General features: G+C 44.5%; 1 protein-coding gene across 1 annotated transcript; it reads right to left on the reverse strand.

The window, feature by feature from the left end:
- Positions 1 to 4957: 4957 nt before the first annotated feature.
- On the reverse strand, positions 4958 to 47166 carry LOC110570213 (WD repeat-containing protein 49-like). The gene is given in 19 exon segments (XM_021678193.2): positions 4958 to 5165; positions 10030 to 10127; positions 12118 to 12302; positions 13290 to 13375; positions 13988 to 14027; positions 15604 to 15745; positions 16498 to 16559; positions 17961 to 18056; positions 24524 to 24689; positions 27021 to 27080; positions 28752 to 28797; positions 29479 to 29533; positions 30453 to 30532; positions 30601 to 30707; positions 34582 to 34629; positions 34631 to 34685; positions 38249 to 38400; positions 45523 to 45628; positions 46931 to 47166. Coding segments are annotated over 19 exon segments (2028 nt in total).
- Between the last annotated feature and the right edge of the window lie 24923 nt (positions 47167 to 72089).

Here is a 72089-nt window from a genome sequence, read left to right on the forward strand (position 1 = left end):
AGAATAAATAGTGCCTATGTCTTTCTTGCGATGTTTTCCTGTCTGTGTTTCACCGGAGAGAAATGTCCCAGATAAAATGTACTTGCTTTGTCATTGTGTAGGAATATGAAGCCAGTAATTAAAATTTGTAAACCTTTAGTAATACCTCTGACGATCATAAAGAGGCACACAAATGATATCTTTCTTCATGAGAGTCACTACAACAGGAGGCGGAAGTGAAAGGGGAGGCTAGAAAGTGTGTCTCGGGATGGGAGGGAGAGGGAAGCGTGATATATCAAACCGGCCAAATTATTTCAGAGTAGCACCTAAACTATAGAATATTCTCTTTGGGATCTTGGAACTGAGGGTGAGGGGAGGACAGACCCAGGTTTAACCTGATCAGAAAGGGCAGGGAGTGGTATGAGGGATGGAGGGTGGCCTCAGGGAGGGGCCTGGGAGTAGTCCGGATTGAGGTAGAATAGAGTGGCTTCCAGGGTCTAGAAGAATGATCCTGCCCCTGTCTTGAATCTCAGAGGCAGCCCACCAAGCATCTAGGAGCTGTAGCCAGCCTCCCCCAAGCACCCGGAATGGAGAAAAGACCGTGATTCCTCTTTGATGGGCCCCTACCTTCTATCAGAGCAGCCTTGGAAAGCAAACAAATTGTGCTCCAAGGCTTAGCCAAGTGGTGCTACGCTGGGTTGTCCCCAACAGAGGAGAGAAGACAGTGCCATCACTCTAATACCACTGGTGAGAGACAGGGATCCTGACTGGGCTTCACCACTCACAGTGGGTCACTCACACCAGAGTCTTCAGCTCACCAAAGTCCCGTGGTAAGATTTGGGTGGGAGAAGGAAAGACCTGCTCAAGCTCTGAGCCTGTCCTAACCCCGGCTCAGCTTCCTGGAGCCGTCCACCCAAGGGACTACCAGGCATCTCAGCTAGCAATAAAATGGCACTTGCTTCCATCTTCTGTTGTTCCTTGTTGCGTGTCTCCCTCTGGGATCTCACCAGAAGAAGGGGTTATGGGGGAGGGGCAGATTCGGACTCCCCAGGGCCGCGGCTCGGATGCTGGGCATCATCAGCATCTCAAATCCTATCCAGTCTCATCCTTCCCACCAGCTGCCCAGCACAGCACTTGATAGTCCATGATGCCTCATACTGTCGTTTACATACAAGGGAAAGAGGACAGATGGAGGAATCCGGAGACATCGGTCCCAGACGTGGCTCTTGCCACCTTCTTGCTTATGATCCTGAACAAGTTACTCTCTGTTACGGACCGGGTGTTGGTAGCACCCCCAAATCCATACGTTGAAGCTCTAACTGCCATGTGGTAGTGGTAGGAGGATATGCCTTTGGGAGGTGATTAGCTTGAGATGGGGTCAGAGGGAAACAAACCCGCTAAACTGTCTTTAATCCAGCATCTCCCAAAGTTATTTCTGCAAGGCCCAGCGGGTAACGGCTGGACTTGTCCCTGTTCCTGCTGTGATAGGCAGCGGGCCTGTGAGAAAGCAGGATTCTGGCTGCAGAGGTAGGAGTGGGAAGGGGCAGAAGGAAGAGCCGGGTCAGAAAAAGTTCTGATTGTTCTTCACCGTTTTGCCCCATTTTCTTCCAACAAGGCCAGACCAATTGGAAGTTGCACCTGGAGGGATCTGGAACCCGGCTTGGCATGATTTACAAGATGGGTTTTGTTTTGAATGCCTCTGACTTCAGATAATGGCATTATTTCCTCAAGGGATAAGTTAATGGAGGGAACACTGCCCTCAGCAAAACAGCATTAATGCAGAGCTCTTGATTCAAAATAGTACCAAGTAGGCAGGCTAGAACCCCGAGGATTAAACTCTAAATGTTATGGTCCAAAAATAAAGGATTAAAAATGAGTACTTCATTAAAATAAGGAGAGATCCAGTGTTTTAAAGGTTTACATAAAGCAGGGTGGGAAAAGGGGTCTGGCCAAGGTAGGCTGGTTGCTTAGGAGGCTCAAAGACTCAGAAACAGAAGGGCAAAACCTGTGTGGCGAGCAAACTGCTCCCCCTTCCCTTTTTGGCAGCTGAGGATATTAAGGCTTAAGGGATAGAGTAATAATAGGCTCTGGCCCATCAGCAAGCTGGTGACAGAGCTGTGAGCAGGTCCTCTCTGTGCCTCTGGAGCCTGGATTCAGTAGGAAGGAGAAAACTCAGGATTTCAACCCATGTCAGGAAGAAGGCAAGGGGGGGCGAGGGGAAGACGAAGGCAGGCAGATAGGCATAGTTTGATAGTCTGAGGTGGTGGGAATCAAGAGTCTAGCTTTCGGAGACATGCAGAGGATTGTTTGTGTCCCCAGCCCCCTCCTCTTCTCCAGGGGAGCAGGGCCTTTGCATCACCGTGGCTCTAAGAGACCAGCCATTTTTAAAGGAACCAGTCCCCAGCCCTCATTTGGTTTGAGCCAAGGTAAGTGCTGACCCAAGATACGTCAGCAAGTCTCTTTGCTAGGGATTTGAGACTCAGAACCCAAGAGAACTTGAAGTCAGTCTCTCTGTGGAATTAAAGCTACAGATTAAACCCAGAGACTGTTGTGGCCGTGTTTCTGGCAAGGTGGACAGAACTGGTCTGCAGAGAAAGAGAGAACAGGCAGTACCACAGGGACAAGGATAGAAGGTCAGTCCTGATGGGGTTTTTAAGTTCTTGGTCATCGTTTTTCCCATGGTTCTACGAATCAATACATTTCTCATTTTGCCTAAGCTCGGATTGCTTAACGGTTAAGCAGGATTCTTCACCGATGAGAGCGTTTTCCACCGGTGCCGGCTGGAGGTACTGAGGTCTGGGCTCCTGCGTGGCTGGGTCAGAAAAATGTCAGGGAACAATCAGGCAACTTAGCCAGAAAGCAGGGCAGCATCTCTCCTGGAGCTGCTGACGATACAGAAACTTGTGGAATGCCCTTCATGGGCAGGGAGTGGGGTGGGGTGAGGTGGGGTGGTAGGGGGCGGCTCCTAAAAAGCGCTCAGTGAGGATCCAACGTTCTTGGCAAGGGTGGAATAGGGAGTAAGGCCACAGGGGCCTTGGGGTGTGTGGGACAAGAAGACTCTGAGAGGTGAAAGGGAAGTAGGGGCAGGCTCACCCCCGATACTTGGGGGGCCAGGGCAAGAGTACAAATGGAGGCTCAGTCTTTAAAAGTTAAATATCAAGTTAACAAGTGTTCAGTAAAATCTTTTTTTTTTTTAAAGATTTTATTTATTTATTTGAGAGAGAGAGAATGAGAGACAGAGCACGAGAGGGAAGGGGATCAGAGGGAGAAGCAGACCCCCCGCTGAGCAGGGAGCCCGATGCGGGACTCGATCCCGGGACTCCAGGATCATGACCTGAGCTGAAGGCAGTCGCTTAACCAACTGAGCCACCCAGGCGCCCATGTGTTCAGTAAAATCTTAACAGATGGTGAGTGTTCTCTCCTCCTACCTTGGCCACTCAGAAGGCCCCAGAAGGCCAGGATGAATGTAGAATTTTTGGAGTCCTCATAGTTCCATGGGGATGTGGCGATGCAGGGAGGGCAGCCTCTGGTTGCCCCAGCTCACCCTCTTTCTCCCTCCACCTTGAGGGACAGATTTCTCCTTCCCACCATAAGGGACATATATGGGCAACCCCCCGCCACTATGTATCTGCACCCCAGCAAATACCCATCCCCTTTGCTGCCCTGCTGGGCTGGGACTTTGCGGTCTCTTCATGGATGGACAAATCCCCGAGGACACGGTATGGCTCTGGACGTGGATTCAGGGCCATCTGGACATGAGATTCCCAGGTCCCAGGACCCTCAGCATGGTCCAGAAGCGGGACACTTCTCCTGCAGACTCTTTGCCCAATGGGGAGGGGCGGCATGGCCATGACAGTACCCCTCTTGCCCTTCTGAGAAGGCTACTGCTCATGGGCTGAGCAAAGAGCAGGTGAGTGGGTACTGGAAAGTACTGGACTGCGGGGTCAAGAGACTTCCTGTGTTTGCAGTCATGGATTCTGTACCATACTATCCTCATTTGCAACATGATGGCTTTGAATGAGGGGTAGAGAATTATAGCCCAGTGACTGGGGCCAAACTAAGATTTGAAGTTGGAAGATTTTGGCTTGTGTGACTTCGTGCAAAAAACCCGTAATCTCCCTGAGGACCAGTTTTCTCACCTAAAAAGCAGGGATGCACCTTCCCTAGGCTGCTTCAAGGTTAAACGATGCCCGTGAAGAGATTGGCATAGCAAGTGTGCTGTAACTGGCAGATGCTTTGTTATTCTTTCTCTACCATGGTTGGGAGCTCTGAGACGGCCAAAGCTTCACAATGGCTGTTCTGGGACCCCACTTGGAAAGGAGAGGGCAATTGGCCTTCTGATTTTATTCCCAGAGCCTGCTTTTCTCAACTCTGATGGTCTGCATTGTTGGTAGTTAGGACTGTGGGCTCTGGACTTTCTTGTGCCATTTACTTAACTGATAGCCACTGGCCAGTCATCTCACCTCCCAGAGCCTCAGTTTCCCGGTTGGTGAAAGGGGACACTAACAGTATCTACTCATAGAGGTGTTACTAGGAATAAAGGAGATAATACATTCCAGCTCTTAACCGAGGCTTGCCTGGCACAAAGTGAACTTTCAAAATTGTCGGTTTGTTACCAACAGCCTCCCTTTCCTGTCTGCTGTCCCAACCCACCTGCGGGCGGTGGTTGTTGGTGATATCTGGGGTGTGGGTGGAGCTGTATGCAGGCCATCAGCTCTGTCCTGGCTCTTCACTCAATGAAATCATGGCTTCCAAGGAAGAAAAACCCCGAATCCAACTCGGTTGCTTCAATCCAAGCTCTAATTGCTTTGGGAGGAAGCCCACATTGGCTGAAATCATTCCTTGCTCTGTTCTTCCTTGTCCCTGTCGGGCAAAGCTGACTCTCCCTCAGACATCTAGGTTAACTGGGGAAGAAGAATTTGCCAAGACAATAGCAACCTGGTCCCTGCAGAGCCCAGACATGGAAACGGCTATGTGATCAGTGCTCCTCCTGGGCAGCTTCACGTCCTTCTTTTTCCTGTGAGGGAAAATTTAAATTAAACAAATCTGAGCCAATAATAGACACGTCTGGCTTCTCCCCAACAGCGGACATGCAGGCGACCTCGTGGCACCAGAGGGTCTGGTAGATGCTGGGCCACCCCAGCTCACATGTTCTCCTGGAAGGCTGGTTCTGGTCAAGCGGCAGCCTGGAGGAAAAGAACCGGGTGAGCGTGCAGATTCCTCGGGCACCTGCTGCCTCCTGCTGAAACATAAGCCCCCCGCTCAGCACGGTGGTCCTTCCCATCATCCCCCGGCTTCCATTAGCAAAAGCATGAGCATGTTGGTCTCCTCTACTTGACCCTCTATCACCAGCTCGTCCCCCTCTTGTTTATTTCTCAACACCTTGGAAAGCCATCTATTTCCATCCCTCAGAATCCTTTCATCATCTAGTCCTTGCCACTGTCCCCCCCCTCCCCCAGACTCCGTGCTGGCACGTGGAGCTTCTCACAGTCCCCGGAACTCCTCCACCTTTCTCTCTTGCCTTGGCCCTTGCCTCATGCTCCTCTCTCTCTCCCCCTCCCTCCCTTCCTCCTCCCCCCTCCCTGTAACTTTTAATTGTGGTAAGATTCGCATAACACACAATGTGCCATCTTAGTCATTGTGAACTACAGTGTAATTTGGTGACATTAAGCCCGTTCACACTGTTGTGCAACCATCACCATCACTGCATGTCTGGAACTCTTTGCATCTTGTAAAATGGAAACTCTATCCCCATTACACAACAACTCCCTATTCCCCTCTTCCCCCAGCCCCTGGCAACCACCTCTCTGTCTCTCTGAATCTGACTCCTCCCAGGTCCTCCTGTTAAGTGGAATCCTGCAGTATTTGTCCCTTTGCATCTGGCTTATTTCACGTAGCTTAATGTCCTCGCGGTCCATCCATGCTGTAGCCACTCTTCCTTCTCTAAAGGTTCCCTTTCAAATGGCTATGTCCTAGTCAATTTTCAGGTCTGGGTAGGAATTCCATTCTTCTAGGAAGCCCACCCTACTGTTTCCATGATACTTTGCACCCCTGCTGTTAGGGGGCAGCCTAGCAGTGAAGGGCTGGAGCCTGGAGACGCCCCTGCTTCCCCGAGTGTGAACTCCTTTGGGTCACAGACTCTTTTCTATTCCCACCATGCCCAGCACAGAGTGGTGCTCAACAAACCATGTAGCATGAATGCTGAATAAACTCTCTGGAAGTATTCATGGACAATTTCCAGCAAAAATCTTGAGACGAAGCCTAAATGTTCCTGATCTATCAGGGATAAGAGGTATACTTCACTACCCTTTGCTAGAGCAGTTTGTCTCTGTGGTGCTATTCTCTGTCTGCTTACTGGCTTCCATGGCCTCTGCCAGCAGCTCCTCCATGTCTCTGAGAGTCCAAGTGTATCCTCTCCCTCCCCCAGCTCCATGCATGGCCTCTGGGTCATCCACTCGCCTTCCTGGTACCAAGTCTCCTCCCAGTCTGCCTCTCCCAGCCTCGCTTCGGTCTGCACAGCCTGGAAAGCACCTACTCCTGGCCACCTGTTCACCCCTTTCTGTACAAGTGAACCTCAGCTAGTTAACACTAGCATCATCACTCAGGCCTGCATTGCACTCAGGAGAGGGTGTTTGATTCCACGATAACCTGCCCATTGCCAACAGCTTCTACTTCGTATCTGGAGCATTATAAAGCTATACCTCCCTGGGGCGCCTGAGTGGCTCAGTTGGTTAAGCATCCAACTCTTGGTTTCAGCTCAGGTCATGATCTCTGGGTCGTGAGATCGAGTCCCGCTTCGGGCTCCGTGCTCAATGGGGAGTCTGCTTGAGGATGCTCTGTCCCTCTCCTGCTGCCCTTTCCCACTGCCTCAAATAAATAAATAAGTCTTAAAACAACAACAACAACAACAACTACAACTTCCTTTCTATTCTCATATAAAAGCCCTCCTCTAAGATATGGTCTTTTCACAGAGCAGTGACCTCACACCAGTGGTTCAACTTTGGGAAAACTCCTAAGCCTCAGTTTCCTTATCTGTAAGTGTTGATAACACACAGTACAGCTCCAGGATGTCGTGAGAATGAAACAAAAATCATTTAGTAATTCCTGCCTAAGCATCAGAAGGGACTTGGAAGATCCTCAACATTTTTTGGTGTTGGATAACGTGCGTGCTATTTGAGAAGGCTGGACCCCACTGAGAGAATGTAGATGAGGTATCTGATGGGTAGACCAATGACAGGGTCGTCCCCCTCCTCCTTCCCGCCTGTGTTCTCTTCTTCTCATCCTCAGTGCTACAGCCAAGCTGTCCAGGGAAAGCATCAGTTTGATTTGTTTTGATCCTTGCTACTCAAAGGATCACATGTGGCGGATGCCCTCCTAACTGAACGGATGGATTGATTGACTCTGTAAACACCCTGCCCGATACCCACAGCCTCCCAATGGTCATGGTTGGTAGATGACAAGTCTGATACCAATGGTTGAGTGTTGAATTGTATGCTTAACAAGGACCCACTGTGTTTGTTCCCAAACCTATTTATGCCAGTGGTACATTTTATTGCAATTATAAATCAATTTACATGATATGAAAATTAATGAAATTAGGGTGAAAAAAACTTGTAAAAACCAAGATGAATTCTTTGGAAAGACCAGATGAAGGGTGATACTGAATTGAGGATAGATGGGACAACTTTTAAAGTATGGGGAAAATTCTAAAAATCTAGAAGACTACTGTGCTTTGCAAATATCTGTCATATTGCTTTGCAAATATCTTTAAGTTCTTGCTCCACTTAAAAAGAGCAGAAACTGAAAGTCATATATAATATATTTATGGAAGACTGTGTTGAACTTGTCTCTTAGTTGAAAAAAAAGTCTTGGCCCAGTATCCAAAGATCGGGGAACGAATGCACATTTTACTGTTGCAAGTTGAAATAAAACATTTACTGTATGTACATGGGTTCCCTGCCTTAAAAAACATATATTTTTAAGTAGCCCAACAAAGTGATGTCAATCCAGTTGGAGGAGAGTATTTCCACCAGTTCCCCTCCTGGTTGGGACTCTCTAAGCAGCCCCACTCTGGCCTCTTTTCTTCATAGCTCCCCCTTTATGTTCCACTCTTGTGTCCAATCAGCAGAGAGCAGTAGAGAATCCGTACTGAGTCCAGAGCCGATTTTCGTGCTGCCCCACTTGGCATGGACCTAACGAGCATGATGGCATCTTCCTGTGGCTGCCTCCTGCTGTTGGTTTATGTTGTTTGGCAGGCTTGCCCCACCTCACACCCACAGCCATCTCCAGGGATGGACTGAATGGTGTCCCTCAAAACTCAGATGTTAGAGCCCTAACCCCCAGGGTGATGCTCTTCGGAGATGGGGTCTTTGGGAGGTAATTAGGGTTGATGAGGTCATGAGGTGGGACCTTTAGGATAGGATTAGTGTCTTTAGAAAAACAGGAAGAGAGATCGTTATTGTTTCACCCCATGAGGACACAATGAGAAAGCCCCCACCTGGAATTGAGTTGTCCAGAACCTTGATCTTGGACTTCCACCCTCCAGAACTCTAAGAATAAATGTCTGTTGTGTAAGCCACCCTGTCTTGTGTTTTGTTACAGCAACCTGAGCAGACTAACACTCTGAGGAGAGGCAACTAAAACCCAAGCTGGTTCTATGAAGGTGTTTAAAGAATGACATTGATTCTGCTGCTGCCGATGAAGACATTGGTGATGTGAAACCCCAGGTGTCTGCGGATGGAGGTGCCCCCTCCCTTTCCGTCTCCAGACCAACACACCGTCATGCTCACCATCTCCTTAGAGTGCAGATCCACCTGGGAGATCACCAGGTGTACCAACAGGAAGTTTATATGACTTGCCTGAGGTCACACTGTTTTCAAAGACAGACCTGTAACTATAATCCTAGTCCATGTCATTTCTATCCAGCCAAATAGTCTCCTAAACCAAACTTTTGATTCATGGCTGTCTGCCATTTTCTGGCGTGATACACATGGTAGGGTTTCCATGTGTGATGCCCTCAGATTTCAATAGCATCTGAAACATCCTACGATTTGACCCGCTTGAACAGAGATTGCTAGTCATCTCCCAAAAATCCTTTGTTGCTTTCCTCCTTGGTTACAGAACTCTGAACTTCTCTTGTAGCTTGGTGTGGCCTGTGTGAATAAGTTCTGGCCAAAAGGATGTAAGAGGAAGTGTGTAGGACCTTCTGGAAAAGTCCATAAAGGGATCCGATCTGGCTGGGATGTGCCTCCCTTTTGTCCTGGACCTCTGTTCTCCATGCTCCTGTTCCTTCACACTATCTGGAAGGTGGGAGGCCCTGGCAGCTGTTTATACCATAAGGTGAGAGTGAAGACAGAAACCAGAGCTAAGATAGTGGGCAGAAGTACAAAGAAGGGGCCTGGGCTCCTGATGACATGGAGCCACTGCACCAAGGGACTGGGCAAGTCAGGATGGTGTCATCACTCATGCAGTCCCACAGCCTAGATCTAAATCCCATGATGAAAGGAGCAGCAGGGGACGCTAAAGGGGGTTTTCAGGTCTCTTGGTGATTGGGACCCATGAAGGCTGGTACAGGGCCTGGGGAACAAAACACCTCACAGAACTGGAGAGAGGCTTTCATGCATCCTACTTCTCTGTAGAACCCAGCCACATCCCAGTGCAGGGAGACTGGAGGGCACACAGGGCCTTTGTGGTACCCCATGTTATCTGAGCTTTGGACCCCCCAGTGCCTGCCCCTAACCCCATGCCCTCAGGAGATTGGAGCGGCTGCAAGAACAGTGAGGGGCAGTGCCTCACATGGCCTTGAGGGCAGCAACATCAGCCATGGAGCTGGGATGGCTAGACAAAACTGGGGCTCAGAGTGTCCAGTCATGCAGGCAGGACATCACACTGGTGAGATCTGAATGGTGACCTCGTTATAGTCACAGGCTGGGGGCTTAGGGACAAGGGGCCCATGCTGATGACAGAGTAGCATGGGATGCCTCAGCCAGGAAAGCCGGGCTGACTTTAGGGGGGCCCTCGCTTCGCCCTGCCTGTTCCTGTTAGGCTGGCCTGCCATTGCGAAATGTACACCATCGATCTATGTCTTCTTTCATTTCAACTTCAAGGATGGGGTCTTCTGGAGAGCGAGGGTTAGGGGTCTTTTCAGGCTGGAAGAAGAAGGAACAGTTATGGGAATGGGAACCCATGATCATACTGGTGATGGGGAACAGGGATAACTTGTCAGTTACATGAATTTTCCGTGTTGAAGCAAGATCAAGGCTGGCTGAATCTGTTAGAAAACAAGAGCATTTTCCCCTGAGCTTTTACTCAGTTTTCAAACCACCAACTCATATGTGATTTTCCAGGTGAATGATTTTCTGCATTTTGTCAACTTATTTTAGTTGTGGTTGTGTTTGATATGCTGGCATTCTGGAAGAATCGCTACTGACACCCAGAATCCAATCAACACATTCAGCTTTGCAAAACAGACATTCAGAAAAAAGTAGCATTTTTAGGGCTGGAACAAAACTCACAGATCAACTAATCCCCCTCTCATTTCATAGATTAATGGGAGTGATTGCTGAAGGTCACACATCTAGTGAAGGTGAACATGAGATCAGAACTCAGGTGACCCTACCTTGTAAACAGTGCTGCAAGCACTTTATTCTGCAATTTCACAGTTTGGATTCCCATTGACTGGCCCAAATATACTACATAAGAACTCAGATTCTTTTCTTTTTCTCCCTGTGTATTTGTCTTGGGAAGAATTTACAGACTGTTTCCTGAGGTACCAGCAGTCAAATTGGACAGAATAATAAACACAGAAGCACCTAATGGTTTCTCTACACAAGACCAAGGTCAATCCTGGAGTCCGCTGCTCCCCCCCGCCTTTCACCTCAGAGAACAAACATCATGTAAAATTATCTATTTTGATTTGTTGAACTGAAGAGCCTTCCTCCCCTCCCCGCCTCTCCCTTCCCCTCCCTTCCTCTTCCTCCTGCTTTGCCCTCCCTCAGCTCCCTCCTTCCTGTTCCTACATTAGACTTGGAGTCGGAATTTCTCTCTAGGACTGCCTTCCAGCCAAACTTCCGCCTGGCTTCTGTGCACGTCAGCACATTTTCCCCATTCTGGCCTTCCTCTCTTCCCACCTCCCTCTGTGCTTTTGTTTCCAAATTGCAGGTCTATCAAAATTAATGAACTCATTTATTTGCTCTATATCAAATGCACATGGAAATTACTGTATTTCTAAATAGGCTGATAGTGCTGGGTAGACACATTCTGATCTCCTGAGAGCCACCACGGTACCTCTTTATAACCTTGGGAGTGCTTATAAGAACACGATCATGGAAATGTGAGAGGCCTCTGACAAGACAGAAGGTTTTCTTGATCTATGCTTGCCTGGTCCCTTTATTTCCTATTTTGAGCATGTTTGTGGCTCTACACAGAAATCAGTGACGAGGTTATACTGTGTGATCAGTATTCTAGAAGGTTGCCAAGGAAAAACCTGAGACACATTATTTTGCTGCCAGAGCAGGTGTTCTGCTTTGAGTTGTAACATAACCAGTGAGCAATAGCTCATGAAATGACCTTCTTTTCAATTTATTAAAGGGCAAGCATTTCTTGGAAATCCATAAATTTCACTAAGCTCTAAATCAAGACTGCCTCTACCAGAGCCTTCTCAAAATCTCTTGCTCCAATTTTGATTTTCATAGACTAGGGCACTAACCTGACCATTTCTTCCTTTCACTTGCTAGGAAGCCAAGCTTTTGTGTGTATTTCTTAATGGGAAGTGTGTGCAGTGGGCTGAATTATCAGTCTGTCCTTCTCAGATGTGACAGCAGGGATGCGCATGAGTCTCCTTACATTCCAAGGCCACGGACAGTCACCTTTTTGTTGGTCAAAAGGAGAACAAAGTCAAGTGACACTGGGAGATGAGCTTCAACTATTCCCACAGATACCAACAACCCTCACCCACACCTCTGCCCCAGCTCTGGTCAGTAGCATGATCTAGGGACACACTTTTAATCCCCATATTTACTTGGTTCTCTGGGTCATTCCTTGACTCTTTCAGGAGGCAGTTTCTATTCCATGCTGATCTGCCTGGAAGCCACAAAATTCCAAAATGCAAAAATGTGAATTGGATGTGCCAGGACCAACCTTAGCCTTTTCCTCCACCACATTGTCTTGCTCCTCCACTTCTGTATGCGTGGCAGCCACACTCCCTTCCAGCACTGGGTAAGCAAGCATGCTCTGGGGATCTATCAAAATTTCATAGGGCACTCTGGGGTGGCTCCAGGAGGTGGGAGTGAAAATATCCCAGGGGCTATGCTGCCCAAAGGTTCCTGGAAGAATAGAGACAAATAGGCATAGTACGGAAGCTAACCTGGCTTCTAATCGGAGCAAAGCTTACTGCTAAGTTTGCTAGGTCAACCTAATCAAATTTAGTTCTGCTTCTGTAGTTCTGTAAGAAACAACTCCAGGGCAGTTGGCTCTGGAGACTCGAGTCTGGTATGCCTCCTACAAAATGCATCACATGGGTGCTTAATCTACTCAGTAATATACTAAGGACTAACAGGACAAATTCTAAACAGTTTTAGCACTTGCTTCAAGGAATATCAGTTATGGAAACAAGATGACCCGCTGAAACGGGTACAGAGTCTCTCTATGCAGTAAGTTGGGTTAATCTCATTTTAGCCTACTCTGGCTAGGCCTTTCCCCATGCACAGCTCCCCCAGTCCTGGATTGTTCTTACCAAGACATGACCCTATGGTAACACATGGCCCTTACCAAACTCACTGAGTTCAGTCTGGCTGAGTTCTCGAAGTCTAAATGTCTTTGATTTTGCTAATTTTTGTGAAAGTAAGCTGACTTTAAGGTATAGCCTGAATTTTGTTTCCCCCCAAAACTCACATGTTAAAGCCCTCACCCCCAATGTGACTATATTTGGAGATAAAGCCTTTATGGAAGTAATTAAGGTGAAAATGAGGTCATAAGGGTAGAACCCTGATCTGACAGGGATCTGATAAGAAAAGATACCAGAGGAGTCTCTCTGCCATGTGAGGATACAAGAAGATGGCCCTCTGCAAGCCAGGAAGAGAGCTCTCTCCAGAACCACGACCATGCTAGCACCTGATCTCAGACCTCCAGTCTCCAGAAGTATTCTCATGTTAGAAATAAATGTCTATTGTCTCAGTCACCCAATGGATGGTATTTGTTAGGCAGCTTGAGCTGACTAATATACTTGGCCTCAGAGAATTCATGACTCAACAGAGGCTACATCAGAAGCCCTGAACTGGGACTGAGGCAGCAGCCAGGGGGATGTTCCATACCTATGTACTCCCCGCCCCCGCTCCACAGGCACATGGTGTGGTCAAGGGAGGACAACAGCAGAAACTTTTCTTCTATCAGCTCCAAACTAATGAGATAAAAAGGGAGAAGAGGTGCTCCAAGGCTGCTCCAGCATGAAAGGGACATTGGATCAATATGTCAATGCTCCATTAATTACATTTGGGATATAGAAGACAGGTCAATCTCCTGAATTATTCCTGGTACCATTCTTTCCTGGCTTCCTACCACACCACACTCTCCAAAATCTCCAGCTTCAGCCCCAAGGTAATCAAACAAGATACACTGGAAACCATCTTATGGATGATGGGTCTGCGGGGGGAGATCAAAAGGTTGTAAAGAATAGCCCTGCCGGAGTTCAGGTCATGCCTTCAGCACTGACTCCTTTCAAAACTCAGTAAAAAATTAAACGAATAAATATAAATAAATAAATTAATTAATTAATTTACTAAATTTCTAAACTTACAGTAAAATACCAGATCAGAGCTAGTCAAGGAAGACAATCCACCATTTACAAGAAAAATGAAGACTTCCAATCACACCTGCCAACAGCGGGACTGTAATACAGTTTTCCTATTTTCACTAATTCTGAGAGGCCTTCTGAGAGGGTTGATTTGATCAAAGCTATGAAAAGTATTTTAACTCTTAAAAATTCTTGAACTCTAAAATGGATGGTACTCACGATGTCACCACACTGACATGGGCCCGCCAGAACGTCACACCTAAACGGAAAGAAAGCACACACCTGAGGACGGTGGCGGAGTTAACCACCATGATGCCAGGTGCTGTACAACAGGTCCTACAGGACGGGGTCGGATCTGCATGAGTGTCCGCAAGCGGAGAGGTAGTGATGTGGCAGTCGTCGGTTTTGCTGTATTAATTGATAAGTGTTTATCGAGCACCTACTATGTGTAAGGCCCTATGCCAGGTCCAAAGACAGATAAAATGGGTCCCGTGCAAGGTGCTTAGGTTATGGTTTCCCTCAGTGCTTTGGGTTTGGTAAGCATGCAGGAGTAGACAAATAACCAGAAATGATTTGTAAAATAGCCAGGTAAGAGCTATGCTCCCAGTACTTGGAGTAAAAGACCCAGGCTAGGCAGGTGGCTTTTACTTCTAAATTCCAACTTCTCTTACTATAGCATTTAAACTTCTATGGCGAACAGGAAAAGGTGACTAAATGGAAGTATGCAAATATTTACCTCTCTCTTGGCTTTATAGAAATGTATTTAATGGGATTTCATATAACCATTTAAATATGTTAGATATTAAATATGCTAAATATGCTTAGTTAGAAAGTTGTCTAAGGGATACAAAGAAAAAAAAAAAGTCCTGAAAATTATGCATTGTGTGTACGTAGGTGCCCCTGTATTTATATGGATAGAAACTTTCTGGAAGAAAATTAAAATTCATTAACAGTGTTCCTGGGATGCAGCAATGGCAAATTAGGTGGCAGAAGAGGTCAGAGTAATAGCTATTACTTTTCATTTTCCATTCTTTTGTGCTGTCTGATTTTTTTTCCCAAACTTGAGCACTTTTACAATTGCATGAAAGGGTTTTAAATTCTTAAACATTTTTCTGACTGCTAATGCAATATGTTTCTGGAGAAGTTAGAAAATATGGATTTCCAAAAATAAAAAATAAATAACCTCATCTACAAAGAGCTGACATTTGCTAAAACCTCGGTGCGTATCTTTCCAGCCATTCGGTCTTCCATATACTTCTTCGTTTTAAAAAAGACTCGTACTTTACTGTTTTGCAATCTGAAGTTTTTCATTTAATAATTTACCAGAATATTTTCCCCATAAATACATTTTCATTTACAGCATTGTTATTTAATGACTAGATGGTATCCCAGTGTATTTGTTACACCATCATGTACTGAATCAATTCTCCTTATGTTAGATATCTAGGTTGTCTCTATTGTCTTTCTTACAAACAATGTATTGATCCACAACCTGATAACTAAATCTTTGTGCACTTGTCTTATTATTCCTTTCGGCCAAATGCCTAGAAGTAGGACTGCTGGTTTGAAGCTTTAGATATGTATTGTCAACTTGCCCTTCAGATAGGATATACCAATTTGCCTGCTCTCCAAGTGTACACAAGTACCCATTTTCCTGTATTTGTGCCAACTGTGAATATTTTCATGCAAATATTTGTTCCTACATCCATTCGTAAAGGGTCTAAGAGACCCCCTCCTATCCTCACTGGTACAATTTCATTTTACCGATGAGAATATTCAATTAAAACCGAAGCTGTGCTCATCATAGTATTTAACACGAAGAGTTCATTGCCTACTCTTGGGGGACTGCGGCTCAGGTCCCTGCAGGCCATGCTCTCTGATGTCATAGACGTGCACCAAGCCTTTCTGGTCAGCCACGTAGGCAAGGGCATCTCCTGCTGTCACCGCGATGCTGCTGACTTGCACTTTGTCCCTGGACTGAAAGACACATGCACAGGGCCCGTTACAGAGACACCCACACGGTCCATCACACACACACACACACACACACACACAAGCATGGCCTTTCACAGACATGGACACACAGGGCCCGTGACACACACACACACACGGTCCATCACAGATGCACCCGGGGCCATTGCAGATAAAGCTTACCTGTCAGACAATGGCAAGGGGAATGCTGTATCCTATCTAGAGCAAGAACTAATCACTTGCGTGTGTTAATCTTTCAGCGAGATAGGAATGCTATATAGAAAAATAAAGCTAAGAACTTGGAGCCCATAAGAGTTGCTGTGTTTCATAGTCAGGCTAGTGTCAAAAAAGAAAAAAAACAACAGGGGCGCCTGGGTGGCTCAGTTGTTAAAGCATCTGCCTTTGGCTCAGGTCATGGTCCCAGGGTCCTGGGCTAGATGAGGAAAGCATCCATGGATGCCCCCTGAGGAGTCTCTCCTTTCTAATCTGTAACTCTCTGCTCCTTCCCTCTTGTCCTCTAGAAAGAAAGAAAGAAAGGCTAGAAAGAAAGGAGGCTCCCTGCTCGGGGGAGCGTCTGCTTCTTCCTCTCCCACTCCCACTGCCCCTCCTCCCCACCCCACTCCTGCACGTACTCTCACATACCCTCTCTCTCTCTCAAATAAATAAATAAAATCTTTTAAAAAAGAAAAACAAAAACAAAAACAAAGAGAAAACAACAGACCCAAAGCATGGAAGTGATTTCCAACCAATTGCCCAACTTAGGGAGTGAAGTTTGCAATGGGACAGGCCCCACCGAACAGCCTCCAGAAGGTGACAGAACCTGTGAGGAGGGGACAGCAGGAAGGGCACCTTGGGTGTGCACTCTGCCTGCCGCTGAGTCTCTGAGCCGTTGCTGACAGGCACTGCCGCCTCGTGACACCAGGGCCTTTTTCTTTTTCCCTTGGCTACCTGATCAGTTAGAATTATCAGTAACTATTGGGGCAGGGGGTCCTTTTTATGGCTCAGTAGCTTTTTCTTTCTCCACTAACCTGGGCAGCTTTTCTGATGGGAAGGGCTCCAGCTTTGACTATGGAGGAGAGGTCCAGAAGTTTGGGCTACAGCAATAATTAGCGTGTGTGTGCGTGCCTGTATATATAAGCACTTATTGCAAACATACTGTGGGACTTTCCTAGTCAAAGGGATTCCTGGGGCAGGGGGGTCTTTTTGGCCTACCGGTCACACACAATTCTTGACTGTGTTTTATACATGGGTGTTCATGTAGCAAGCTTTTGTGAAGTGGGGACCCCATGTGTATTGCTTCCTCTTGGGAGCCCCCTAATGAATGCAGTTTCCTCTTCTTCTCTCAGGGGCAAGGGCGCTCTGTGCTCCCACCGGGTAAAGCAGAAGCCATGGATGCCTCACAGTGGAGGGTGGAGAGAAGCTTCCAAGGGCATCTGCAGCCTGGGGACTGCTGGGGCTGTGAGTCTGCAGCGTCCCTTACTACCTAATGAGAAGAACACAAACGACCAAGTACCCTGGGAACGATATACACAACTCGAGCCTCCCTTGCCACCAGAACACAGGTGGCTGGCTGCTTTCAACTCGTAATTTTAATTAAAATCCTAGAGCTTTGGAGCAGGACTGTGGCCCACTTGTTCCATTTTACTAAAGCCCGGTGGGGAGGGGGTCATGTCATTTGTGTAATGTCACCAAGCTAGTTAGTGGCAGATCTGGACTTAGAAGCTCATCCTCAAGCTCTCGGGAGAGCCCTGGCTTCTTCGTCCTAAAATGAGCAGGCTTCACAGCTCATCTCCACTTAGGATTCTTTGTTTTTCTTCCTCGGGCTCTTTGGTCAGGCTGTCTGTGCTTGCTTGTGGCCTTCCCTTTACAGGCTTGCTTGGTGTTTACTCAGCCTGACTAAATGATGTCCTCTGTGGCCCACTTCACTTGCAGAGGACCTCTGAGTGGGCAGCTAGGGCAAGGAAACTTGATTTGGACAAAGGGGGGTCAGGCCCTCACTCCCCTCGTGACCACCTCGCTGGCTGGCAGGACTGGGCCAGAGCAGGCCCGGGTGGGGGTACTTAGCCTGGGCTCCAAGGACAGACAGCAGCCGGAGGGAGGGATAGCAGAGGCTGCGGAGGACAATAATGAATGACTCGGGACCCTCCCTCTCCAAACCTGGGCCTGCAGTGACCAAGTCTTAGAAAAGAGCCGCCCAGAGTCTGGGGGATGCCATCCTCACCTCGGGGCCCGTTGGCGATGAGGGAAGCGGCCACTGATTCAAACTTGGCAGCCCGAGTCTTCAGGAAGGCGAGGCAGGAAACACTCTGGTCTGGGCCTGGTGACCAGGGAGAGTTTGGTTGTGCTCCCCATCAGGCTCACAGCCCTATCTTTCCCCCTCTCCTGCGGCTCTGCCCCCTCCACACCCCACCGCGGGCTGAAGCAGGAGCTGAACACACAGGGGTGCGCGAGTGGGCAGGCACCCTCGCTGGTTAAGAACCGACCCAGGAAAAGTCGGGTGTGAAGCCTAACGACCCTGGCAGCCCAGAAACCCCAGCACCACCCAAGACCCTAGGACTTTAGGAGAGAGGCAAGGATTTGGGAGACTTTGCCCAGGACTTTACAGATGCTTCTCAAGAAGTCCCCACTCTCCAGAAATTCCTGGATTGGAATAACACGAATTAACCTTTATGTCACCTTTGACATTTACCAAGATGGAAAACCATGTGAAATCCCATGGTTTATAGGACTATTAGTCCCATGGCCAGATGAGGAAGTGGAGGCTTAGAAAGGTGAAAAGCTTCGCTCAAGGCCATAAAGATGTTCATGCTTCCATTCACTTGTTTTTTTTATCAACATCTGTTAAATCTCTGGTCCAGCCTAGGCACTGTGCTGAGGGGAAGCAGAGAGCCGAACCAAAGCAGAAGAGCTACCCCCAGGAGTGAACTGGATGCTGATGAGCACCTGCAGGATGAAGGCTTCTCAGGGGAAGCAGCATCTGATCTGGAATCTTGAAAGATAGCATGTTCCCAGGGCAGAGAGGGCTCTCTAGGGAGAGACGTCAATCCCCAATGTTCACAGCACAGCCAAGTGTTGGAATAACTTCAAAGCCCACCACCACCTTGCTTCGCCTCGGTCTTCCAGTCGCCCTGCTAGACTCAGCACCATCCACACAGGGGCCACATCAATCCCCTCACAGTGCTTCGTACACAGAACTCAACTATTTGCTGTTGAACAAAAATCCAACAACCAACCTTAGATGCAAAGCTATGAGAGCCACAAAGAATGTTGCTACTTGAGGTTGCAGGCAGGGAATTCTCTTTATGCTTTCCTCCTTGAGTCTGTGGGCTCCAGGGTACATACGTTGCCCAGACTGGAGGCGCAGTGAATGGTCTCATGTAAAATCTCATACAAATAATGGGGTTGGTGTTGGAGTTCAATACAAGTGGTGCTGCTCCCAGGACTCACACCATGAGGACACCCGTGTATCAGGCTGTTAATCATTCAGCAATATTGATTTTGGCCTGACTCTGAGCTGGGCCCTGTGCTATGCACTCAGGAAACCACAGTGGACATGGCAGACTCAGGCCCTGCCCTCAAGCTGTCATAATCATTGTTACTGAGCTCTCTGGCCTCAGTTTCCTTATCTATGAAAATGGGTGCAATAACACCTATCTCTCAGGGTCGATGTGAGCACTAAATGCGATAAAATACTAAAAGCACTCAGGAAAATGATGTAGAAGATTAAATATATTATTTTTATAATATTTATATGTTGTTATATTAATTATAATTATATTATTATTAAATACTAAATGATTATATTTATTAAATATTATATTGTTGTAATAAACAAATATCATTAGTTATAAATAAATATTTTTATATTAGTTTTCTAGTTAAAAAGCCTTAGTATCTAAGAACTAATAAATGAATTCAGTAAAGTAGCAGGATACAACATCCACCCACAATAATCAGTTGCATTTTTATATACAAACAAGGAACCATCTGAAAAAGAAATTACAAAAACAACCTCATTTCCAGTAGCATCAAAAAGAATAAAATACTTAGGAATTAAGGAAGTTAAAGACTTGTACAATGAAAACTACAAAACATTGATGAAAGAAATTGAAGACATAAGTAAATGGAAACACATCCGTGTTCATGGATTGGCAGATTTAATATTGTTAAAATATTTAACATAAAATAAAATAATTAAAATACGCAAAGCAATCTAGGAGTGCCTGGGTGACTCAGGCAGTTAAGCGTCTGCCTTCAGCTCAGGTCATGATCCCAGGACCGGGATTGAGCCCCATGTCCGGCTCCCTGCTCAGAAGGGAGTCTGCTTCTTCCTCTGCCTCTGCCCCTCCCCTCCCCATTCTCTCTCTCAAATAAATAAAATAAAATAAAATAAAACTACACAAAGCAATCTACAGACCCAATGCAATCTAAATGGTATTTTTTGCAGAATTAGAAAACCCACCCTAAAGTTTGTATGGAATTTCAAGGAACCCCAGATAGCCAAAACAATCTTGAAAAAGAAGAGCAAAACTGGAGGACTCACGCTTCTTGATTTTAATACTTACTATAAAACTACAATAATCAAAACAGTTTGGTACTGACATAAAGACAGACATGTAGACAAATGGAATAGCATAGAAAGCCCAAAAATGAACCCTCACATTTATGGTCAAATGATGTTTGATAAGGGTGCCAAAACTGTCCAATGGGAAAATGACAGTCTTTTCAACAAATGGTGTGGGAAAACTGGATATCCACTTGCAAAAGAATGAAGTTGGACCCTTATCTAACACTACACATAAAAATTAACTCAAAGTGGATAAAAGGCCTAAACTTAAAACCTAAAACAGTAAAACTCTTAGAAGAAAACATAAGACAAAAACACCAGGACATTGGATTAGGCAATGATTTCTGGGATATGACACCAAAGGCACAGGGAACAAAATTTAAAATAGACAAATTGGACTTCATGAAAATTTTTAAAAATGTGCATCAAAAGACACTACCCAGAGTAAAAAGGCAGCCTACAGAATGAGAGAAAATATTTGCAAGTCATATTTCTGATAAGGGATTAATAGCCAGAATATAGGGTGAACTTCTAAAATGCAATAACAACAACAAAAACAAAAACAAAAAAACCTGATGCAAAAGTGGGCAAAGGACTTGAACAGATGGTTTTCCAAAAAAGATATACAAATGGCTGATATGCACATGAAGAGATGCTCAACATCACTCATCATTAGGGAACGGCTAATCAAAACCACAATGAGATACTGCTTCACACCCATTAGGATGACTATGAGAGAAAGAAGAAAGAAAGAAAGAAGAAAGAAAGAAAGAAGAAAGAAAGAAAGAAAGGAAGAAAGAGGGGCACCTGGGTGGCTCAGTTGGTTGGGCGACTGCCTTCGGCTCAGGTCATGATCCTGGAGTCCCGGGATCGAGTCCTGCATCGGGCTCCCTGCTCGGCAGGGAGTCTGCTTCTCCCTCTGACCCTCCTCCCTCTCATGCTCTCTGTCTCTCATTCTCACTTTCAAATAAATAAATAAAATCTTTAAAAAAAAAAAAAGAAAGAAAGAAAAAAAAGAAAGAAGAAAGAAAGAAAGGAAAGAAAAGAAAAGAACAAGTGTTGGCAAGGATGTGTAGAAATGGGGACCTTGTGCATTATTGGTGGGAATGCAAACTGGTGCAGCCACTGTGGAGGACAGTATGGAGGGTCCTCAAAAAAATTAAAAATAAAACTACCACATGATCAAGCAATTCCACTTCTGGGTATATACCCCAAATCATTGAAGAGCAGAGTCTTGAAGAAATATTGTACACCTATGTTCATGGCAACATTATTTACAATAGCTAAAATGTGGAAACAACCCGAGTGGCTACTGATGGGGAAACAGATAAGCAAACTGCGGTATATCCACACACAGTGGAGTATTATTCAGCCTTAAAAAGGAAGTAAATTCTTTAACATGCTACAACATGGATGAAACTTGAGAAGATTATGCTAAGTGAAATAAGCCAGTCACAAAAAGAAAAATACTGTATGATTCCACTTACATGAAGGACTTAGAGTAGTCAAATCATAAAGACAGAGGTGTAATGGTGGTTGCACAGGCTGCAGGGAGGGGAGAATGGGGAGTTGGTGTTTAGCAAGGACAGAGTTTTAGGTGGGGATGATGAAAAGTTCTGTAGATGGGCAGTGGTGATGGTTCATGGCCGCATACATGTATCTAATACTGTTGCATTGTACATTTGCTGTATGTATTTTACCACGATAAACATAGAAAGAGGAGGAGGAGGGGAAGGAGGAGAAGGAGGAGAGGGTGGGGGGAGGGGAGTAGGAAGAGGAGGGGGATGGGGAGGGGAGGGGGAAGAGGACAAAGAAAAAGGCTTAGTCTCTCAGTATGCCCACTGCTTTCCTGGATTTTAGCCTGGTTGAAATCTCTGTCTCTCTTTCACTGTCAAATTCTTTCTCTTTGATGTCAAGGAAGATGTGACAATTCCCAATATAAGGAAGAATGAAGCTAAAATGTCAAAAAGTCAGCAGAAAGAATTTGTTTTCAGCTCATTTGGCTTGGCTTACACCATTGCCTTTCTCTCTTAGCTCCCCTCTCTACTAAAGATGACTTCAGAAGAATAGTCTGGATAGTTTTCCAAATAAGATGGTGACCTCTTAACCAATCCCATGTGAAAAAAACCACTGGGTTCTGGTTTGACCTTCAAGAAGAGTCAATACTGCTCTTTCTTGGAAGGGTAGGGAACTTTCACAGAGTTTCATCTCATTTGTGCAGTGTAGAAATGTGAATTATCGGTAGCTATGGTTGGCTTTGCATTTGAGGAGCAGAAAAGGAGTTTCTCAAAGCCAGCAGTCACATAACTTTAAGCAACAAATGCTGCTGCAAAGAGGGTTTTAAATTAGAGCTGCTAGCTAAAAGGTCAACATTGCATTCTTGGCCAGTAACTTTATTTTCTTTTTAATGGCAATGAAAATAATCATTTAGAAGGAAATGCCACCACTTTTTCCCCAAAGATTTTTAAAAGTCTTAGGCACTGGTAGAAAGAGCCTCATAGAAGAATCTTTTTTATGTTATAGTAAAAGGGGTAGGAACAGACTAGATAACAAAGCTACAGATAAGAATTTCTTTTTAATCTCGTGATGTTCAGTTTCTAGCCACTGCCTTCCAGAGTGTCTCTCAAGCACAGCAGTCCAGAGGCTGATTGCATTTCTTTTCCATTCTTTTATCTGCTGGGCATGAACATCTTGTGTCTGAAATTAGACTGTGAACCCTTTGAAGGCAGCATCAAGCCTCACATCTCTCTCTAGTCTTTTCTATGTATCTCCCTCAGGGTTATGCCCATAGGAATGGTTCAAAGATATTTTCTGATCAAATGAGTCATTAGAGCTCTTCCTTGGCTAATAAGTTATCAGATGCCTCAGGCAGGGGATTGCAGGGTGGGGTTCTCTGAGGGTTTGCTGGCTGGGTTTCAGGAGATGCAAGAACTCCCTGGTTTTAGGTAAAATCACCAGTGCCCTGTGTCTCCCTGTTGGGGCTCCATGGGTGTGAGGTAGTGGGTCTCTTGGCTGTTGGCAGATGAGTGTCTACAGACTGCCACTTGGGAAGGATGAGCCTGGACTCTGGAGGTAGGGCAAGAAGCGGTAGGAAGCCTTTGGCTGTGGGTTACCATGGTTTTCCATCCAGCACAGCCAGCCATGAATGAAGCTGACAGATAAGTGTGCTTTTCAAAGAGTTCATGACTTGGAGGGAGAGGGGTGTGGTTACCAACCCCCACACCTAGCATTGGGCCTGGCACATAGCAGGAACTCAACAATGTGTTTTGAATGAAGATGTGAATGAACAGGCCCATGATCACATTAACAGACAGAAAGGGTCTTGAAGAAATGGAACCAGGGCAGAAAAATTAGGGAGAATGGGGTGGGAGGGTGGAGAAAAGTTTTGCAATAAGATATACAAGTAATATGGGGTGACTGGGTGGCTCAGTCAGTTGAGTGTCTGACTCTTGGTTTCAGCTTAGGTCATGAACTCAGAGTGCTGAGATGGAGCCCCACATCAGGCTCCATGCTCAGTGGGGAGTCTGCTGGAGATCTCTCTCTCCCCCTGTGCCCCACCCCGCTTGTGTGCACTCTCTAAATAAATAAATAAATAAATAAAATCCTTATATATAATAAACAAATCTTTATGTATATTTATATGTATTATAAAATCTTTATAATACTTTGTATTACACACAAGTAATAAGGATTGACCCATGTGGCAGAGTGTAGGGGGTCACGGGCAATGTGAGGACTCTGGGACCCTGGGGGCCACCTGAGGGGGCTGATGGAGAGGATGGCATAAAACCTGAGGGCACATAGCTGAGTGACACATCAGAAGATAATGTTTGAGTTGGGTTGGGAGAGCAGGCTTGCTAGCTGGGCAAAAGGAGCCTGTAAGACAGAGGGGCAAAATCAGCACTATAACAAAGCCCAAGGGGCTCAGGGGAGAGAGTCCTTTAGGTGGACAGTGGATGAGAAAAGGTTCCCGGAGGTGGTGGGTTGGTCTGAGACAGCTTCTGATGGATGAGTGCCTGGGGATGTGGACTGAGCTAGCTGAACTCTTAAACTCCCTCCCAGCTTTGGGAATCTCCAGCTGACAGGTTTAACCTGCAACCAGGCTAATCCCTTCTAACCAAGAAGCTGTCCAGAACTGAGAACTCTTTAGGATGTGCCAGGAATCCAAGCCTGCTGGGACCTGTGCAGAGCAGCTGTGGAGCCTACCCCTCACCTACCTTTTCTGTCTTCTGTACCATCAGAGGGGCTGGAAGTATTCAGCTTGAAGTATATGTGGCCTGAGATGACATTCCAAATGATGACCTCCCCATCGTAACTGGAGGTGGCAAGAAGCAAAGGTGGGCCTTGAGCCACACAGAGGATGTCCTCCTTGTGCCCATGGTTCTGAGAAAGAGAGAGATGGAGAGGGACAGGGTAAGAAGTCAAATCCCCAATCACACCCAGCTAGCTCCCCTTCATCTGATGCCTAAGACAGAGGATGCAGATGGGTTCCTCCTTCTGTGCTTGCCCACATCGAAGACTCACCTGGAACCTTGTGGCCCAGCCTCAAGGATCAAGGCATCCCTCCATGCAGGAGTCTGTGTACAGTTGAGCCAGAGAGGTGTTGCCTCTCCTTGGGTCAGTTGTATTTCCTTCCCCAGGGAAGTGATACTCCTAGGAGCCTCCTGACCTCCCCATAGTGCTGGCAAGCTTAGTATTTGCAAGGAGGCCTATTTGGGGCTGAAATGTTGATGGCAACGGGATAATGGAAACCAGCTCTGGCCAAGGTGGTTTGGCTTCCCAACAGCTCAGGTCTAAATTCCAGAGTGTGCTGTCCCTTGACTTGATTCCTACAAGGCTCCCATATGCAGCTTATACATGCGATTAGGAACTGAGATCACCTACTCTCCTCAAAAGGAGGATTTGGATATGGATCCTTAAGAGAGAGGGGAAACAAAAATGAAGTTTTTGTGCCACTATCCTTTCAACTTTCTCTCTGGAGTGCAGTTTCCATGTGAAGAGATTTGGCTTCTCTTGGCACTGTAAAGACATTTTTTTCTCCCTTTCCCTCACATACTTCCCACAGAGTGTCCCTTGAGGACCTGTCCATGTCATCTAAGATGTCTCTTCTGCCTGAAAGTGGCTGGGAAGATGATGGTATAAGACAGTTGGAAAAGAGAAGACAGTTGGAAAAGAGAAGGTCAATGGCTCCCTCTTTCCCACAGTCTTCTGCCAAATCCCACCTCCTTCTGTGATTTGTGACCATATATGTCTGGGATCCTCCTCCTGTGGTCCCCCACTGCCTGCACAGTGAGGCATACATGCCTTAGCAGGACTGTCAAGCTCTAACTTAACTTGCCAACCTCATTTCCCTCCTCAAACTTTTCATAAACCCTCCAAACAACATGCTTTTCATGCTTCCCCACTTAGCTCATGCTTTCCCCCTTCCCTTCATCTAGATTGCTTTCCTTACCTTGGCCTTCTGGAAAAATCCTAGCAATCTTTTGATATCCTGTGTGATGTTAGAATAAAGTTAATACTTTCCACCTCTGGGCTTCTCCAGCATCTTATACATTATTATATCATCTGTCACATAGTAGGATTATTATTCCCTTAGTTTATCTCCTCACTAGTCTTTGAGATTCTAGGCCGGGAATCACATTTTATTCACGTTGTATCTTCTGGACCTATCCACTAAGCATGACACTATGAAAGTGCACAAAAATATGTGTTGAGTGAATTAATAGTTGAGTGAATAAATATTTGAATGAACTAACACTTTGCTGACTTGCATGATGCCCATCCTTGCAATGGCTATCACTTCCAGGGCATTTTCAGCATAACTTTGTTCTTTCACTCAATAATCATTAATCTGTAAACCCCAGGAAGGCAGAGATCATGAGATGACCATTTTGCTCATCACTTCATCTTCAGTGAATAAAGCACTTGGCCCACAATAGGCATTTGGCATATGCTAGTTGAATGAAACAAAGTAATTGGGCATTGCTATAAATTGGACACTGGGCTAGGTCCTGGGAATACCATGGTGAAGACAGACAAGGTCTGGCTTCATGGGGTTTGTATTCTAGTGACCTGTACCTTTTGGAATATTTATGGGGGTATAAGGTTGGGTTGAACCGTGGCAGTTGATGTTTGGGCACAGTAACTTTTCTTTCTTAACACTTGTCTTTTATTGTCTTGGCATCCAGGCAATTTTGAGGAAGGATATTCGACCGTTGGAAGCTGTAGAAAACTGGTGGGGGGGGCATTTTGCTAATAAGAATCACAAGAAGTCCCCTGCTTATGGGCCCCCAACAAGTCACAGGGCAGGAATGTCATCTCTTAGCCTCCCTGGCTGCCAAAGGATGACACAGTAGTTGCATATAATTTTGCATGCCAAGCAGAAGCAGGAAGTAGGTGCTTCTTGGAGGAAAGTTACACCCACCACATCTTGGGCTGCTATTCCTGCACTACATGAGTCCTGGCTGAGCTCACAGAGAGCTGCATGGACTGGTTTCTGTGGCCCCATGCCCCCGTCCGAACACAAGGCCATCCCTCTTCCTGGAAGGGAAGCAGCTGCTTGGCGCTCAGTGCTCCTGGCTCTACCTGGATGCTTCATGAATCCTGCCACAGCAGAGGCAGGCCCAGGAGAGTCAGGGTGAGCCTCTGAATGAAGGGTATCTGCATCATGTGCCACTGTTTGGGTTGAGAGCCAGACAGTGGACCGGGGCTCACCAGGTCATCCTGCCAGTGTGGCTGTGGCTTCCAGAAATGATGAAGGTCACATGGTGCATCCTGTATGCAAAGCCAAAGAGGAGACGTTGTACAAGCAGTAAAATGAGCTGCCAACACACTCGCAACTTCAGAGAGAAGATGTTGGCACATTTTATAACCCTACCCCTCACCCCATCAGTGATGTAGATTTTCAAAATGTCAAAGCAAATTCCCCTCGTGCTAGTGGGAATAAAAAGCAATCCACTTCTGACGTTTGGGTGATTGCATTTCAACAAATCATATGTCAACTGACAAACTCTGCTTGGATGGTCTACATAGCTTCGCCTTCATAATAAGACCCATAGCTGTTGCATGTTTTAAAACAAAAGCCCTCAGCTCAGGAACCTATAATACCAAAGGACGAATTCAACGCCAGGGCTTCTCAGGTAGTCATCTTTCAAATCATCTGGGGATGCAAGGCTTAGGCTATGAAATATGGCACACCTTCAAATGAATAAAGAACTTACAATGTTTAAAGACCATCAGAAATCCATGACCATCCAGCATAGCAAGCAGGGGAAATAAAATGTCACAGGTAGATTTAAAACTTAGTTTCAGTCAGCATTTTCAGCTTCCCCTGTCTCTGAATCCCTTCCCCGTCTCTAAGCCATAACAAAAAGAATTTTTTTTTCCCATAGAGCTGCTTATGGATGGCATTTCATCTCCTCTTTGCACTTAGGGAGGGACCAGGGCATAAAGACAAAGTGGGAGGAAGAAGGAAGAAAGTAAAAGGCTGGACAGTTGATAGAGAGGTTAACCCTCAGTTAGGGACGAGGGTATGTGAGATACAGCTGAAGCCCCTGCATCCTGGGGAGGAGGGAGAACGCCAGCCTGTATAAGGGGTAAGACCAAGAGGCAAGGTGTGGAGAACTAAGCATTCCAGGCATGGTCTGCTTTGGATTTCCAGGGATGCCCTCTGTGCCCCTGATAGCTCTTCTAGCTAACACTTTGTGGTATTGCGATTTATGATAAGAAATAGGTATTTGGCCTTGGTCCCCATTTTTGGCAGATAGCTCCTAAAAGCTTTGGAATTTCTTAAGTGATGAGAGCGTGGGAGATATCTGAAATTGGGGGGCAAGAAGGGCAGGCTTGTGGGACCTGATGCTATCTCTGGGTAGATGGTGTCAGGATTGAGCTGAATTATAAGACACCAGCTGGTGTCAGAGATTTGCTTGTTGATGTGGGAACCACGCCCCTCCCAGAATTGGGTGCAGAGTGATTACACTTCTTCCCATAAAAGAGAACTAGAGGGAAGAGACTGAAACAAAAAAAACAAAGTAGAAAAGGTTTTTTAAAGGGAGAAAGGGAGGGAGGGAGGAAATTCTTCTGTCTATATCATGGCTTGACTTGTACTAGAGAGAAGAAGCATGAAGAATTACTACAAATGTTTTGTTTTTTTTTTTTAAAGATCTTATTTATTTATTTGACAGAGAGAGACATAGCGAGGGAGGGAACACAAGCAGGGGGAGAAGGAGGGGAGAAGCAGGCTTCCCCGCGGAGCAGGGAGCCCGATGTGGGGCTCGATCCCAGGACCCTGGGATCACGACCCGAGCCAAAGGCAGACGCTTAACGACTGAGCCACCCAGGCGCCCCACTACAAATGTTTTTAGTGGGAAAAGAATCCACGGGTGGGGGGGAGGATAGCAATCTGAAGCAGGGTTTTGAATACCTAATTTTGTACATTTCACTTACAAAATACACATTTATTTTTCTGTCCCATCCAACAGCTATGATACACCTAGAACAGTAAAAGAGTAGTACATTTCAATACTTAAGCTTATCGTCTCTTTAATTTTTGCCTGCAGTCAAGACTGTGGTTTAATTTTGCCATGTCTATGTGATAAATGGAGAGAGCCAGGGCATTCTATCTTATGAAGAACAAGATAAAATGTGATCGGATAAATTAGGGTCACTGTTTTCACTGCTGCTTAAGGGATCTATAATTTTTAAGATCTACAGATGCTGCTCCATGAGCAACTGCCCTCCTGAGGGTTACCCGATCCTAAGAGCATGGTTGAATCATGGAGGCAAGGGCACAAACAGAAACTGATCAGGAATTGTTTTTACCCTTAGTGTTCAGGAGAGAATTTATGGGATTTTTATTCTTTGACTTGTGGGTGCTGAGTTTCATTACTCTAGCAATCTAGTCTGTGCTTTATTCCTTAAGAAAGCATTGGTGGAGAGCTACAGTACTCCCTATCGCTACCTCTAAGCAGTCATCAAAACGGGCAGAGAATTGCTTCTAATATTCTAGAAGAGCCTAGTTGCCTAAATTACCATCAGGGAGCAAATGGGAGCCTTGAAAATTCTTTGACACATTTCCTTCTGGAAAATTCCCTTCACTGTCTTGGTGTCCTCCTCCAGAATAGATTTTGTTTCAAAAAGATGCCTCTCTATAGCCAAGCTGCATATAACTCACTTATGTTGGTTCACTTCCAAGTAGGTACAATCACAGACTTCATTTTCCTTTTCATCTAGAAAGATCACATTATCAAAGTATATTAGACATTTTTCTTTACATTTTCTTTACTTAGACTTTTCTTTACATTCTTCTTTTCTTTATTAGTTCTTGAAATCAGCTTGAACATATTGACTCAACTAAACTGATGACTGGGGAGAACTTCAGTACTGACTTTCTAGTTTTTAGACCACAAGTAGCTGTCTTTCAAGGCACCACAGCACTGCTGGTTTCTGGCTACACTCTAAAAGCCTTGCCTAAAAGGCTGGCCCTGAACTTGCTCAGCTCGGGGAAGAGGCTCACCTTCTGCTGACAGGACCCTTCACGGTGCCCGGCACTTGCTGAGCGAGTGAGTGAACAGTGAATGAATGCAGGTCAAAAGCAGACCTGGGAATCACAAACTCATTACCTTGAGTGATTTTTGTCTTTTTTTACTTCGACTTCATTTATATTCTCTGATAGCTGAAAACTATCTGCCTCTTCTCTCCCTCATACAAGGGTGACAGGCCAGAATTGTGGAAATTCTACCAAGATCAGGCACAGCACGTGAACAAGTGGAAGAAAGCGGCCTTGGGGAAAAAAAGTCACAATAATGCACAAAACAGACTAGCTTTTAGTTTGTCCATCTAGGTTTTGACTTATGTGATGTTTAAAATGTCTAGAAAATGTTAAGCTCGTTCAAGAACTCAGATAAATATACCAGGTAATAAAGGCCCAAGTGCACGAGGCTTGGCTGGGAGCACATACATTTATGTAAAGTATGGCTCTCCTCAGTAGAAGTTTAGAGTCATTGGTAAAACGAAGTGCCAGGGAAAAAGGATGTAGGACTGTTGCATGCAATCTAGACTCTATCTCATTTGTTTCTTCTACACTGACAACAAATGCCCAATCTCGCATCATTATGTTATGGGGACCCTTGGTAGGAAGCGACTTGCTGTGTTGCAGTGTGTGCAAACAATGTCCGTTGCTGTAGCTCCATATTTTCAGACAGCTGTCTCTGCCCCTGGTGATTAGCCTAGGAAACAGTCTCCTGTCAGGAAATCATTTCAGGGATCTCACTGCTTAATGGTTGAAGATACACACCTTCTTCCACTGATGTCAAAGGTCAGACATGTGATTCCAGCATTTCCATGAGCCCCAATGAATCCAGACAACAACCTTCCTGTTTTGAAGTCCCACACTTTTACCACCTGTATCAGGAAGTTGACAAAAAAAAGTGACCCAGAGATTATGGTTATCAAATTAAAAGGAATTTGCATTTAGAAGTCTAGTGTCTTGGATATGAAAGATGCAAATTTACCCTGAAAGTATCCATCTGTACGTCCAATGCAAGTTGGCTTAGCCCAATGTATTCATTTGCTGGGGCTGCACAACAAAATACCACAGAATGGAGAACTTAAACAATGGACACTTAGTTTCTCACAGTTCTGGAGGCTGGAAGTCCAAGATCAAGTTGCTGGCAGGTTTGGTTTCTTTTGAGATGTCTCTTCTTGGCTCACAAATGGCCACCTTCTTGTTGTGTCCTCACATGGTCTTTTCCCCGTGCGTGCACACCCAGGGTCTCTCTATGTGTCCAAATTTCCTCTTGTTATAGAGACACCAGTCAGATTGGATCAGGGCCCACCCTAACATCCTCGTTTTAATTTAATCCCCTCTTTAAAGGCTCTGTCTCCAAATACAGTCACAATCTGAGCTGCTGGGGTTAGGACTTCCACATATGAATTTGGGGGGAACACAATTTATCCCATAACATTCAGTGAGAAGATTAAAAAATTTAGAAATCTTTGGATAAAAATCTCCTGACTACCTAGGCTCAGAGAAATAGGTGTGGATTGAATTTTGAGCAGCAAAATTTATTCAGCACCAAGACAAAGCTGAGTGAGGAAGATGGCGTGTTTGGAGGGGAAGGACATATCTTCTAAACCCTCAGCTTTAAGATTTCGCTCAGTCCAGCTAGTTCCAGTCTTGAAATTGCTTTCTTTCAGCCGCATCCCTTGAGCAACCTTGGAATGAGAATCCTCTGTAAAGGGAGTGGAGTGGCATCTCTCGTGACTTCGGATAAGTAAGTGCCCACACTAAGGAGAGCATCCTCTGGGGCAGGCTTTCTGGAGCCTGCACCCAAAGGCAGTGACAGTGTGAGAGGAGAAATGCTTGAGGACACCACTCTTTCTCTGAACTACTGAATGTTCCTTTTAGTCTTTCACTTTGTAAAAGAGGCTGCTCCATTGACATAGAGAAACTTCCAGGTCTCCAATCCAGAAACCAGAAGGCATCACCTCACTGTTGTTGATTTCAAATACCTGAGACCAGATTTTTCGTAGTGTACACTTTGCTTCCTTCCCCACTGTCCTCTTACAATGTCAGCGTTCCTGGGGGTGTCTACAGCTCAGGTGCATCCATTTGTTCTCCTCCATATTGCAATAGACCCTTAGCATTACTGGGTTTTACTTTAGTTATTCCAACCTTTGCAAACCTCCCAAAGTTTCACAACATGCAGTGATTGTAATATGGTTGAGGTCCAGAATTGAATGGAGTACCAGTTGGCATGGAAGAATGAGCAGAAGGGCCCGGAGTGCGGCAGATAGCCCCAGATCGACACCCAAAGGAAACATCCTCCCTGTGGACCTGTCTTCCCGTTAAGTGATTAAACAGTCACACATTTGTTTCCATAAAAAGAAATTCCCCCAAGAACGCCACCGGCTACTGCAGGTAATGGAAGTGAAAAGTTTGAAGTGAGCAACTAAAATATCTTTAAAAATGACCTTAGGGTTCTATTTATAGAACCAAGAAAAGTCTAACCGTGCTATTTATACTTTTTAGGTGCATTTTGTAGAGGGGATTTCATGCCCTACCAGGGCTCCCCTAAGAACTTCCTTGCCCCAAGCAATTCTTCCTTTTGAAGTTCCCATTCAATTAAACATATTAAAATGCAACAATATCCCAAATGAAATATAATCTTGCTATTAAATTTTAAAATATTTATAAAATATTTCTAGTTTTAAGCTTTGTTGAAAAATTATTCACTATTCTTAAAAAATAAACTTCCATATTACATATAACTGGATATGTGGATGTGGATGTGTGTAAGTTGCAGTTCCTATGTCACACATTGTAAACATTTAATTGAGTATTTATTAGTTTACATGGTGCCATTTTCAAGCATTTTCAGAGGCATTGAAAGTTGGTGGTCCCTAGCACTCTGCTATGCAACTCGAAGAATAAAATGTGGTATAGTGGTATTAATAACTTCAGGCATCATGAAAATCTTGGGCTACATTCTCTCCTCCACAAATATAGACTGCAATGTGGCTTAGATGCTGTGGATCGTGACAGTAGGCATGTGTTATAAAGATTTCACACAGATCTGCAAGGTGAGCAAATACTCAAATCAATAACTCAATACAGTAAGTATCCAAGAGTTTATTACCAGTGTGTGCCTAATACAGTAAGAGCTGAGAGAGTATTTATATCCCAATTCAACATCTCCTTACCGCCTACAGGCAGGGAAGTTATGCATATCAAAAGTAATGCTATTGAAGGAGGCTGACTGTGTTATCATAGAATTAGGAGCCCAAATGCTAATGGAGCCCGTCATTCTGCCTGGATGTGGGAATGATCTAAAAACTTTTCTCAGAGGAGCTGATATCCAGAGTTGTGCATTGAAGAATAAGAAGGGTTTTGACAGATTAAGAAGGAAGAAGAGGGAAACACAGCTGAGTTGCTCGTTGCCCTAAGTGCCTACTGAATGATTAGAGACACAAGGCTCATGAGTGTGAAACAAAGCAGGACAAGTGAGAACTGAATCCAGCACCACATGGGAGGCGCCATCTTGGGTGGTCAGGAAGAGGGAGGTGCCTGTATGAGTCCAAAGCCGTGAAGACAAGATTTGTGGAAGAGATAGCACTTGAGTTGGACCTTGAAGAATTGCTGAGGTGTGTAAGAGAAGAGGAGGAAGCAGGAAATTCCAGGGTGGAGATGGGAAAAAGTTGGACAGCACCAGGAACAGGCCTGTGCAGGATGCTGAGACCAGAAGGTTGGTGTCCTTGGAGTCACAGGTGATTCTGATAAATCTGGAGGAAAAATGCTTCTTTATAAGTATGAGCCCAAACTATACAGGAATCTACCTTCTTTGAGATGAATTGAGACTGAGTCATCATAAAAATTTTTTGATCAACAGACCAAATAATCTATTTCTTTCAATACTTGATAAAACCATGGTGATGACTAATCTGTAGAGCAGGGACTGGCAAGAACATATGCAAAGACAACTGAGTCTCACTGCGAGTGAAGCCGAAGTGAGTGTGAACATGAAGAGGACAGGTCCAGACAGTGGTGCCCGCTGGGCTTGAAAACCTAAACACAGTGTGTGCCAGGTAATGGCAGGAAGAAGGAAAGAGCGTGTAGCCAGATGGCCTGGGGCACTGGCTTGTAATGCCAGAGCCTAGGCCAGTGATTCAGAAAGTGATTGAACTGATAATTTAGGAGATTTCAGAACACTTAAGTATCTTGAGTGTACTTGGGATGTGCCCCCGCCACCCACCCAATTAGCTCAAGGACAGAAGTACATGAGTTAGGGGATGTGTTCTCTGCTCTCGCTCCTTATTCAAAGAGCATTGGGTATGTCCGCTCCTGTGAACCAAACACTGTGTCACTCATCTAGGAGGGGGCCAGCATGATCCTTGAGAGCCCTAGTGAAAGGGGAAATGGACGTGGAATGCTCCATACCCTCAGCTCCGGACTAGAATTACAAGGTAGGTAATAGGGTTGTATTAATTGTCCTACACCACCATGAAATAATACCATTCCTTAGTACCGGATGGGCCTTCCAAATAGCTCACACTAGAAGCCACTGGGGAAACTGTGAGCTCTTCCACCCAGCTTTCAAAGAAGGGTGTCCAAACAATACTTGATAAATACTGGAGTTGAAGAATTCTAGTAGAATTCTTAACCTCCAGGGACAGAATGTCCCCAGAACATTCTGCTCAGCTCTAAGGCGAGGACGATGGGCCTGGGCCCACACTCACAAATACATCATTGCTAAAGAAAGCAAGAGTTGATACTTACAGATGCTTCGGAGCAGCTGACCACCTGCCGGAAGGCTGGATAGTTAGCAGCAGCACACCACGAGTTCTTGGTGGGAGACCACCAGGTAAGGCTCCAGCGGAGATCTTGCTCATGAAAAACAGGAAGGATGAAAACCTGAACCGAATGTATGACATGGATACTGTGGATGAAGCATCTACTGCTTTATTAAGAAAAGTTAAGAGGACAGGGGCGCTTGGGTGGCTCAGTCGGTTAAGCTTATGACTCTTGGTTTTGGTTCAGGTCATGATCTCAGGGTCATGAGACTGAGGCTCCCTACCCCACCCCCTGCTGGGCTTCAGGCTCAGCATGGAGTCTGCTCAAGATTCTCTCTCTCTCCCTCTCCCTCTGCCCCTCCTCCTGCACTCACGTGCTCTTCCTCTCTCTTCCAAATAAAGAAATAAATAAAAATCTTTAAAGAAAAAAAGGTTAAGAGGATAAAAATGGGTCTGTGACTTTGGACAAGTTGTTTAACTGCTGAAAACTCTAACTTATCTCTTAAATGGGGATAATGGTATCTAGGGTTGTTTTGAGGATTCGATGAGAAAACCTACATAATGTCCTTCCCAAAGACCCCCACACAGCATAATTGGCATTCAGTGAGCATGATACTGCATGTCTCCTATTTAGGGCAGGAGGAGTGTGATTTCATACGACTACAGAGTGGACCTTCTTCCCTATGTGTTTACATCCTCCCTCACAAACAAACACAAACTGTATCATCCCATCCCGAGTCTTTAAGCCTGGAAGGCTGTGCTTCTCATTCACAGCAGGGACGAGACCCTGCAACGTGCCTCCCATGGGCACCCTGGGGCCAAGGGCACCCCTGTGTACTCGGGCCTTGCCCTGCGTGCCCTCTCTTCGAGGACAGCGCCCAGAAGGGATAGCTCTAGGAGTTACGCAATCCAATCGCTTTGCACTCGTTTCCTCATCTGTAAAATGGAACACTTTATAGAAATTTTGTGAGGATTAAGCGAGGAAAGGGATGTCAAATGTTTGGAGAAGCCTGGTGAGCGGGAGACACTTAATAAATGAAGGTTGGTTCTCAGTCCCACTGCTCTGTCCTCTCTCTTGATGGTCCCTCCAGTGCTCAGCCCCAAAGCTGGGCCACTAATAGAGGTTCAGTGGATCTGGAACCTCCGACTTAGTGCCAGATGATTCCCAGTGGGTGGAATCCTTTTCAAAGAAGGCAGAAGGATGATGAGCACTTTCCCATGAATGGTCTCTGGACTGCTCTAAGGGGAAGTCTGGCCTGTGGGGGAGGAGGAAGGAAGGGTGTGGGGGCACTGCCCCAGATAGAAAGTGCTAGGCCTGGACCAGAGCCTCCTGGGTGTTACCTACACCCCTTCCCCAACTCGGGGAGGAAGGTGCTGAGTCTCCCCACCTCACAGATGAGGACACTTCCAGAAGGCTAAGAAGGACCAGGTGACCTTGATTATGGTCACAAAGTTCCCTGCAACAGAGCAGGGACAGGCAGACGTCATCTGACACCTAAGTGTTGGCCCTAGAGATTGGGGCTGTTCTTGCCACGAGGTGGAATTTTGCTTAAAAAAAAAAAGAAAATCAATCCACCAGCCTGTTTTTCTACACACGGATGCCATGTCGAACAAACAGCCTTTGGACTGACCACAGTCCCATCTTTCAGCAGGTTGCTTTGGCATCCTGAGCCAAGAGCGCGCACTTGCAGGCCTGGCGGTACCACCGATGACTGGGGTCGTTCTGCCGGGCGCCCCCCAGCCACGCGAGCCTTTCCCAAGGTCTCAAGGGAAACATTAGGAAGGATGGGTCCAGGCACAGGCAGCAGCCTTATGTTCTGGACTTCTCAGTAGAGTTTTGATGCTGTGAAATCTGATCACTTTTTTGTAAAGTTAATTCTTGACCTGTGATTTAATCACTGAACACAATAAATATATTTAAAGTTCTTCGTATATATATGTTCACAATTTTTTTTAAAAGATTTTATTTATTTATTTGACAGAGAGAGAGAGCACAAGCAGGGGGGAGCAGCAGAGGGGGAGAGAGAGGGAGAAGCAGGCTCCCCGCTGAGCAGGGAGCCCGATGCGGGGCTCGATCCCAGGACCCTGAGATCATGACCTGAGCTGAAGGTAGACACTTAACTGACTGAGCCACCCAGGAGCCCAAACTCAATTTTTTTTTTTTTAAACCCACCCTTCGAGATGGTATGCCATCATTTTTGGCTCAGGAAACCCAGTTGCCATTATCATATAGATGGGATGTGAACCCTGCAAACCACAATATTCAGCCTAATCCTTCTCTGCCTCCTTTCCTTAGTTTTCAAAGACTACGGATTTGGGATCCATCATCTTGCTGAACAGTGAGGGGGAAAAAGCTGCAGGCTGGAAATGAGGAATGGATTTATGTCAGGGCAGCAAGTGGGGGTAACGGGGTGGGTGAATAATCATGGGCCATGTTTGAACCATGAAGCTATAATGATGTTCCTAGTTTTAGTATGCAGAGGCCTGAAAGTCCTCAAAGCGGAGGTGATGTGCCCTGCCAGCCATGCCAAGACCAGGGGAAGGGGTGTGACTTAGCCCAAGGCCACTGGGCCCAGGGAGGCAGAGCCCGATCTCTCTACCGCTCACAGGTGCCTCTTAGGAGCTCTGCAGGTTCTGGTGAAGGAAGACTAGACAATGTGCCTCCCATTGTCTAGTTAAACAAACAAACAAACAGAAAACAAACAAATTAAGCTCTCCTTCTCCTTCGACCTCTCAGACTTTTGGCCTTCCAGTGGGAGGAGCACCACACAGCGAGAAGGCAGGGGGCCAGGCATCCTGAGAGAGACGTTCTAGCCCCAGCTCTGCTCCTGACTCCCTGCTTGACCTTGGGCAATTCATTCCCTTCTCCAGGCCTCTGTTCGCTCATCTGTAAAACCGCAGTGTTGTACTGGATGACTTGTGGTTGCCTGGGAAGCAGGATTTAAACTCTTCAGTAAGACCAGGCCATCTCAGCCTAGCAGAACAGGGACAGGCACCGAAGTGGACATTCATGCTAAGCGGACGAACGTCTCCATGACCTCTCTGAGTGTGGAAAAGGCAACCAGGCCCCCATTTTCCTGGCCGAGGAGGACATGAAATGTGGCCCGGCGAAGGTGTGCCAAGGAAACCCAGGGGGACTCATTGCAGAGGAATCCGGGAGATGGGTCTTGAAGGCATTCAAGCTCCCTGACACTGAGGCCCTGGGCAGGGAAAGCCCACTAAGGGACCCTCCCTAAGGACCTGTCCAGCACCGGGGCTCGTGCTGTCCCTGAATGGCTACCCTGCCGGAGGGACAGGGTCTCACATTGGGCCACTGCTGCAGCAAGTGGGGTTGATGCTTTCAGACTGAATTAAAAGCCCCCAGGCTCTACCTTCGCTAGAGAGGTAGGGCCAGTGGGTCCGTAAGGGCTCAAGAGGTAGATTCCAGATTTTCAGATAATCTAAGGAGGTGGTGCTGGAGTAATAAATGGGAAATGTTCAAGGGAGCTCAGCAAATACATACTGCAAGATGAAGACATGGGGGCACATAGCTCAGGAGCTCACCCAGAGATTGAACTGTGGATGGTTCCATAGAAGGCTGCAAACAGCTACGCTGGACCCTGCTCTACCCTCTAGAGAGCTGACAGCGGGGGGCCAAGAGGAGAACCTCAGACCTCAGTCTTAAGTGTAGGAATGCAGCCATGTCAGTGGCCACACACAGGGCTCTGGAGTGGGGGAGATAGAGGCAGGCTGCGAACTCCCCCTTAATTCCACTGGCTTTGGAGGAGGCGGTAAACAAGCAGCTGTCAGTCTCTAGATCACAGATCTGAGGGAATGAGGGAAAAAAGGAATTGGAGGTCTTGAACAGGCTGCTTTGCTGTGTTTCCAAAGCTGTCACCTGTTGGGGGGTCTGGTTAGGACTGACCAAAGTTTAAACACTGCCCCACTCTCCCCCTCGCCAAGAGGGAAATGTTAAAAGGGCTTCCTTCACCTCTGCATTTGTAAAGGAAGGAGAAAGCGGGGCCCTTGTTCCTGAGCCCCTCTGCCATGCTGAAGCTGCCCAAGGAGCAGAGATACCTGTGGCCAAGCTACCCTGGAGCTGAGCTTCACCCCCCACCACAGGGAGTGGCCAGCGACTTCTCCGCTCAGGACCATCTATCACAGTGGAGGTTTGATACTGTGGGTCTGATGTGTGCACAGAGCTACCTCTATCCCCTAGATATGTTCCCATTTCTTCCTACAGTTCCTCAAAACCCGCCGTGGGGGAGATATTTGGAGGGTTCAGGGAACAAACCTCAGTGTGGCTATTAGTTAAGGACATGGAGGTCCAGAACCCCCCTCTTTGGGTTGGAATCCCAGCTCTACCGCCTAATGGCTCTGTGGCCTTGGCCAAATTACCATACTCCCTTTCCCTCAGTTTCATCTGTAAAATAGGGAGACTAATAATAATGCCTTTCTTACAGGATTTAAAATCTTAGAGATTTTTGGGGTGCCTGGGTGGCTCAGTCGTTAAGCATCTGCCTTCGGCTCAGGTCATGATCCCAGGGTCCAGGGATCGAGCCCCACATTGGGCTCCCTGCTCCACGGGAAGCCTGCTTCTCCCTCTCCCACTCCCCCTGCTTGTGTTCCTGCTCCCGCTATCTCTGTCTCTGTCAAATAAATAAATACAAATAAAAATAAATAAAATCTTAGAGATTTTTAAAATTAATACAAAATAGTGTTTAGCATCGCAGCTAAGCCATGATGTAATGGTATATGATTAGAATGATAATATTATTGTTAATCATTTATTAGGATTATTACGTAAGCCATGCCACGGCTCTTGTATTATTTTAAGGTACTGTGATCTGATGAGAGCTGCAAGGGATGGCCACATCCCTGGGGAAGAGCAGATGGGCCAAATGTAAAACTGAGAAGATTGAATAATCACGAAGACAGCTGTCGTTTAGTAAGCTGACATGCGCCAGGCATTGTGTTAAATGCTTTCCATGCATTGTTTCATTTACTCTGTTATTGGTTGAATTGTGTCCCCCCCCCCCCACCTGCCCAATTTGTATGTTGAATAACCCCCAGTATTTCAGAGTGTGCCCTTCTTTGGAAATAGGGTTGTTGCAAGTGCAATTAGTTAAGAAGAAGTCAAGCTGGAGTAGGGTAGGTCCCCAGACAATATGACTGGTGTCCTTGTAAGAAGGGGAAATTCAGAGACAGACACAGAGAGAGGGAGAAGACCATGTGAAGATGAAGGCAGGTGTCAAGGTGATGCTTCTATAAGCCAAAAAATGCCAAAGGCTGCCAGCAAACCACCAGAAGCTAGGACTGAGGCATGGAACAGACTCTCCTTCAGCTTCAGAAGGAACCAACCTTGCTGACAACTTGATTTTAGACTTCCAGCCTCTAGAACCGTGAGACATAAATTTCCATTCTTTAAGTCACCCAGTTTGAGGCATTTTGTTACAAACAAATACGATCTTAAACCAAAGTTGGGAGGTAGGCATAATCCATTGAGTTCCAGCGGGGTTCCATGACTCTCCCCTTACAGACGCAGGGAGCAGCTAAAGTAAGAGTCCTTCTCAGGCTTATCTCCCTCCAGAGCTGCACTAGAAAATCTGACTAAACTGGGTGGGATGTACTTGGATGGGGCTTCTTTCCCCTACTCCACAACTCCCCGAAGCAAAACAGCGATCAGGAAATTTGAAGCCTTTACCCATAAGCCAGACTCTTATTTGTTTTATTTATACTGTTTATTTTCCTTAGTTCTCCCCAGTAGGTAGCAAAGTCATTTTGAAAGTTCTAGTGTGCTTTTTCGTCTGTTACTTTAGGTCATGCTGTAAAAGGCGGGAAGCAATACACTCTGGGAGGTCAGTACGGGGGTGACAGTAGTGATCAGAGTAAAATAATCCCATGGAAAGGTGACCCCAAGGACTACTTATTTAAGGGGCATCTCGCACTCCTTTCTGGAGTATTGAATTGTTTGAAAATGCTCATTTTCCTGGATAGAAAGGTAATACACACAGTTTTTTATCAGTCACTTATACCACAAGGGGAATCCATTCATCTGGTAACTTCTTCTTAATTCATGAGATAATGTTACTGAAAGAGAGGAAGGGTATTTTTTTTTTTTTTAAAGAGAGGAAGTTTTGATGAGGGGGAAGATGAGGTAATTCTGGAGCTTGGAGAGTGATCTTAGTTGGGATGCTATCGAGGAACCCTTACAAGGTCTGTGAAAGGGAAAAGTAGGAAGGAACTCTTCCTATTATTGTTGAAGTTGAATCAGCAAGTTGGCATTAAATCACCAAAGTAAAAGTAGCTACAACAAATTATCATCACTGACTTATCTCTGGCCTGTCCAGCACCCTCCTGTCTTCTGTTAGAATTGTCTCTCTGATTGCAAGCAGTAGACAGGACAGCAAAATCTGGTCAATCTGTGTCTTCCCTTCGATTTTTCTGGCTGGAGCTGATAGTGAAGTTGGAGTTGGGTTGTGAGTTCAGACTGGGCATCAGTGGTCCCAGCCATTTGGAAGGAGATAGCCTTTCTGCACTAGGAGTCAATATCAGTGTGCACCAAGGAAGTGTAGGCAGAAAGCATGAGAAAAACAGTGCCATCTTTGAACCCAGATGTCCATAAGGCCATCTGTCTGATGATCTGGTTTCAATAACCAATAAATTCTCCCTTTTTAGCTTAAACTACTTGAGTTATATTTTTGTCTCTTTGGCTCAAAAGAGTCTTACCTAGTAAAACTATTCTGTGGTGAGCACAGTTCATACATTATCTTTTATGAGCATAACTAACCTACAAGGTGGGTCTTTCTTCCGTTTTACAGAAGAGTGACCAATGTCCAAGAGAATTAAGTCACTGAGTTCAGAAGGATTGAATACTTCTCCCAAGGTCATCTAGTTCTGGTAGTTTCAGAGTTTAAACTCAAGTCTGTATTTCTCCAAAATGCTGTGCCCCAACCCCAAAATGCACACTCCTCTGTCCACAGTGGAAAGGTGTTGCTGGGGAGTGGCCACCAAACTAAAGCATTTCCTGGTTTCCCTTCACCCAGAGTTATGAATTCAGTTGGTGGAGTGAGAGAAAGTGATGGTCATTTATGGCTGGGATTTTTAAGAGGCAGACATCCCATTGTCCTGGGATGAAGAAGACTCTGAGAACCTAGGGACCTTGCATGAAGACAGCATAGTTCTGGAATGGGGGAAAAAAATGCCCCTCCCCAGGAGCACCAGCCTTGGGTATGACAGCAAATAGAAATAAATTTCTATTGTCTCAACCCATGGAAAATATAGGGTTTATTTGTTACAGTGGCAAGCCTTGCCTTAACTAATACACCATGCTATCTTCCTTCAGGAAATAACTTTCTTTCTATGCTAATTCCTGTTGACACAAAACAGCCCTCTTTGTAGTGTGCAATATTAAATTCACAGAAAATAACAAGTGAGAACAGAAAACTGAACCTGTCACTTTACTCTCCTTTAGGGTAATGCCAGAAACTAGCAGACTCCTGAAATGTTTCATGTGTCCCCATGACTTAGAAAAGTGAAATATTTGGGCTGAAAAATCAATTCAAAGAACGAAGACTATCTGATCAGGCATGCTAGAAATTTAGCTGTTTGGTTCCTGGTTGATTACTTTTTATTTGATAGGAATAATATATTCTGAAATAAATTACACACACCATATTTCCAAGATAGGATTTCAATATATTTTAAACACATTTTGGGAAGTGATTCAATATGCCTGAATCATCACAGGCAAGATGCTAATCTTGTAATCATGATTTCAGATTGGAAGAAAATGGAGAGGCACTAGGAAAAGAAAATGGGATAGGAGACGTGTCCTCACATACAGAATTATGATTATCTGATGGTGCCAGGTTTTGAGGGGAAAAAAAGCTCATTAAAAATATGAAATCTCCAACTTTGTGGCTTTGGAGACACCTTTGGATAGATTTGATTTTCAAAATAAATCAAATACTGAAGTCCATGAATCTTCTCATTTTAATCAAATTTGCTTGGAGGACTGAATGGAGTTTGGGTCCTGATTGCATCACTGACCGTGATCTCAACACCTAATTTTGTGTAAAATGTCCTCATGGTTGCCATGACATGAACTCTGAGCTCACTCTACAGGAGCCATGTCGGACCCCACACACAGTGAGAGTACAGTCTTTGAGGCTTTTCTCTCCATTGCTCACTATTGCTCTCTTTTCCATCTCACCCCCTCCATGGCTTAAAATTCCATCTAAATGCTAATGACTTCCAAATTTATTTCTCCAGCCCTGACATCTCCCCTCAACTCAGGATGACTCCACCCAACACATCCAGAACTGAGCTCCTGGTCTTATGCTTCTCTTCCCCACCATCTGCCCTGTCTCAGTGGGCTCTGGCCCAAAGCCTTGGCATCTCCCTTGACTTCTCTATCTCTCCCCTCCCCCTCCTTTACAAAATAACAGTTTTATTGAGATATAATTTACATCCCACAAAATTCGCATTTTTAAAGTGTACAGTTCAGTGGGTTTTAGCATATTCAAAGAGTTGTGCAACCATCACCACTGTCTAACTTCAAAACATTTTCATTATTTCAGAAAGAACCCCCATACCCATTAGTGGCCACTCCCTATCCCACCTCACTGCAACCTCCCAGCAACCACTAAACTAGTTTCTGTCTCTGTGGATTTGCCTATTCTGGACATTTCATATAAATGGAATCCTCCAATACATGGCCTTTTGTGACTGGCTTTCATGTAACATAAGCTTTTTCAAGGCTCATCTATGTGGTAACATGTATTAGTGCTTCATTTCTTTTTGTTGCTGCCTAGTATTTCATTGTATGGATATACCACGTTTTGTTTATCCATTTATTTGGACACTTGGGTTATTTCTACTTTTGGGCTGTTATGAATAATGTTGCTATGAATATTCGTATGTAAGAGTTTATGTGAACGTAAGTTTCCAATTCTCTTGGGTTTAAATCTGGAAGCAGAATTGGTGGGATAATATGGTAACTCCATGGTTAGCATTTAAAGAACTGCCAAAATGTTTCCCAAAGTGGCTGCACCATTTTAAATTCCCCCTAGCAAGGTATGGAGAGCTTCAATTTCTCCACATCCTTGCCAATGCTTGTTATCATCTATCGTCTGATTTTAGCCATCCTAATGGATGTGAACTAGTAACTCATGGTGGTTTTGTTTTGCATTTACATAATGACTAATGATGTGGAAGATCTTGTCCTGTGTTTATTGGCCATTTGAATATTTTCTTTGAGGAAATTTCTATTTAAGCCCTTTGCCCAGGATATTTGTGTTTTATTGTTGAGCATACAGATTATTTTGTATTCTAGATGCAAGTCCTTTATCAGATGTGTGATTGGCAACATTTTCTCCCATCCTGTAGGTGGTCTGACCACTTTCTTAATGGTGTCTTCTGAGGCACAAGGTTTTAATTTTGACGACATCCAACTCATTTATTTTCTCCTTTTGTCTCTTGTGTTTTTGATGTCATATCTAAGAAATCATTCCCTAGTCCAAGGTCATGAAGATTTACTCCTGTTTTCTCCAAAGAGTTTTGAAATTGTAGCTCTTTTTACATTTAGGTCTATTGCCTTTGATTTAACTTTTGTGTATGGTGTGAAGTAAGGGATTGAAGTCCTTGATGGAGGTGTAGGCAGGTTTGCCTTCTGCTGAGGCCTTTCTCCTTGGCTTGCAGATGACCCCCTTCCTGCCATGTCTTCACATGGTTGCCCCTCCATCTAAGTGTGCTGATTTCCTCTTATTATAAGGACACCAATCATATTGGATTAGGGCCCACCAACATGACCTCATTTAACCTTAATTAATTCTTTTTTTTTTTAAAAACATTTTATTTATTTGACAGAGAGAGACACAGCGAGAGAGGGAACACAAGCAAGGGGAGTGGGAGAGGGATAAGCAGGCTTCCCGCGGAGCAGGGAGCCCGATGCGGGGCTCAATCCCAGGACCCTGGGATCATGACCCGAGCCGAAGGCAGATGCTTAACGACTGAGCCACCCAGGTGCCCCTAATTAATTCTTTATAGGCCCTGTCTCCAGATACAGTCACATTGTAAGGTACTGGTGGTTAAGACTTCAACATATGATTTTTGAAGGGACATGATTCAGCCCATAGCATCTATAAATCATTTATTATGTGTGTAGTCAGTAAGCTGGTTTATGTATCTATGCAAAGCAATGATACTGACCTGCCTGAGGCTTTAGCATTCTTTTGATTCAGACTGCTCTAAACTCCCACCCTCCGGCCCCAGGATAGTTGAGAAAGAAAGATGGATGAAATCATGAAAACTTTTCATGTTCACTGGAAAAGCATATGAAATGATGGATAAAGCAAATCAATAAAATTTCTAATTTTTTTGGTATAAAAATAGTGCATTGCAAAGGTCACAGGGCAGCTGAATTTTAGAATTGGGTAGGACCCTACATATAAAAAGAGGTGTGAAGGCAAACAAAATAAAGGTGATGTTACCATGACCTCTACCGGGGCCAGAAGTGTTTAAATTCTAAGGCTTACAGACATTTCAGAAAGGGCCCACGTGCCCTATGTGTATTGCAAAATAAGCACTAATAGTAAGAGATAGGTTAACCTCCCCCATGTCCCCATTCCATCCCTTGCTCCCCCTCTTCATCCTCCAACACACATTCTCCCAGGGGAATCAGGACAACATGCAAACAGGGGCTGAGATGCTTCAAGGTTTACTCATCCCAACGAAACACCAGGTATAGAAAATTCTCTAAGACACTATCCTTCCATTGCCCACTTACCTTCTTTTTCCAAAGCAAACCCACAAATATAACTACCATTTGAGTATCTGCTAATGCAAGACCTCTAGAGCTGCAAAGAGGGGAAAGAAAACACCAAACAAACACATTGTCTATCCGAAACTGTTGGACCATGCATCCCAAATGTGAAAGGGCAAAGACCTTAATAGTGTTGTCGGTGGACATGGAAAATATTTTGTTATCCTCAGCAGATACATGGATGTAGATCACTGGAGCTGTGTGGCTTTTCAGCATACCTGTTGGTTTTCTAGAATGGAAAAAGAACAGATGAACACCAAGCAGTTTTAAGTGCTATTTCTAAATAAAAATGCAAGACTAAACTTGGCCCGGATCTGGCAGTTCTATTCAGCCTGGAGGAGGGTTATGTCTCCTTCTGAAATCACACAAGTATATATCTTGTGTGATAAAAGGACTGAAGCAAATAATACCCAGTTATAGCAACACAACTCAGTGTGAGATGAAGCTCTGGGCTTTGTTTCTCCAACTGCTGACAATATCACTATAAAAGGAATAAACGAGGAAGAGCACAGGGTGGTGTGGGAATAGATTCTATGGCAGGTTGTTGCTTTACGCAGGTCAGAGCTAACAGTATTCAGATCTGGGGGGAATGTCTTTTTAATATAAGTTTATTTTAAGGAGCTCTGAGGGATCACAATGCCCTCAGGGTCACAGGGCTGCATGTGTAGGGAGAGGGTGGGGAGGTGGGGAGAAGGGAGGCAGGGCTGAGGTTGAAGGGGAGAGCCCAATGTCATTTTATAACCACGTCACTGGAAGGTAAGCGAACTGTTCTCCATCACCAGACAAATGGGAGTCTAAGGTAATAGAAGTGGGTAGAAAATCATTTTTCTTTCTTTTTAGGCATCTGTCATTGTGTTGAGAGCTATACGTGGATGACCTCATTTGTGATCTTTATTATTACCGAAGAGGTAGGTACTCCTGTGATTACAATTATCGAGGTGGACACTGGCTGCAACCCTTGCACAGGATCACTGGGCTAGAAGGTGACAGGGACAGCATCCGATCCCACGTGCCCCCCGGGCTCCTGGCGCTGCCTCCGCAACTGTCTGCCCCTGCTGAGGGGCCTGGGTCACCTTGCAGATCCTCCACTGTTGCCTGGTACAGAGACTCAGCAAGGAAGCGGGGCGCACCCTAGATGACTTGTTCTTGTCCCCAAGTCCCCACTATCAGTGCACAGACTACTCCCCATTTTCCACTCTCTTGCTGTCTTCAACACTGACCAACGGAAATGGCATAGGCTTTTAGAACCAGCCAAAATTAGCCAATTTTGGCCTTATGTCCAAAAAGCTATTTACCTCCTCTAAGTTTCAGTTCCTTCATTGGTAAATGGGGCCAATGACTTGCTTATTAACCCCAAAGAATGAGTCTTTAATGGCCACCAACAGAAGTTTCCCAGGCTGTGTGTACGGGAGATCGATTTTGGACAGGGCTTCTTAAATTATCCTAAAAGAGAATTAGCGATCCCCTGTGTTGCTCTCATATACTTTACTAGATCAGTGGCCTTTTGGTTGGAGAGAGAAAGAAACCTTACCCAGGCAGATAAGGATTCCAGACTCGAATGATTCGATCCATTCCCCCTGTCAGCAGCAAGTTCTTTCTCTTACAGAATGAAAATGCCTTGACTCCTTTGCAGATGCGAAAAACAGTTTGATCACATTCCGCTCGCCTTTGGGGCAAACCAAGGAATGCTTGTTCTCTTCTTGCCTCAACATCTTTTCTAACAGCCCTTGTCTCTTTCATCTTTTGCTTGACATTTGTTGTTCCCATAGTGCACCCTAAAAATATTCACAGGAAAACAAAACACAACTTCTTAATATGATCAGTCAATTTTCTGACAAGTTGCTTATTTTTAAAGGTCCTGGTTTTGCTTTCAGCGAGGACTACTTTTTTCTTTCTCTTTCACCCCCTGGTATTACACCATGGATAGTCCTTAGGATGAAAACGGTGTCGGTAAGAAGAGCAAGACTCATTTCCCCTCCTTCTCTAGAAAGACGCAGGAAAGGTCACCTGGGGGAAGGAGGAAATGTGAAGAAGGCCATCTCGTTCTGAGGAACCTGGCTTCTAATAGATCTTTACTGAACATCAAGCACTGTGACAGGGTCTCGCTGTACACGATTTTGTTTGAACCTCCTAGAAACTCAGTGAGGCAAGCACCTTTACCTCCATGGGACAGATAAGAAAATATACACTATGGGGGTTAACAAACTTGTCATTAACAAGGCAACGAAGCCACGTCTCAAACCCTAAATGAGGGCTCATTGAATTGACCTATCAGTTTCATCCACTAACCAGCCAACTTTCGGCTACAATTATTTTGACAGATATTTTTAGCCAAATGACTTTTTGGCTTATGAACCTACTGAACAGTAAAATCAAAACAGTAGCCGCATACCAAAGCAATCAAACGCCTTCCTGTAGGTGTAAGACATAGTCTCACCAGATGATCATGAAGGAAATCCCCATCTAGCTTACCCTGACCTCCGACCTTAGCTGTGTCCAAGGTGGCTGAAGGGCCTCAGATGAAGAAGATGGAAGAATATTTCATCTTCCAGCCTCTCCCTGCACCCACGCCCAAATAAGAATTCTCTTTCATGGTTTGTGACGTCAGCAATTACTTGAGGGATGATTGGTGTTGTCTGGATGTCATGCGTGTTATCATAAGTTACTAATTCAACTGTTTTCCAGGAGCAAGGAGAAAAGTTTGCTATTCGGGAAAGTTGGACCAAAGCCAGTGCATGCTTCAATTCATCTCAGGGGGTGGTGCTTCTTCAATCCAGCAGACTCTCCTGAAGTAGGACTCTGATGCAGATCTGCTAAGTTTCAGGAGAAGTGGGAAGTGTCTATTTTCATTGGAAACTGTCAGAATTTTAAAGTTTGGTACACAGTTTCAAAACAGGATCCTGTTTTAGATCTGTCTGTGGCTGTTTGGCCCACCGCTGCCTCTGGAGACCTCTGGTTTGGGAGCGTGTTGTTGTCGAGGAGGACAGGAAGGTGTCTGGGAAGGGAAAGGGGGCCATCATCTTTCTACTTCTTCTGAACCTTTTTTCCTCAGAGTCACCTGGCTGTTCTCCAGTCCATGAATTCTATTTCTGAATGACTGGGGTATGTGATTTCCACCCTATTTTGGGCTACAGTCTGAGTGCTGGCACAGTTTACAGATGGTGAGTTGAATTGACAACCTGCTGTCCACAGTTTCTCCCGGCAGTGGTGAAGGACTGGCTTGGGTAGGGCAGCTAGCTAGTCTCTCTGGCCCCCGTCCTTCCCTTCCTCCTTTGGTATGCAGCAGGAAGGTAAACAGCCTTGAACTCGGAGCTCTTTCATCTGCTAGACGGAGGGGAGGGGAGGGTAAGCGCTGAGTGCAGATAATTACTTAAGACGGTAGAGTGAACCTGTGTATCTGGGTGAGCACTTGAAGTATCAAAGCAATGCAGCAAACCCTCCTCAAACACCAGTTTGACACCTTCACCCTTCTTGTTATGAGCAAAGATCGGAACCTTCAGAACAGGTGTGTCACTTTATTTTATTTTATTTTTTTAAGTCGAAGGAGAGCAGCCAGTTGATTTGCATGTATCTCTAGCAGTTCTCTTCCAACAGAGCCAGACAGAGATACATGTTTAAATGGTTGTCATGGAAACCAGAGAGCATAGTTCTTCCCCAAGGTCTGAAGGAAGGATGATGAAAAGTTTAAAGCAATCACCATGGAAACCTAGAGCAGATTCAAGGCAGGTTCCGATAGCCAGCACACTAACTAGCAGATAAGTCCTCAGGTGCTGGAGTCCTTCAGGAAGGTTCTGTGGCTGCTAGCACCAGAGCTGACCCAGGAGCCACGTCCAGAGTTCTGGGCTCCAAGAATCCCATGGGATTGGCAGCGAGGTGGGTGTGTTTCCTCAAAGCTCAGACTTTCACTCTTCCTCTTTTGAGGTGGATCTTGGAGCCTCTCCTGCCCATCCTTCCTTTTATCTCATTCCTCCCTTCCATCAGTTTCCTCAGTGTGGCAGGAACCCGCAGATCTGCTGTGACAAATGGAGCCCTGCCCAGGTCTACAGAGGGAAGACATTCAAGGCCCAGCCTCGGTTTCTCCATGGCCTCAACCAAGATGTATCTCCCTTTGATGTTCATTAATAACCAAAACGAAGTCAGAGATTCCTGTCTTCCATCACCTTGAGTTAACGAATGTGCTTGAAAGCACGTCCTATGGAGCCCTCTCTACAAATCCCATTTAGGGGTGGGGAGCTGGTGCTATACCACCTTGCGGAGGAGTGTGTGTGTGTGTGTGTGTGTGTTTGTGTGTGTGTGTGTGGTGTGTGTGTGAATACTGGATACCTGACAGAAGCAGTGATGTGATTGTAGGACACTGTGGGGTCACGCTTGGGGGCCAGTAGATGGGGAGATGGAAAGGGGTTAGACAGCACAGGAGGAAAATACTTGTGACCACAGAATTCTACTTTTCCTGGACGGCAATGCTTCAGAAGACCGCTTGGGGAGAGAGAGGCATGTGGTTTGAATTTTGACCACAGGTCAGTGCATTCAATAAATATTTATTGAGCACCTATTATGTACCAGGCACTATTTCTAGCACTTGAGACACAATAGTGAACAAAACAGAAACCTCTACCTTTTTGGGGCTCACCTTCTGTTGGGCGAGGGCAGACCTTAGACGACAAACAAGAGATCAATTATATAGTCTATGAGAAGGTGATTGGATTTATGGATTTAGAGAAGAATAGAACAAGGTAAGGAAGATTAGGAACGCCAGGATCAGGGGCTGGGCTGTTTTAGGATATGTATAATGAAGTGGGCAAGGAGGACCTCACCAAGAAGTGACGCCTGAGCAAAGACTTCAAGGAGATGAGGGAGTGAACGATGTAGACATTTGCAGGGAAAACCTCCCAGGCAGAGGGAGGATCTGGTGAAAATATCTTAAATATATTCCAGGAGATTGGTGTGAGTGGGATGGAGGGCCTGAGGGAGAGAAGTAGGAAACCAGGCCAGAGATATAAGGGCTGGGTTGACACACAGGGCCCTGGAGGACTTTGGGTTTACTGTGAAGGAGATGGGGGCCCGATGGAGGATTTGGATGGGTCTGACTTCTAATTTTGCAGGATTTTTGGCTGCTGTGTGGAAAAGAGACCATAGGGGAGGGGTGGAAGCAGGGAGAATTGCAAGGCTCTTGCGGGAATCCAGGGGAGAGAAGAGAGTGACTCCCATTAGATGGTATGGGGGTGGGGGTAGGGCAAAATGGCCAGATCCTAGATACAGTATGAAGGCAAAGCCAGAGGGTTGGACGTGGGCTGTGGAAGAGAGGGTCAAGGTGACTAGTAGGTTTTGGCCAGAGCAACTGGAAGGATGGACTTAGAACCAACCAAGCTGGGGAGGATGGTGTGAGGGAGAAGACGTGGATCCGGGTTTGGGTTAAATTTTGATGCCTATGAGACATCCAAATGGAGAGGTCTTGTAGAGAGAGACTCATGGCGGTTGGAGATGCCATACTGAAGTTTGGGGGCAGAGCTGGGCTAGATACCTGAGTTTGGGAATGGACAGAAATGGTGCTGGAGGGGTTCACCAAGGGGCTGATGGAAGAGAAGAAGAGCAAGGATGGAACTCTGGGGCTCCAGCAGCAAGTCATGGAGATACGCAGGAACAAAGACCAGCTTTCAGTGGGTCGTAGACAGACTGCAAGGTGAGGCCTTGGAAAGAACAACGGCAGGCAGCTCTCGGAGCCCCAATATTCTCATGTTAGCACCATGCCCGAGAAACTATAGAGATGCTAACTGGGCTGGGGAAAGTGCTGACTCTTCCCATGATAGACTTGTCTAGATCTCTGGAAACCATTAATAGCAGCTCAGAGTATGAGCAGTTTTAGTGGCCCTTGCTTTCTGGAACGTGAGAAGGAAGAAGGGATGGACAGGAGACTCCTGGCAAAATTAGGGATCAGGGAATATGAGTTGGACAGATCCTTAGAGCTCATATCCAGCATTTTTATTGAACTAGAAAGGAAATGGAGGCCTGAAGTCACAGTTGTTAGCTGCAGAGCCGGTTCTAGAACTCAGAGATCCTCATTCTGGATTCATTGCTTCTGTTCTGCACAAACACTGAATTTTGAGCTGCTTCAGTTTCTGAAGGCTGAATTTTAGTTCCTTAGGATTCATATCCATGATCGTTTCAGAAAACCACAATTTCCCAATTCCAAGAATGTCTAATGAAAATTCCCAAGAAATTTCTTAGCCATTGCAATCTCTTTCTAACGCTTTGGTGATTTAAATGTCAGTGAATCAGAAATGTATAAAGGAAGATTTCCTTGAAAGACAACGTGAGCTCGAAGGCTGTGAATCAGAGGTGGAAGGGGCCTCGGGGAAGCAAGGTGGTATTTGATGGGAGGCTGAGATCTGAGGCATGACTCATGACTGATTTTCCATGATGTTCAATGGCAATTGGGACAAGATTCTAAAGGAAAGGAGGGGGGGGGAAAGAAGAAAGAAAGAAAGAAAAAGAAACTCTTAGGATTTCAGCCTTTCCAAATCTCAGAAATGCTGAGGCACAGCTAGGTGGAAAGGCATCATGAAAGAAATGGCTGTCGTCATTATGTGGGTGGTTGACTTCTGAGTCCTTTAAAAAAGTGTTAACTTTTTTATTCATTACAAATGCCCTGCTTGGCGAGTTCTAAGCAGGCCCTGAAAATCCAGGGGGTGAAGCTAGGGCGGGGAAAGAAGAGGTGAGGGCCATTTAGAAAGGCCAAGAGAAAAAGGTGAAGATCATTCCAGCAAAGGAAATACCTTGCAAATGAAATGAAATGCCCCAAGTCATGCCTCTCCTCTCGGTGATGAACACACACCTCCTGCCTCCCAGCCTTCCCCTTCTCTCTGCGGCGAGCCTGGCTGGGGAGCAGACATGAGTGTCTGTGTGTGCGCTCTTCGCGGATTCTTGTCTCAGGCTGCTGCTGCCGCCGAGCCAACATACACAAGGAGCCCATCCAGAGAGCACAAAGATGATCGAAGGTGGCTTTCATCGGCCACAACTTTCTCAGTATGCCAGGGTGAATGAGAACATGTCTTTTCTCTGCAATCAGAGGTTTATTCTGCTCCAGGGTCAGAATCTTCCTTTTGAAACCAGGCTGTCCTAAAACAAGTCCCAGGAGCAGAGGGATAAGACTTTCCCAGCCCAACTCTAGGGGATGGCAGGTGGTCTCCTGGCCTTGGGGTCAGAAAAACTGGACTTGAGTCCCAATTCCACCTCTTCCAGCTAAGTGACCCAATGGGCAAACTTTAGCTTATGTGTCCTCACTGGTAAAGTGGAGTGTGTACACCCAGCTATCATGAATATCAAATAAGAAATATAATGCATGTGAGTGGTTCTTGCCCTTGCCCACAAATTAAAGTCACTGTGAAGTGTCCAAAAAATACAGATGTCTGGGCCATACCTCCTCGAACGTTGGTTTTAAATCTTTTGAATCACTGGTGGTGGGGGGGGATGGGGTGGGCTTTTAAAAGTCCTGATGCCCAGGTTTTATTCCAGACCAAATAGGTCAGAATATCTGAGGATAAGACCCAGGCAACCAGCTTTTATAAAGTCCCCAGATGATCCAATAGGCAGCCAAGACTGAGAGCCACTAATGAATGTGAAAGTTCTTTATGAATTAGTAAGTGCTAAACACATGGAAGGAATCACCGTCAGTATCAACTTGAAAATTAAGTATGGTGATAGTGATGCTGAATACTTGGATGGGGCTTTCCAACATACTCTTAAGGGCTTCACAAGGTAAATATGAAGTTTAAAAAAGTAAGTGTGAGGAATTGAGAAGATCTTCAAAGGGCAAATTATTAGAAAAAATTATAAAAATATTACTATAATATAAAAAAGAGGAAAACGTTTATGTTATAGAGATTAAAGGATGCTTCTCAGACTGGACATATACACAAGTCACCCTCAGTTCTCTTTCAAGTGAAGACTGATTCCATTGTTCCAAGGAGAGCCTGGGACCCTGCAATTCTAGCGTATACCCAGGGGACACCATTGCTGTGGGTCCAAGGATGACAAGCACAGGACTTGAAGACACAGGACCTGGATTCCAGTCCTCGGTCTTCCATGTCTGAGTTGTGTGACTCAGTGCAGTCGTCACTCTTCACTTTTTTGTCATTAGTAAACCTCCTCTTCCCATCCCCACTTCCAGAAAGCACACCTCTTCATACATCATGTGGTTGAATGGGCACTGCCAGGTTCTTATTGTCCCTGCTTTTCCTAGGTCAGTTGGCTTGCAATTAATTGTCCGACAGTTGGGCCAAACTGGTAAGGTGGGAACCTTCCCAGGGGCAGCCGGACTGGGGACCAAGAGCCGCAGCCAGTCTCTCTTGGTGGCAAAGTGACATGTGAGATGGGCTCTTCACCCTCTGAGGGAACTGCTGTGCAGAGGAGAGAGAGAGAGACAGAGTCGGAGTAGCATCTGAGTCACTGCTTCTAGGACTTTCTAACACTGGGTTGTGCTTCTGCCCTTCTCATGTTATATGAGCCATCCAAAAAATTCTCCTTTTGCTTGCCCACTTGAATTACATTTCTTTCAATACTGAAAAAAATAAAAGCCCTGAACAATACCCCAGGACAAGTTAATGAGTGACTCTGTGCTTCACTTACTCAAGTGTAAGATGGAACTAATAGTGGGACTTAAACCATAAGGTTGTTAATGGAGATTAAATAAAATAATACATGGAAGGAGCTTAGTACAGTGTCTGATACTTAGTGTTCAGGACCAGAGATTACAACTTCTTCTGACCATGAGCTGTTATCCAGGGAATGCTCCATTATAAAGGGATTGGATTCCTGGTTCAACTCTAGACCAGTCATTCACCCAGTACCAGGATGTCTGTCATCCATCTGGTCCAGATAAAATGATTCCTATGCGAATAACACAGACTTGTTCTGCCATATTCCCTACTTCATGGACCTAAGATCAGCCTGGCCTAGCCTATGTCCAGACTAGCTGTGCATTTGAGGATGTAAAAGTGAGGGATGGATTGGGATCTGGATTCTCCCTTGGCCTTTCTCTGAATGCACTTGGTCAAAGTCCAGCTTCCAGAAAATGCAAAGGTCTTCAGGTTCTGGGTCTTCCTGTTGCCATCACTAAAAACTGTTATTTCCAGCATGCCTTTTGAATTGTAGAAATTCCCCAATCCCACTTCACACAAATGCCCCAAAACCACTGTCCTGTGTTGATATTACTGTATATTTAATATCTTGTAACACATTAGGGGTGCTCAAAGGGTGTAGCCTGAGGTTGCCTGAAGTGGATTTTGCTCTTATTTCAAATCAACAAATATTGATCGAGCTCTCAGTATGTGGGAAGCCCTGTGATAGGACTGCCCTCCCTCACTCTGCCTCTCCAGCAGCCTAGTGTGAGGCTTATAAAGCAAACTGAACAGTGGAGGATGTCACATTTTGAGCTGCAGAGTATGGGATGCCTGTTGCAATGCAGAAATTATAAAGGTGGGAGACATCCAAGGATCTGGCATACAGAGAATATTACAAACGTAAGGGGAGTGTAAGCAGTACCTATTACTAGAGCAGTGGGCTCATGGTTGGAGCTTGAAATGACGGCTTTGATAGAATTGTAGTAGTTCAGCTAGAAAAGACAAAAAAAGAGAAAATGCTAATTAATATGAAGATCACACACCAGGTCAAGAAAGTGTTTGTAACAATATCTAAAGCATTCTCTTGACACCCATTTTGAGAAGGAGAAAGGAAGCACTTGCTCACAGGATAGGCACATTTTAAAAACTCCACTTTTGCGAGTGGGCAGATGTGTGTAGGTGGCCTGGCGGAGTGCGAGTATGTGCGGGTTCTCTCTCCTTGACGCTCGCTCTAGGCTAACACCAGAACAATTCCTGGGTATCCTGTCTGGCAGACTGTGCTGAAGTTTCTACTACGCATTTTAGATATTTCTGAGAAAATCGGAATGCTGCCTGCCTAGCTGCAGGGGGTTCACGGAGAAAACAGCTTATCCTTCACTATAAATCATATTTAAATCGGACGCTATGCTGAGCATCATACTGGGAAGGGTAAAAGACTCTCTTCCCCTGTCTTTGAAAATCGAGAGCCGGGGGCACGTGGGTGGCTCAGTCGGTTAAGCATGTGTTTTCAGCTCAGGTCATGATCCCAGGGTCCTGGGATCCAGACCCACATCAGGCTCGCTGCTCAGCGGGGAGCCTGCTTCTCCCTCTCCCTCTGCCCCTCCCCCCACCCCCAGCTCCTTCTCTCTCCCTCTCTCTCTCTCAAATAAATAAATAAAATAGTTTAAAAAAAAAAGAAGTGGAGAGCCAGGCTCTGAAGGAGCTGTGCTGGGATTAGGGAACCAGGGCTTTCGGGCAGGTGCCAGGGCTGGTCTCAGGTTCAAGGAACAGGAGTCGGTGGGATTTGCGAAGTTTTCTCTGCTCTTAGGACACCTCCTCCCTGGAGGAAGTCCTTTTTAGGAATATAAACATGTAAAATGGATAAAGCCATAGTAGTGTTGGAAGAGCACCATGTTAGCTACAAGGGATGATTGGCTTCTCTTTTAGACCTTGCAGGCACTATGCTAGGCTCAGAGGGGTACGCACAGAAGATAACCCTTGGTTCTAACCCCCACTGTGGGCAGAAACCAGAAAGCCAAAGACACAGGAAGACAGAGGGTAAGTCTAGGGGGTGAAGAGAGGGTTTCTGGAGCTTAGGACCTGACCCAGCACAATAGGATTCAGTGTCCCGAGCAACCTACAGAGCTCAGAACTGTCGATGTCTTTTCTCCGTTGGAACAAGCTCCCTCAAGAGGCTCAGATAGCCCACCTCTGAGTGGAGAGATCATGAACACACCCCCTGAGGTGGTGGGAGAATTCTCCTATCGTACAGCCCCTCTCTGTTAGCTCCGTTTCTATGCAGCCAATGCCAAGGCCCGGCTTTGTTTTCCCCCAACCCACCCCACCCCTCCATGTGTGGTCATCCCTCGGATGGCACTGACTCTGGATTTTGGTATTTTTCCTTCCACCTTCCCAGGCAATGGGGGCTGGCAGTTCAGTGGGACAAAATGTCCACACGCTAAGCAAGGCTCCGTTTTGTGAAGTAAAAGAAGCCAGGCACAAAAGGCCACATAGTGTATGACTTTATGTACATGACATGGCCAGAAAAGGCAAATCAATAGAGACAGAAAGTAGATTAATGGTTGTCTGGCAGTGGGGGTAGAATAGGGATTAATTGTACATGGTTAACAGAGGTCTTATTGGGGTGATGGAAATGTTCTGAAACTGCATTATGGTGATAACTGCATAACTCAGTAAACTTATCAACAATCATTAATTGTACACTTAAAATGGGTAAATTTATGATATGTAGATAGCTCAAAAAAGCTGAAGAAAAAAAGGATCTTGTGCTAATCACCTTCGAGAAACGTATAGGTATTACATATGGCAATTTTACATGAGGTTGTTTAGTTGGATTGTTTCCTTTTTGTATTCTTAATTAATTCACATTTCCTTTCTACTCCAGAATTGCTATTTTATTTTCTTTTCTTTGTGTTTGAAAATTTGTCGGTGTTAATCTTTTAGACAAATGCTATTTTCTTGGCCCAATTTTTCTTCCCCTTGAATTTTCCTTTTCACTTAGCAAATAAATTTGGTTGTTTTCCTAGTTTTCCTTTCACCCGATAATATTTTCTAACTTTCTTTTCTTGCCTTAAGCCTGCTGTGTTTAGGAATAGACAAGAGATATTGGCAGGAGTCTCTCCTCCCCTAACTGGTGCTCTATCAACCCTGAAAACTCCTTCTAGGCTGCCTTAATGTAAAGAACAATGTCTTGCTTATTTATGTGTTTAAGAAACACTAATTTAGCTTCTCAGAGCCAGTAGAAATCTCAGGGAAAGGACTATCATGTCCAAAGTCATATTATTGGTCCTAAACACTTGGGTCATTTGAGTTGGCTTCCCCCCACAAAAGAGGAAGGAAAACACACCTATTGCCTTCAGACCCAAAAGATGGCTGAATGGGAACCCCAAAAACAAGCATGTCAGGAAGTTCAAATTGAACAATTTCACTAGCTTCTAGAAACCAGATGTTAATCATTCTTTGTACTATTCTGGGTATTTCATGCAACATTTATTTTTATTTGTTTTCAGCTAAATTAATAAAGTTATCTCAAGAACAGTTGTCACTCATTAAAGAATTTATATATTTATTTGATTGTTTGGCTGTTACACCTGGAGAGAGACATCAGGCTGGCAAATTCCAATTTACTTTTACTTAAACATTTCTTTCTTTTCCTTTCCCTTTCCCTTTCTGCCTTCTACTTCCCTCCCTCCCTCTCTTACTTCTTCCTTCCTTCCTTCCTGCCTTCCTTCCTTCCTTCCTTCCTTCTTTTGCCTGAGTAATCCAGTCTCCATGCACTTTCCAGTGGATATAGTTTACATTTGGAGAGGTCATAGCATTATTAATGCTAATGTTTGGCACGTTCTCAATTTTGGGCAGCTTCTTCCAAGTTCTAAGGAGAAAGATATAAAAATCTCAAATGGATAAGAATGAATGTCCCTCCCACATCCTGCTTATTCCAACCAGGAGCCCTTTCTCAGATTATCCTTCTGGTAAGGAATTCCCTCCCATACTCTGAGGCCTCTCTAATTCCTCCACGGGAACCTTGCTGACCATTATGCTAGACCATTTGACCACTCCCTTTTCTGGACTCCAGGATATGCTTGTATGTGTGCCGCTCTTGTTATCTCACCCAGACATGTACAACCAGAAGGCTTTCAGAGCCCCACAGGGCCCGGCAGAGAATAAGGACTCAACCAGTATTGACTGGTTGAGGACTGAGTATCCTTGTGTGTCCCAGTAGAGGTTTGAGCAGTTTTTTAGAAGAAGATAGGGTTTTTGAAGTCAGTCCCACAAGGAAGCAGACCTTGCTTATAGGTATTATGCATGAAGTAAAATGGGAAGAACTTGGAAATGGCATCAGTGGCCTCTCATGTTATAAAAGCTCTTTAATTATTAATTCACATGAATGTTCTGGGAGGCAGATTGTCCTTCTACAGCTGAAGCAGGAACAAAGCATTTGGAACAAAACAGAGGAATGATTCACTGCGGAGGACCCATGTCTGCCCAGCAGGTATTCTCCCACTTCTTCCCTGCCAACAAAACCAAGGCACAGATACCTTGATTTCAGGAGTCTCCTGTGACTCAGCTCTGGCCAATTGGATAAGGTAAAATCATGAGGGGCTCTGGGAAAATATTTTGCTTCTTCAGAAAATATGAAAATAATGTGAGGCAGTGTCTCTCTCTCTCTCTCTCTTTCTCTCTCTCTCTCATTTTTCTTTCTCATTTTTCCTCTTCCCTGGCTAGCATTCTTTCTGATTTTTAAACACAGTCCATATGTGAGATGATGTCTAGAGCTATGGCAGCCATTGTGAGACTATGAGGCATAGGTTGAAGGACAAGAAGCCAACATGCTAAAGATGCTGAAGTGACATAATAGAGATTGAAGGCTCTTCATGACACCACTGATAAGCTAAACCAATGCAGCAACCACCTATATCCTGACATTTTTGTTAATGAAAGAAAGACAAATTCCTTTATCCTGAGCTAGTCATTTGTTCCTATTATTTAAAAATAGCAAACATTTAACTTTTTACTGTGGTAAGCACTGTTCCAAGCACCTTATACATATTAACCCATTTACTCCTCAGCATAAACCTATGAGATAGGCACTACTATTGTCCCCTTTTTAAAGACGAGGAATGTGAGGCACAGAAAGAGTAGATAACTTGCCAAAATTCGCAAGTAGAAGAGTTGGGATTCAAACCCAAGCAGCCTGGATGCAGCTTAAAGCATTCTTAGCGGATCGACTAACTGTACACAATAGTCTACAACTGATGCTCGGGTTTTTCAACAAGTCACAGAGTTATGGACTGTTTTAGTGCTTCAAGGCATCCTTTGAGATGACCTTGAAAATATTTGAATTAGATATAACCTGAAATGGTGATCGCCATATCGCTGAAGCCTGTAAGTAAGCCATTTTTATATATACCACCAGCAAGCATAGACGTGCACTAGCTTCCCCAAAAAGAGTCTCCATATTGGATTTTTCTTCCCATAGTAATTGTGTTTTTTCCATTTTATTAGTTACATCATAATAAAGTTCTCTTACTCTGCACTTTTTATTTTTTAATTGATCTTACTCTGTACTTTTTAATTGCTAGCATAGCAGTTTATTTTTTCATTTAAATCGTTCATTGCTTTTGATTACTTTCAAGTAGTACATTTGTATGTTTCAATCCACTCAAGAGTTATTCTTTGAGATTCCTCTGTGAGTAGTGGTTCTATCAGACTGATAAGAGACCCTCTAAATTGGCGGTCACTTAGCATTGCCTCTCAGTTTGGTTGTAACCCTTGCTGTACCGTCTCACGTCATAGAGGGGTGAGGGAGAGTCTATGTGAGCACTCACCTTCTCTCCAAATTTCCTGTCAGGTTACCTCACCTCATGCACATGCCTTCCCATCCATCCTTACCTGATGAAGCTCTTTACTGCTGAGTTTTCTTGAATTTTCCCCCAAGACCCATCATCCCCTACCCACCTAAGCCGAAGAGTACAGAAAATCACCGTTTGAGTAGATCTCAATTCCCAAATTCAGAACTCAGGACCCATTATTTGTCTTGTTTCTACTTTCAGATTATGGCACCTCAGAAACCAAACTGGCTACTTGACAACCCCCATTTTACCTGTGGAATTGTCCTTTTTTTTTTTATTCTTATGTTAATCCCCATACATTACATCATTAGTTTTAGATGAAGTGTTCCATGATTCATTGTTTGTGCATAACACCCAGTGCTCCATGCAGAATGTGCCCTCCTCAATACCCACCACCAGGCTAACCCATCCTCCCACCCCCCTCCCCTCTAGAACCCTGTTTGTTTTTCAGAGTCCATCGTCTCTCATGGTTCGTCTACCCCTCCGATTTCCCCCGCTTCATTCTTCCCCTCCCGCTACCTTCTTCTTCTTCTTTTTTTTTTTCTTAACATATATTGCATTATTTGTTTCAGAGGTACAGATCTGAGATTCAACAGTCTTGCACAATTCACAGCGCTTACCAGAGCACATACCCTCCCCAGTGTCTATCACCCAGTCACCCCATCCTTCCCACCCCACCCCCCACTCCAGCAACCCTCAGTTTGTTTCCTGAGATTAAGAATTCCTCATATCAGTGAGATCATATGATACATGTCTTTCTCTGTTTGACTTATTTCACTCAACATAATACCCTCCAGTTCCATCCACGTCGTTGCAAATGGCAAGATCTCATTCCTTTTGATGGCTGCATAATATTCCATTGTATATATATACCACATCTTCTTTATCCATTCATCTGTTGATGGACACCTTGGCTCTTTCCAGTTTGGCTATTGTGGACATTGCTGCTATAAACATCGGGGTGCATGTACCCCTTCGGTTCCCTACTTTTGTATCTTTGGGGTAAATACCCAGTAGTGCAATTGCTGGATCATATGGTAGCTCTATTTTCAACTTTTTGAGGAACCTCCATACAGTTTTCCAGAGTGGCTGCACCAGCTTGCATTCCCACCAACAGTGTAGGAGGGTTCCCCTTTCTCCGCATCCCCGCCAACATCTGTCGTTTCCTGACTTGTTAATTTTAGCCATTCTGACTGGTGTGAGGTGGTATCTCATTGAGGTTTTGATGTGGATTTCCCTGATGCCAAGCGATATTGAGCACTTTTTCATGTGTCTGCTGGCCATTTGGATGTCTCCTTTGGAAAAATGTCTGTTCATGTCTTCTGCCCATTTCTTGATTGGATTCTTTGTTCTTTGGGTGTTGAGTTTGATGAGTTCTTTATAGATTTTGGATACTAGCCCTTTATCTGATATGTCATTTGCAAATATCTTCTCCCATTCTGTCAGTTGTCTTTTGGTTTTGTTGACTGTTTCCTTTGCTTTGCAAAAGCTTTTTATCTTGATGAAGTCCCAATAGTGCATTTTTGCCCTTGCTTCCCTTGCCTTTGGCGATGTTTCTAGGAAGAAGTTGCTTCGGCTGAGGTCGAAGAGGTTGCTGCCTGTGTTCTCCTTTAGGATTTTGATGGACTCCTGTCTCACATTGAGGTCTTTCAACCATTTGGAGTCTATTTTTGTGTGTGGTGTAAGGAAATGGTCCAGTTTCATTCTTCTGCATGTGGCTATCCAATTTTCCCAACACCATTTGTTGAAGAGACTGTCTTTGTTCCATTGGACATTCTTTCCTGCTTTGTCAAAGATGAGTTGACCATAGAGTTGAGGGTCCATTTCTGGGCTCTCTATTCTGTTCCATTGATCTATGTGTCTGTTTTTGTGCCAGTACCATGCTGTCTTCATGATGACAGCTTTGTAATAGAGCTGGAAGTCCGGAATTGTGATGCCGCCGGCTTTGCTTTTCTTTTTCAACATTCCTCTGGCTATGCGGGGTCTTTTCTGGTTCCATACAAATTTTAGGATTATTTGTTCCATTTCTTTGAAAAAAGTGGATGGTATTTTGATGGGGATTGCATTGAATGTGTAGATTGCTCTAGGTAGCATTGACATCTTCACAATATTTGTTCTTCCAATCCATGAGCAGGGAACGTTTTTCCATTTCTTTGTGTCTTCCTCAATTTCTTTCATGAGTATTTTATAGTTTTCTGAGTACAGATCCTTTGTCTCTTTGGTTAGATTGATTCCTAGGTATCTTATGGTTTTGGGTGCAATTGTAAATGGGATCGACTCCTTAATTTCTCTTTCTTCTGTCTTGTTGGTGTATAGGAATGCCACTGACTTCTGTGCATTGATTTTATATCCTGCCACTTTACTGAATTCCTGTATGAGTTCTAGCAGTTTTGGGGTGGAGTCTTTGGGGTTTTCCACATAAAGTATCATATCATCTGCAAAGAATGAGAGTTTGACTTCTTCCTTGCCAATTTGGATGCCTTTGATTTCTTTTTGTTGTCTGATTGCTGTGGCTAGGACTTCCAATACTATGTTGAATAGCAGTGGTGATAGTGGACATCCCTGCCGCGTTCCTGACCTTAGGGGGAAAGCTCTCAGTTTTTCCCCATTGAGAATGATATTCGCTGTAGGTTTTTCATAGATGGCTTTTATGATATTGAGGTATGTACCCTCTATCCCTATACTCTGAAGAGTTTTGATCAAGAAAGGATGCTGTACTTTGTCAAATGCTTTTTCTGCATCTATTGAGAGGATCATATGATTCTTGTTCTTTCTTTTGTTAATGTATTGTATCACGTTGATTGATTTGCGGATGTTGAACCAACCTTGCAGCCCGGGGATAAATCCCACTTGGTCATGGTGAATAATCCTTTTAATGTACTGTTGGATCCTATTGGCTAGTATTTTGGTGAGAATTTTTGCATCCATGTTCATCAGGGATATTGGTCTGTAATTCTCCTTTTTGATGGGGTCTTTGTCTGGTTTTGGGATCAAGGTAATGCTGGCCTCATAAAATGAGTTTGGAAGTTTTCCTTCCATTTCTATTTTTTGGAACAGTTTCAGAAGAATAGGTATTAATTCTTCTTGGAATGTTTGGTAGAATTCCCCTGGGAAGCCATCTGGCCCTGGGCTTTTGTTTGTTGGGAGATTTTTGATGACTGCTTCAATTTCCTTAGTGGTTATAGGTCTGTTCAGGTTTTCTATTTCATCCTGGTTCAGTTTTGGTAGTTGGTACATCTCTAGGAATGCATCCATTTCTTCCAGGTTATTTAATTTGCTGGCATAGAGTTGCTCATAATATGTTCTTATAATTGTTTGTATTTCTTTGGTGTTGGTTGTGATCTCTCCTCTTTCATTCATGATTTTGTTGATTTGGGTCATTTCTCTTCTCTTTTTGATAAGTCTGGCCAGGGGTTTATCAATCTTGTTAATTCTTTCAAAGAACCAGCTCCTAGTTTCGTTGATCTGTTCTACTGTTCTTTTAGTTTCTATTTCATTGATTTCTGCTCTGATCTTTATTATTTCTCTTCTCCTGCTGGGTTTAGGCTTTATTTGCTGTTCTTTCTCCAGCTCCTTTAGGTGTAGGGTTAGGTTGTGTACTTGAGACCTTTCTTGCTTCTTGAGAAAGGCTTGTATTGCTATATACTTTCCTCTTAGGACTGCCTTTGCTGCATCCCAAAGATTTTGAATAGTTGTGTTTTCATTTTCATTGGTTTCCATGTATTTTTTTAATTCTTCTTTAATTTCCTGGTTGACCCATTCGTTCTTCAGTAGGATGCTCTTTAGCCTCCATGTATTTGAGTTCTTTCTGACTTTTGTCTTGTGATTGAGCTCTAGTTTCAAAGCATTGTGGTCTGAAAATTGGCAGGGAATGATTCCAATCTTTTGGTACCAGTTGAGACCTGATTTATGACCTAGGATGTGATCTATTCTGGAGAATGTTCCATGGGCACTAGAGAAGAATGTGTATTCCATTGCTTTGGGGTGGAATGTTCTGAATATGTCTGTAAAGTCCATTTGGTCCAGTGTGTCATTTAAAGTCTTTATTTCCTTGTTGATCTTTTGCTTAGACGATCTGTCCATTTCAGTGAGGGGGGTGTTAAAGTCCCCCACTATTATTGTATTGTTGTCGATGTGTTTCTTTGCTTTTGTTATTAATTGGCTTATATAATTGGCTGCTCCCCTGTTAGGGGCATAGATATTTACAATTGTTAGATCTTCTTGTTGGATAGATCCTTTAAGTAGGATATAGTGTCCTTCCTCATCTCTTATTACAGTCTTTGGTTTAAAATCTAATTTGTCTGATATAAGGATTGCCACCCCAGCTTTCTTTTGGTGTCCATTAGCATGGTAAATGGTTTTCCACCCCCTCACTTTCAATCTGGGGCTGTCTTTGGGTCGAAAATGAGTCTCTTGCAGACAGCATATCGATGGGTCTTGTTTTTTAATCCAGTCTGATAGCCTGTGTCTTTTGATTGGGGCATTGAGCCCATTTACATTCAGGGTAACTATTGAAAGATAGGAATTTAGTGCCATTGTATTGCCTGTAAGGTGACTGTTACCGTATATTGTCTGTGTTCCTTTCTGGTCTATGGTGCTTTTAGGGTCTCTCTTTGCTTAGAGGACCCCTTTCAAGATTTCCTGTAGGGCTGGTTTTGTGTTTGCAAATTCCTTTAGTTTTTGTTTGTCCTGGAAGCTTTTTATCTCTCCTTCAATTTTCAATGACAGCCGAGCTGGATATAGTATTCTTGGCTGCATATTTTTCTCATTTAGTGCTCTGAATATATCCTGCCAGTCCTTTCTGGCCTGCCAGGTCTCTGTGGATAGGTCTGTTGCCAATCTAATGTTTCTACCCTTGTAGGTTACATATCTCTTCTCCCGAGCTGCTTTCAGGATTTTCTCTTTGTCTATGAGACTCGTAAGTTTCACTATTAGGTGTCGGGGTGTTGACCTATTTTTATTGATTTTGAGAGGGGTTCTCTGTGCTTCCTGGATTTTCATGCCTGTTTCCTTCCCCAAATTAGGGAAATTCTCTGCTATAATTTGCTCCATTATACCTTCTGCCCCTCTCTGTCTTTCTTCTTCTTCTGGGATCCCAATTCTTCTAATGTTGTTTCGTCTTATGGTATCGCTTATCTCTCGAATTCTGCCCTCGTGATTCAGTAGTTGTTTATCTCTCTTTTTCTCAGCTTCTTTATTTTCCATCATTTCATCTTCTATATTACTGATTCTCTCTTCTGCCTCATTTATTCTAGCAGTTAGCGCCCCCATTTTTGATTGCACCTCATTAATAGCCTTTTTGATTTCTACTTGGTTGGATTTTAGTTCTTTTACTTCTCCAGAAAGGGTTTCTCTAATAACTTCCATATTTTTTTCAAGCCCAGCTAGTATCTTTAAAGTGACGATTCTGAACTCTAGATCTGACATTGTACTAATGTCCGTATTGAGTAGGTCCCTGGCAGTCGGTACTACCTCTTGTTCTTTTTGTTGAGGTGATTTTTTCCATCTTGTCATTTTGTGCAGAGGAGAATAGATTAATGAGAGAACAAAATGCTAGCAGAGTAACAACGTCCCCAGAAAATATACTCTAAACAAATCAGAAAAAACCTGAAGCAGTGGGAAAAGAAAGGGAAAGAGAGAAAAAAGAAAAAGAAAAAAAAGAAAAAGATAAAGATAAAAACAAAAACAAACAAAACAAAACAACAACAAAAAAAAAACCAGAATGTGATCAAATATGATCAGGCTGGTATATAGATCAGTGCCACAAACTAGATTTGGGGTGTATTTTGGTCTTTTAGAAGAAAGTGCCTCCCAAAATTTTAAAGAAAGAAAAACTTATATATGTACAAAAATAAGGGTTGATATGATGAAGGGATGGAATATGACTGTAAAGATGGAAATTATAAAAAATTTTATAAAAGGAATTGATAAGAAGTTGTTTGAAAAAAGAAAGAAGAGGATTTAAAAAAAGAAAAAAAAAGGGAGAGGATGTGATCAGGCAGGGGAATAGAAAACACCATATACTAGAGATTTAGGGTATATTTTGATCTGTTAGAAGAAACTATCTCAAAATTTTAAAGAGAGAACAACTTATATATATAAGCCAAAAATACGGGTAACTACTATGAAGGGATAGAATATGACTCTAAAAATGAAAAATAAAAATGTTTTTTTTTTTTTTAAAAAAAGGGATTGATAAGATGTTGGTTGAAAAAGGGAAAAAGAAAAATTCAAAAAGAAAAAAAAGAAAAAAAGACAGTTAAAAAAAAATTAACTTTGAAAGACTACAGAATCATGGTAAAAAAGCCATGAATTCTATGTGCAGTAGTCCCCTAGAGCTGGAGTTCTGCCGTTCTCATTGATGGGTAAACTTGGTCTTGGCTGGCTGTTCTCGCTGATCTTCTGGGGAGGGGCCTGTTGCCGTGGTTTCCAAATGTCTTTGCCTGAGGCGGAATTGCCCCGCCCTTGCCCCCTCCCGGCTAAGTAATCTGCTCGGGTTTGCTCTCCGGGGCTTTTGTTCCCTGCGAGCTTTCCGTACAGCTTTGGAGGCAGAGAGTGAAAATGGCGGCCTCCCAATCTCTGCCCCGGAGGAGCCGAGAACTCGGGCCCCGCTCCTCAGTGAGCCCCCAGAGAAAAGCAGTCAGTCACTCCCGTCTCCCTGGTTTCCAGCCGCACTCCGTGCTCACCCGGCCTGTGACCGCGCATTTCTATCTCTGGCACCCGACCCCGGGTGGAGTCTCCAAACCCAGCAGATCCCTGCGGTGCACTCCCGCGTGGCTCCTCCCGGGGGAGGAAGGTGAGTCTCCCCGGATCTGCCGCTTGTTGGGTCCCTGCTGGAGGAGCAGGGGCCCGACTGTGCCGCGGATCACGGTTTATGGCAACCCTGAGCTGAGAGCCCGCTCCTGGGCTCCGCCTCTGCAGCCGGCTTCCCTTCTCCGATACCTGGGAGCTCTGCCACACTCAGGCACCCCCGGTCTTTCTGTGACCCGTGGGTCCTGAGACCACACTGTCCCGGAGGGTTCCACCCCCCGCTTAGCCACCAGAGTGACGTCCCTCGGCGGAGCAGACTTTTAAAAGTTCCGATTTTGTGCTCCGCGGCTCTATCACTTGCCAGAAGCGGCCACCGGAGGCCCCTCCCCCGCCGTCTATCCTCCCGAATATCGCCTCGGATTCACTTCTCCGCACGTCCTACCTTCCAGAAAGTGGTCGCTTTTCTGATGAGAGAGTTGTTGCTCTTCTTTTCTTCGATCTCCTGTTGAGTTTGTAGGTGTTCAGAATGGTTTGATCCCTATCCAGCTGAATTCCTGAGACCAGACGAAATCCAGGTCTCCTACTCCTCCGCCATCTTGCTCCGCCCCCCCCACCTGTGGAATTGTCCTTTTTTTTTAAAAAAAAAAGATTTTATTTATTTATTTGAGAGAGAATGAGATAGCGAGAGAGAGAGCATGAGAGGGGGGAGGGTCAGAGGGAGAAGCAGACTCCCTGCTGAGCAAGGAGCCCGATGCGGGACTCGATCCTGGGACTCCAGGATCATGACCTGAGTCGAAGGCAGTCGCTTAACCAACTGAGCCACCCAGGCGCCCTGGAATTGTCCTTTTAAAATTTATTTTATGTTCTAAGTTGACTTGGCTTCCATAACAATACCCCCAATGAATCTGATCTCACTGGTTAAATGGAACATATTTTTTTAAAAGCAATTTTCAAGAAGCAGTTTAAAATGTCTGGTATTGTTACTTTATGAAGTGTTTATTCTCTAACAATAGAGCAAATAACAAATACATCTCCTCAGCCTGCACCTTTCTTCGTGGTACTTTTTCTTTCATTTAATCTCTTGTTTAAATTTCTCTCGCATAAAAACTTTTCTGACCTTCTTCCATTAACCTCTCCTTCATACCATTCATCATCTGTGTTACTTTCCTCTGGATACATTTAATTTCTTGGAAGGAATTTTCATGACAGAAATGGGGCAGAAGAGAAAAACTGGCCAAGTTTACAGACTTTGTGAGATTAAGGAGATGGTGATGGTTCTCAGTACTCAAAGGTAACTGATTGGAACCTGCATTCATATTTCAAGAGATAAACTCTAGAAAAAAACCTTAAATTCTGCTGGGAAACATGGGTTCAGTCTCTTGTGCTGAATTAACATGTGGGGACAAAGTCTCTAAATAAGGAATAAGGACTTGATTTTAATTTATATTTCATTCTGATAATAGTTTCTGTGTGATCCATCAATATTTTTTTTAAATTCAGACAAGATTCATAATCTGTTTTTTTAAACTCCACTGGGCATAAAGTAGATAGATTTCCTGGGATACTTATGACAAAAGCTGTTCTTGTTTGAAGGTGCCTACAGGAGAGAATTAAATAATCTTTCTTGTATCAATTTTTCATCCACTCTGAATAACTGTTCTCCACAGTGCTGGCTTGATGAGTTTGAGTATGTTTGCTATCAGGAGCCAATTGTTCACCTTGAACTTTATCTTTCAGCTTTAAAAACAAACAAACAAAAAAAACTAACACTATCCAAGCACCAGCATGAATCTCCAAGGAAGCAGAGATTGGAAGAACTGGAACCTCAAGTCCTCGGCGCCCCCATTCAGGACCCTTTAAGAAGCAGTGCGGGGCTCTCCACGTTGACCCATGAGAACCCTTCCCACACTTCAGAAGCTCCACGGCTGTGGAAGGCCAGTATCCCCTGGGATTCTGGTTTTCTGGTTCCCAGCAGGGAAACTGAGAAGTTGTTTCACCCTGTGTGTGTGTGTGTGTGTGTGTGTGTGTGTGTGTGTTGGGGGAGACGTCTCTTCCATTATAGGGCAGAGCTCCAGCAGATTCATTCTTTCTCACCCAAATGCAACTGAAGAATACTGTGAATTGTCCTGCTGTGACTCGAGAGAACCAAATATTCCTGGAATTGTTATTACCAGTACTGTTTCTTTTCCATTCTTCCCCCAAAGGTGTCCTTGGATTATATCTTTTGAGCAAATGAGTAAACACCTTTAGTCAAAATGAAATGAATAGTATTACGTGAATCCCACCCTATGGGGAGGTTTTAGTGCCTGCCCTAGGACTCGGTTCTCATTGTGCCCTGTTCCACCGTCTCCTCTAGGACCTGGATGAATACACTGAAGTACTGTTAAATTTATTGACTACACAAAGCTGAGAAAAAGAGAGAATCTACTGGATGTCTGGATGTCAATGTCAGCATTTAAAATTATTTTAACCAAATAGATTAAGGATGTAAAAAATCAATAAGATGAAATTTAGAAAGAAGGAAAGCTCTGGATTTAGGTTCAAAGCATCAATTTATAAGAAAAGGATGAGGAAGACATGGCTTGAATGTGGGAGGTAATGTGCCGGCATGTAAAGCCTTGATGAGCCATATGGTGCCTTGTGGTGTCCAGTCTTGAGTACTCCAGACAGGAAAAACATATTTTGTTTTTTTTTTCTTTTAAAAAATTATTATTTCTGTCTAAGCTATATGTACTTTCTTAAAAAGTAAAATAGTTCTGCAAATTTGAGAAGCTTGACTCCTCTCCTCATTTCCATCTCCAAGGGGCTCCACATTAATTTTGATGATCATTTGGTATCTATTCCATGTCTTTAAATTACATACCTACATTGCTTCTTTTGGTTTCTCAGACTGGGGTATTATCTTTTGACTCTCTACTTTCACTTGCTTAGACTTCTGAGTACTGAGCATTTTTTACCCACCATCTCAATCGCCTCTCAAGACATCCAGCTCCACAAAACATTCATTTCATTGGCTTTATCTTCCGACTTGCTCTCACTGCCCTAACTTGGATCCACAGCTGTCATCTCAGGCCCTCTTTTTCCTGTCATCCTGGGGACACCATTTGCTCCTCTTCTTGTTTGTTATCTCCTGTTTGATGTATCCTGGTTCTTCCCCTTTTCAGTTTTCTCCCTCACTTTATTTTTTTTTCTTGTTTCTATTTTTTTAAATTTTATTTTATTATGTTATGTTAGTCACCATATATTACATCATTAGTTTTTGATATAGTGACAATCCTCCAGTACTTTTCTGAAAGGTATACATTTATGGGAAGTATATTTTGAAACTTTGCATCTTTGAAAATGACTTTGTTCTATTCCCACATTTCAGTAATAGTTTATCTGGGTGTAGAATTCAACACTGGAGATAATTTTCCTTCGAATTTTTTAAAAGATTTTATTTTTAAGTAATCCTTACCTCCAACATGGGACTTGAACTCACAACCTCAAGATCAAGAGTCACATGCTCTACTGACTGAGCCAGCCAGGTGCCCCCCTTCAGAGTTTTGAAGAGATTGCTCCATTGCCTGCTGGCTTCCAGTACTGCTGTGGTAAAACTCAAAGCCATTGTCAGTATTAATCCTATGCATAGTGAACTGACTTTTTCCTCCTCTCCACACTTCTAGGATCTTCTCTTTGCTTTTAATGTTTTGGGAAGTGTTCTCAAACTGTTTACTTGATTATTTTCTCCCCTTTCTTTTCTCTTCTTTGTGTGCCAAATACTTGGATATTGTACTTCCTGGACTGATCCTATGGTTTTCTTATCTTGTCTCTTTTATTCCATATTTTTTTGTCTTTTTGTTCCATTTTGGGAGAATATTATCTTCTAACCATTTTATTGAGTTAAAAACTTTGTCACAATTTTAAATTCCAAGAACTTTTTATTCCCCCAATTTTCCTCTGTAACAGCACCTTCTTGTTTAATGGATTTTATCTTGTCTCTGAAAAGATGAGAATGACACTGGATTGCTCTTTCCTGCCTAAAAGGAGAAAGTATGGGGTCAGTGATCTAGCTGGTAGTGTTGCCAATTCTGGGGCCCATGGAGGGGGCATGGGGTTCTTCCTTGCTAAATAGTTTTTTGGCTCTCAGCTTTTCCCATGGCTGACCTAAAGATTTAGTTTTGGGGGGTCTCCTAAGTAACTTACCATGTGTTTATCTGCTTTCCAAATTCCACATTTTGCTGCTGCTGTTTCCATCCACCTTATCCTTGTGGGGTTGTGCCTTCAGAGGGGAAAAAAATCCCCTCCGTGTTGTTCAGACGAATTTTGTTTAGGTGGGAATGAAAGTAGAGCCATGTGTTCAACCTATCCTGTTTTCTGGAAGGGTGGAAAGTCTATTTGGAGTCATGAAGGGTTTGCCTTCTAATATTTAGAAATAATCTACATTTTGGGGGGCTGCCTTGAGATAGAAGCTCCCTTTTTCTGGAGGGGCCATGCCAATTTGGAATGTCTACCTCTCAGGAATGTGGTTGAGAGCCTTCTTTTTCCACTGACTTGGTCACAAATTAAATATGGTGCCTACCTGAGACCTCACTCAGAATCCTTCACATTTATTACTTAAACCTCTGACTACATTACAGTTACTCCCAGCTTGGAATAATGTTCAAATGTTCAAATCTGAGAAAATGTGCTATTGTTTCATTTCATTTTTCATACAGCCTACAATGTACTTTTGTGGAGGGATGGCCTTGGTGAAGAAGTGACACTTGGAGAGAGAGTTTGCTCCTTCTGGTTCTGTCCTCCGGAGATTACAGGGGGTGAGAAATATGTCTCTAGCCACCGTCAGGGAATTGTTTCCTCTGCCTTCCTGAAGCAATAAGTAGAGAAGGAATCCGCTTCCAGTATGACCCTTACAATCAACATGATACAGTGTTTCTCAAGATAAGAAGACCCTGAAGCCCTAACTGGGCAATGACAACACTAGAAAAACAGATGAACTAAGAGATGCTTATGTGTTGCAAAAAGACTCCTCCTGTTCTAAAAGGGTTCTCCTCAGTATTTTGCCAAACAGAAATCAATCCCTTTCAGCCGGTAGGGAAAGCCAAATATCAAGAAACATAAAGTTACAGTGTGAACTAATTGAATAGCATGCCAAGAAAATAAAGCATGACTGAAATTATATTTGGTCCATGGACAAATAAGAGGACATTTATCAAAATTCCTCTTATGTCCAACTTCCCAGCAACACAGCTGTCACGTGCAGTTGATGAGTATATATGCTTACAAGTAGTTACCTGAGCACACTCCTTCAGCCATCTCTTCAACAATGAAGAAGTTAATGTCTTATAGTTTTTATGCATTTTCTAATGCTTAACTAATTTGAAACTAAAAATAAAATCCCTTGAATTCAAGATCTGATGAAGAGCCAGCAACCATCCATCCATGCATCCATCATCCATGCATCTATCCATCCATCCATTTAATTCTACTA

The sequence above is a fragment of the Neomonachus schauinslandi genome, chromosome 3 (assembly GCF_002201575.2).
Source record: "Neomonachus schauinslandi chromosome 3, ASM220157v2, whole genome shotgun sequence".
Lineage (NCBI taxonomy): Eukaryota > Metazoa > Chordata > Mammalia > Carnivora > Phocidae > Neomonachus > Neomonachus schauinslandi.